This window comes from Ostrea edulis, chromosome 8 (genome assembly GCF_947568905.1).
Source record: "Ostrea edulis chromosome 8, xbOstEdul1.1, whole genome shotgun sequence".
In the NCBI taxonomy this organism is placed as follows: Eukaryota; Metazoa; Mollusca; class Bivalvia; order Ostreida; family Ostreidae; genus Ostrea; species Ostrea edulis.
Window position 1 is genome coordinate 73,994,728 of NC_079171.1, and position 72,089 is coordinate 74,066,816.

The 72,089-nt window shown below is 34.1% G+C and overlaps 2 protein-coding genes across 2 annotated transcripts; both read left to right on the top strand.

The window, feature by feature from the left end:
• The first annotated feature begins 15,350 nt into the window (after positions 1–15,350).
• Positions 15,351–20,594, top strand: LOC130049789 (uncharacterized). The gene is made up of 9 exons (XM_056147799.1): positions 15,351–15,363; positions 15,582–15,584; positions 17,457–17,459; positions 17,546–17,548; positions 17,664–17,897; positions 18,544–18,625; positions 19,553–19,692; positions 20,157–20,275; positions 20,526–20,594. Exons 1-9 carry the CDS (start codon positions 15,351–15,353, stop codon positions 20,592–20,594), a joined length of 666 nt encoding a protein of 221 aa, XP_056003774.1.
• A 2,815-nt stretch (positions 20,595–23,409) lies between these two features.
• Positions 23,410–26,519, top strand: LOC130049790 (uncharacterized). Its single transcript, XM_056147800.1, has 2 exons — positions 23,410–25,386; positions 25,557–26,519. Exon 1 carries the CDS (start codon positions 23,410–23,412, stop codon positions 25,378–25,380), a length of 1,971 nt encoding a protein of 656 aa, XP_056003775.1. The 3' UTR covers positions 25,381–25,386; positions 25,557–26,519.
• The last annotated feature ends 45,570 nt before the right edge of the window (positions 26,520–72,089 follow it).

Genomic DNA, 72,089 nt, shown 5'->3' on the forward strand with positions numbered 1-72,089 from the left:
TTATGATGATTTAGTTTGCCTATACAACCAAGCATTGTATCGAATGTTGTCTGACGTGTTTCATAACGATTGTTAGACCGTTCTTCGCACACTGATTTTGACTAAGGATAATTCCGATTACCTCATCAAGATAGACGGCTCATGGCGGGTGTGACCGGTCGACATGGAATGCAAATTTGTCCTAAGCACCTTGTCCAAGTATGGTATGTCCACGGATCCGCGTTTGCCCAATTCTCTGTTTATTATTCCTTATAGGGATTATACGATTGATCACTATTCGTTAGATTCACCTTTCACAAAACTCTATTTCTATGTTGAATGTTACCGGATATGATATTACCATTTGGAGAGGTAATGGGTATTTTGCCAGAGAGAATAAGTTATGTATAAGAATTTCAATATTGAATATGTCGAACAATGATTAATCTCATAACTCTGAAGGCATACAAACTAAAGAGTTGGTACCTAGGAGGAGTATGCGCCCTCTATAAACCGGCCACAATATCTTTGTCGTGATCAGGTAAACGGAATAAATCGTAGTCAAAATCAATTCAGCAAGAAGCATGAAAACAAAAGACAACCGACCAGTATCCCTACGGTCCGATAGTCCGACGGGCCGGTATGTCATCAAGTAAGATGACATGAATAACTTAATGAGCTTGTATAATTTAATCAATAAATCATATAATAAAATGGATGTTGCTGGGTTTTTTTTTTCAGTCAATACGATGGATTACTCATCTTCGAAGTATAGTATCCACCTCGTCCTCTGGGCTCGGTGAATATTGTACTACTCGGACGGCTTAATCACTGTATTGACATCAAAAACAACAATATTGGTGTAATGTTACATTTCTGATCAATTTGTTAGTCACTGGTATCTGTTAATTATATTCCCAAAAAATGCACAATAAGGTGAAATTTGGTTATAATTCTTATTTCAGTAAGAAAGCAAAGAGATGGAAAATTGTTTTAAAACAGCATTCCTCATAAGTTTCAAACATCAGCTTATACCACAGCCATGTGTTTGAGTAGCAGGCATTTTGATAAGTTGAGTCAGGTAATAGTGGGGAGAATGATGTCCTACAGTGGAAAACCGAGAAGGGGGGTGGGTCAGTAAAAGTCTTATGTAAAACATACAAATATTTACAATATTAGCTGATATTATCTTAATACGTATACGATAAACATTATCAATTTACTACAAATTGAATAAACATGTTGTTTCTCGGCGACATTTCCTGAAAATATGTTTGATATAAGCTAGTGTTAACATTTTATTCGTTACGGACGTCATTTGATGGAATGGCACTGTGATTTGCAATCCCAATCGGTAACTTAATGATATTTTGATTTTTATCCTAAATGGTTTTAGAGGGAATATTTACCAGCGTAATATTTCTTTTTTATGCTGTTTTAATCGGGGCATATTTCACACCTTATTGTAACAACTTTTTCTATAATTAATTTACTTCTGATAACGTTTTGACTCACAGGAATAGCAACACCGGGGCTCTGTTTTTCCTTTGTTTGCTCTGTTTGCTTTTTAGGCTTGTTTGTCCTTTCTTTCCCCTTTTTACCAACAGACATGATTATTGCAGATATTATGGATGTTTGAATGCATTATATTTTTGCCAAATCATACAATTAATGTGAACACGTATCTTTTTTTTAAATTTTACTTTCTGACATTGTGACATTCACTTTCTTTTGATTGATTATACAGATTAAAACTTACAACACGTGTAGCAGTCTTTCACCATGGGCCAAAATAGCATTTGCCTCATGATCTTGATAATAATTTCATAGACTACTAAATTCATATTCTTACACAAAGACCTAGTCAGTTAGATCTCAAAATGATGTAAGAATGGTGTCATATCAGGAAGTAAGACACGGAGAGACTTAAACATACATGTAACATTGAAAGGCAATTGTTATTTAATAAATAAGTTGTGTGTTTTGGCCGGATTTCAAAGCAATCCTGTTTAAAGCTTGATGATGTTTGTCCGTACGTGAAAAAAATGGTTGAATTTCTCTGCAATGTTAAGGGTAGTTTACGACATATTTTACCTGTACTTCATCAGTTAGCAGTTTTAATTTCCATAAATACCGGGTTTATCTAATTTAGTTCACACTTGAATGATTTTGGTCAGAAATTGATTGTACGATTTATAATCAGGTCGTGCCGATTTTGGCGGTTTCTGGTAATTTCCATAAAATACTGCCTGAAATGAATAAATTTTAACTCTATTAATTAATTTTTTGATGATGGTCAACATGTCGGACTATTGGATCGTCGGACTACAGGTCCGTCTGACTACCGGAACGTCGGACTATCGCACCGTCGGGACAAAAGGGTGTGTATTCTAGCCATTCATGTTTAATAAAGCACATTTGATTTGGTAACCACACAGGGTACTTGAAAATACTTTGATAACAGCGCCCACAACATGTGATATTTTGTTTGGTTGTAAGATTAATTATTGCTGTTGTATCTTATATAACTTTTCCTAAAAGTCAACATCTGTTAATCCGAATCATATTCCAAGTGCCCATTCAAAAATGAAGTTCTTCAAAATCACGTTTGATTTTAAACAGATCCAATATGCAAAATAGAGGGGTAAAATAAATTTGAGTTACAGTACCTATACTAGATTCTAAAACTTCAGAAAACGTTCAAAAGATGTAGTGCAGGATCCAGAATATTTTATACTAAGCCCCAAATATTTCCTCCCCACGAAAACAGCAACTGTCGTGACGGCGTAAGTTTAAACGGGGTGTGTCAAAACATCAGATATACGTGCCGTAAATCTAATTGTAAGTTAAAAAAAACTTTTAGTAAATCTGAAATTATATTTTATTCAAATCAACATATCTTGTGATATATCGTGTAAACAATTACAAGTGAATCTCAATCGCTCGAACGCCGATGTTTCGAGGTTCTCGATATTACGCCCTCGAGTTTTCCTCTGTATTAAGGAGATGTACTATCTGTTTCTCAAGATTTTGATCTCTTAAAGTACTTGGTATCTAAAAGTGAACTTTGGGTCCCATAGAACAAGATTTTATTGTTTTGACTCGATAATTTTTGAACTGTTGGTAGCGTATATGCACCACCACTCCATATATAATTAACAGTGAATGTCTAGGGCGAGTCTAGCCGTGGTAACCAGATGTTGACATAGGTAACACATCTCTACTTTTCCTTGTGAGGTGAATAATAAATTGCTTAACTGGTTTCAACCCTTCAAGTGCAATTCGTGTGATAAAATAATTCGAATATATATAACTGTTAGCAGTCGTTTGAACTTAACAAAAATATAGTAATCTTGGATTTATAATTTGAAGACAGGCCAAAGAAACGTCATTAATTATTAGAATGTGTGTTTTGTGCAAAGTCACTGTGACCTGTGACGATTATGCTTGGTGTACTTAGTTATTACAAAATTACGTAATGTATGAAGCATTGTAGATAGGTACATGTGTCGATACATTTACATGTACTTGTCGATAGGGGATGTTACTCCCTCTTACACCTGGTCCAACGCTTCGTGTGCCCAGAGTTTCGTATTTGCTCAACTCCCGATTTTATATTGAAACGCGCATTGATGCAGTTTTGCGTCCCTTTTTTTTCCCCAATTAATACATGCATCAAAAACAATTATAAGTTTAATTTCTTAAAATAGTAATCGAAACTGTTTCTTAAAGGAACATGCTAATATTTAATATGGCGATATGAATATTGATTTATCTACTAAAGCTGATTGTTATTTGACTGTACATATTTATTGTTATTTCGGAATTCAAACATTTCGGTTGAGCATCACAAAAGACACATTTGTCGAAATGTGCATATTGTGCATCACAATTGGTACGGTATAAGTTTTATAATATGACAAATCTTTGATATCTCGAAGAATAATATGTGGGACGCCAACCAATGAAAAGTGAAGATAAGGAACAGTGATCAAACTTAAAACTCATATAAGCAATACAAAATTGAGAGTTGAGTAAACACGAACCACCGCATATACTAGAGTGGGATCAGGTTCCTAGGAAGAGTAAACATCCAGTACCTGTCAACCAGTTACACCTACCGTTAGCCCTATACCGCCCTGTCAGAGCTTGTGTCCCCTATAGACTCCACAATGTGACACGGTTTTATATTGCACAACGTTTCAGCCAATATTGTATCAGCATTGCTTATATTCAAGAAATGGCAGGTATTCTCGGGCAGCAAAGATACATACCAGAAGGGTAAATGAAATGCGAACATAACGAATAGTGCTCAATCTGATAATTCTTATAAGCAATATTTAATAGAGAATTGGGTAAACACTGACTATGGACATGTCAGAGGTGGGATCAGGTGCCTAGGAGGAGTGATGTGCATGTATCCTTAGTAATTGATCTTACAATGAATCTAACTGTTTGTATCACATAAAATAGGCGTTCCAATGTTGCAAGATATACAAATAGCATGCAAAAACGTTAATTAATACTTGCTTTCAAGCTGTAATTTTGCATTTGGTCTGATTTGAAGCCCATTCTATGTGTTCCATCGTGATCAACTGCCTACCTTTTGCAAAAGCACACCAAAGATACCTTAGGATTATTGATTTCTAAATGCAGAGCTTTCGGTGAAATTACAAACGCCAACCTGTAGTCGACTAGACACAACATACTGTTGAATAAAGCTCATATTTTAACTATATCACTTAGTCAGCAAACATCTTGCTGAAAGGTCTGAGTTTATTGAATTGCAGTTATAGAATTTAAACATATTTCACCTTGATGTTGACCGACTGCCATTTCATCTGTTAATATCGGGAGATACCTATTCCGCTACATACGTTGCCGTGACTTGTTTGTGTGGTTTTCCATGTAACATTATAAGTGATTCCTCGTAAATGCCTAGATGTATCCCCGTGTATGTCTTTCACCTTTTGGTGGATGCACTCTAAACTCAATCATCACATGTTCAACATCTGAAGAAAATCCATACTATTAATATATGTCTACTTTCACTGATGTGATTAGAGGAATCATAAACATTATAATTTGGAAGCCATCTACGGAAGGTTTCTTTGATATGGCTCGTTATACATGGACTACTTTGTAAGTTTGATTATTCGTGTTCTTTCTTTTGTCTTTTTAAAAAGTTTATCCAAAGAAATTTAAACGCCTTATATTAAATGCATCCTATCATAGCTACATAAACATATAAACCTCGCCCGACATTTGAATGCTAAGACATTTGTACTGACCCTTTGATATGAAATATTTTCCAGGTATATACATGAAAATCCGTTGATCTGCGATTGTAATATGAAATGGCTGCTGTACTTCCGTCGCATGCAGAACTTGGATATGGACTATTACGGGGTTGTCCCAATATGTAGTGCCCCTGCAAACATGAAAGGAAAACGACTCGACATACTTCAGCTGTCGGATATACAGTGTGGTAAGAACGAAGATAACCAAATTTCAAACAATATTTCAGATCTAAATAAACATCACATTTGCTGAAAAGGTAAATAAACCAAATAGTGACTACTCTCACAAAACATAGATATTACAAAACAAATAGTAGGACACACATAGATAAATACACGGATGATACACTGTTATTTCGCATTGATTTCAATAAATAAGATTGCGACTTCAGGTCATACGTTTAAGGATGACATATTCTGGGTTCATTAGTGCACAAACACATTTACAGTTCATAAAGGTCATGTGCTATACTAGTACAAGTAAGCTGATCGTAACTTAAGAATAAACAAAGCAAATATCATTTTTTATCGAAAATGTCTTTCATACAGACCTTACAAACATTCTCGATGCATATAACCTGTTTAGTGATACCGAAATTAATGGTATTTATCATCGTTTTCTTTGAGATAATCCGCAATTGAGTGATAATTCTCAAAATGTTGAGCCCGATCTAATTTACCTTATGGCGGATCTAACCTAGCCTTTAGAAATAATGAACAGCATTTTCTTTTAGTCATACGAGATAATTTAAAAAAGAAAAAGAAATGGTGCCTTTTATCTAATCATATAGGGTAGATCTAACATCTTTTAGGGAAATATATTTTTTTATTCAATTTTCCATAGAAGGTGGAATTAATGCACATATATGCAATCAAACATCTAATCTTTTATATTAGATTTGAAAAGAAGAGAGTCGATGTGTGTTCAAGAAAGCATGGTGATCGGAAGCCATCATAACGTAATAACATGATAATTTAATTACCTTCCCTTCAAATTGCCAAAAACACGTATGCGTGTAGAGAAAAGCTATTTCTACTTGATATATATATGGTCATAAGCTAATACCGGTAGTCCAAATAATTAATTTTTACATTGCAACTTACAGAACAGGGAAATTAGTCTCTGGATACATGTTTCTTTAAAAATATGCTGACTACAATTTCGTGTAATTTGATTCAGAGAGCATAATGACATCAATGCAATAGATGGACCATGAACATCAGCATGGATTGGTCATTGGGTAGAGTACCAAACTACAGGTCCTAAGTTGAATTTTCAGTCCTGTCAAATATTTTTAAATCATTCCTCTGCTCCGCCTGTCACACAATCATGACAATGGAAGATGAGCATTTCTCTGTTTCACAAATTGTTTTCAGGTCATTACAGCATTATACCCATAGACCTAAAAAATAATAGTATTACCTTGATTCAAACAACTGTCATTAGACTGCAATCATATTCCATAGGGCTTGCAAAATACATGCAACATAACTGTTAGTTACATAAACTGTAAAGTTGTGATAATACTGATTTTATGGTATATTTTCTACACCATAGCTGGGAAGATCGAAGCAAATATTACCTATAAATTCTAATTTTAATAATTGATAACCAAAGAACCCATATTATGAAAATGATTTCAAATGGTCCCAATATCAACTTTAGTATTTATTCATTACCCATTGCCCTGGTAATGAACTTGGCTTTTTTCCAAAACATAAATAAATACTATTTAACCAAGAATGGCAAGAATGGTAAGTTTCAATTAAAGGCATACACATTTCTAAATCAATTAATATTTTTCGTGACATATCAGGTACAATTCACTTGCGTTCATTTTTGTCTCTATACAATACCCAGGTTTTAGTCTAGAGTTGACATATTTTCATAGTTCCTGGTTCTGGCAAGTAAAAAATGTAAAGTCAGCTGATATGTACAGCAGGACGTTATATAAATGAGATGTTGCTGTATCAAAAAAGGTGAGAAAAATCTTTAGCACAATTGAGTATTGAACCTGGGACTTTTGCATTACTAGTCAGGTGATCTAACCACTGAGCTACTCATATCGATATATAAAGTATGTTGTCACTACCATACACATTTAAAGCGGCGTATTAGCTGTGAAAGTAATGACAACCATTTTTTCTCTCAAAATCGCTCAGGGCAAAGACATATGTGTTACCGACTAATAAAAATATTTTGTAAAAAAAGACAAACAAGATAAACCTGATAAAACTACATTAAATAACCGCTTTTAGTATAGACAAACATATAAAAAAGAATTATTGTCGTGCAAGACAATAATTATTTAATCACCACAATTGCATATTCATGTATCTACTTTGAGGTTAATTTTTTTTGGAAATAATTGAATACTTGTGTTATTACTGAAATATGTTTTATAGCGCAAATTTTATTAAATTCAATTTTTGGTGACATATTTACAGCACTTTAAATTAGTGTGGAAATCATGCAATAACTCTTCATATCGAGGAGATAAAAAATAATTCCAGAGAAACGTAGCATAGGTCCTTAAATTGGTTGAAATTTTATTCGACAAATTTTGATTACAAAAATTCATAAATCATGTTTTGCAATTGTTTGTCTAATGTTTTAATCATCCCCGAATAACGGTAAAATTATTTGACAGCGTAGGCAGGCGTACACGTTAAAATTCGTAGCTTTCGTTGCTTTCTCACACAGTTCTGTGTTCTTTTCCCGTCATTTTAAGTGATAATGCGGCAGTAGCGCAGGGGATTCAAAGTGGAGGAGCAAAGTCACCTTTGTTTGCTTCGAAGTGAAAATAGCCACTGTGGACTATTGATCCGTTTTGTTTCATTTATATTTTCGTAACTATCTAAACCGTTAAGGCTCACGGCGGGTGTGACCGCTCGATAGGGAATGCTTACTCATCCTAGGAATCTGATCCCACCTCTATTCTGTATTCCTTATAGGAGTTATGAGATTGATCAGTGTTCGTTGTCTTCACATTTCTTACAAGTAATTCAATATTGAGGTGTATGATAAAAGTAGTAGACACTAGGAACAAAGTCACACGTTTCTTTAATTTGGTTGTTAGGTTTTTCCAGACAAAACGCATTTTTTTTAAAATAAAAGTTTACATTGATTTAATCATAATTTGACATGAAATATAAATAATTTCAAAAATGATATAATAACCCTACATTTTATGAATTAGCATCTTAATGTTTAATACCTTACAGTTAATGCGCAAGTAAAGAAACTCACAGTCTTCCTAATATGCTGCTTTGAACTCTCTGATTCAATAGCATGATCATTCAGAATATGAAGTACAAAAAAGTACTTTTTCCCCAATCTACTAGTATCAAAATTGTTTATATACATATACAATGCATTGTTATGAATTTGTTTGATACGTCTACTGAGAATCAGAACACCATTATCCACTTTTTTATGTTATATATATAATGGGAACTTCAATTATGGATTCTAAAACAATTACATATTTGTAAACACTAGCTTCTCAAGCATGTGGGTTTGATCCTCGTGATTGACAATGACTGTTTTGGTGATATCCTATCCCGATTCCCTCGTTTTCTCCTCAAAAATAATACCACTCTGCAAACACAACAAAAATAATATATGCCATATATTTGTTCCTCATCGTGAAATGAATACGCTATGGACAGTAATCGCTTACTCCTCATATACATGGGATCCCAATTCCGATAGTCTGAGAGGTTCGTCTTTGCCTATCACTAAATTTTGTATTTTGTATAGGAGTTCCGAGATTCTGTCAATTAAAAAAAGATGAAATTGGAATTTTGTAATCAGATAACAAAACAAAAATCTTATTTTGCTACATATGTTCAAATTGATCTCTAACGTTTGATTTCATTATGAATATCTGATAACAAAAATGTTTAATGAAGTGCATATCGTATGTGATGTACAGATTGTCGAATTCCTGGGAAGATTTACAAAGGAAACCGGAACGAGACAAACGACGGGAAGGTGTGCAACGAATGGAAAAAGGAAGCATCAGATGAATCAGAATATGGTGAAATGGTGAAAACAGATAAAAACTATTGCATAAACCTTTATACAGATGAACCTGTATGTGTTCCCAGGAAACAGTCGGATTGGACCTCGTGTGGTGTTCCCATTTGCAGTAAGTTCCATTAAAGCAGTTACAACATGTCAATTGGACTAAAGATGGAAACGTGGGAATGCAACGACAATGGATTCTTATTTAAAACCAGATATAATGGAAGTAATTGACGTCCAACATAACTATTGGTCTTTAAATAATGTATGTAATATTATAATGTGTATTACAATCAGTATCATCATCAGCAGCATTGCTATTATTTCAGATCGGTCTCGATAGTTCAGTTGTAAATAATTCGTTTCGCAAGAAACAGGTCGTGACTTCGAGCACTTCTCATAACCATTCGTAGTCAAAGCTAATAGGAAATATATATAGTGCTTCATCATTCGACATATGTTCAATTATTGGATATAGAATAACGGCTTTTTGGCATACGGTGTCTGTTGGCTTGGTAAGTTTTGACAAATTATATGAATATCTAACTTATGATTCCGAGTGCTAATCACAGGTCTTGATTTGTGGTGCTTCATCTACAGCTGATCAGGGTCTCGAAATCAGTGAAAAAGTCTAAACGGGATGTTAAAAGCAATCAATCAATCACTATTTCATTGCAATACATATTGTCACAGCAATTATACGTCGAACGTGTCCAATAGTATCGTCATCGTTATCACAGTAAATACACACAGCAGTGACAGCACACTTGTGATACAATTATGTAACATGGACATTTCATTTTTCATTGTAGGTGACGATCTCTGTGTAAATGACGAATTTCTGCAAAAGAGGTACCAATTCTTGCCTTTCCACAACCGGTTACAGTGTATGTACAGAGATTTAAGCTCATTGCTGCCATCATCGCTGCTTCACTGTGGGTAAGGAAGTTATGTCTGAAAAATATATGATACCGAACAGAGATCAATGAAAAAGTAAAATAGAACGAAATGTTGAAGTAAAAGGTAAATGAAACGAATAACGATCAATAGCATCAGTCCCATCAAGAATATAAAATCAACGACAATGCGCACACGAAATTAGGGACACACAGGTGGTTTGGTCAGGTGAGTAGCAGTAGTAGGCATACATAATATACTTTTTAATTGGCCGTATATACTGTGACCCCTACGTCATGTATGGTAATAAATTAACATGAATGGAATATCGATGACGTAAATCATGGTATGTCTTTACTAGCATGGTAGAGGTGTCGTGGGTGGTTACCTACGTGTATATAGAGTTATATATTCTAAGTGTTTTGGTCTGATAATGTCACTGTGATACGTGAATCAAAGTGAAACATATACTACTTCCTAACAGACTAGTACAAAGCCTTGTGAAGACAATACAGCTTAAGAACATACAATGCCCAGACCACAGAACCATGACCAGAGCCCTGACATTGCACACAGACGACTCCAAACAAATGTTTGAAAAATGTGAGTTTTCATTTTCCTATTTAATGGTTGAAAGTGATTTACCTTGCAGTTCCTTAAATGTTTTATTTCATTTTAGGTTACCTTCTTGAGAACAATCAGCGTGAATTCTTGACGAGAAGAATACAAAAGGGACAATATTGTCTGAAATATCTGAAAAACATATTCTTGTCTGAAACAAAGGAACAGTTCTGCAGGTATAACATTTCTGATGAAACATATATAGTTCAACAAGTATTTTTCTTTAGACAGACATAGCATACGGTCGAACATATGCTTTTAGTGTGTTAACTTACTACGACACACATTGTTTTAGTGGCTAACATTTAAATGTTGACTTTCGCGATATTTTTACGAAAATTGTTTGCATGCACTGAGAATTAGAATTGAGAGAATTGGACAGCATGTGCCTTCTAACAACTGATACTGTATCAACATCGGTAAACTTTCACTGTATCAACATCGGTAAACTTTCGTTGTATAAAGATCGGTAAACTTTCATTGTATAAAGATCTGTAAACTTGCACTGTAGCAACATCGGTAAACTTTCACTGTATCAACATCGGTAAACTTTCACTATATCAACATCGGTAAACTTTCACTGTATCAACATCGGTAAATTTTCATTGTATAAAGATCGGTAAACTTTCATTGTATAAAGATATGTAAACTTTCACTGTAGCAACATCGGTAAACTTTCACTGTATCAACATCGGTAAACTTTCACTGTATCAACATCGGTAAACTTTCACTGTATCAACATCGGTAAGCTTTCGCTGTATCAAGATCGGTAAACTTTCACTGATCAAGATCGGTAAACTTCCAATGCTACTATTCTAAGTGTGAATGTTCTGTTGTTTATAAATTGATGACACTTAAACTACGCCGAGTGACGTATCTTTATATAGGTGAGACATGAATACATAAGACGTAAACAACAGGGGGCAGCATTTAAAACAACACACATGAAGTAATATGTGCTTCGTTGAATGATATCAACGAAATGTAGCTTATCTTATTCGTTACAATCCACACATATGTTCAACAGAAAGTAACACATGGACGTTTCACACCGTTGTCCGTAGATGTACATTACTGAGTTTGAAATATGGATTGACCTCATGAAAATATTGTATATGTAAAACTTATACGGTACCTATTTTGTTTCACCAGATGGGCATTTCGACAAATAATGTCTCTTCAGAGTACCAAAGACTGGTACCAGATTCATTCTAGGACCAGAGCTATGCATGAGGGAGATAATCTTTAATTTTGGAATTAATTTCTAAATCTTATCCCAGCAATTAATTATACATCCGTATTTTCAAGCTAGTAACGGAAACTTAGGTATTGGACTGTAGGGACCCCCGTGGACTAACAGACATATTGCTCAAAATCCCTCTCGAGAAGATTGTACTTATATAGTAACTATAAGTGTTGAATGTAATGCCAACGCATGTTATATGTTTCTGGAAATATGAAAAAAGCTACGACATATTCATGTTATTTGAAAATGTTTTGAAACCTAGGTCAATGTCCGTGTTTGCAAACTGCAAGTTGTCAAAATTGATGGAGGTCACTGATGAAACAATCACAGAATATGACAAAAGCTTTGTTGTTAGACGACTACAGAGAGAGTTCCAGCACATCGGAATTGAACAGTACAACTGTGAGGCATAGTTATCAGTTTTTTTTTTAATTTAAAATTTTATTCCACAACTTTAATTTCTCTTCACAATGTTTTAATCAATATAAAATATACTTGTTTTCATCAATGATGCTTTTTACTTTGTTTCGACATGCCAAATAGGCAGCAACACATCACATACAAGACAGAGCGGTTAGTACATCATTAGATTCACAATATAATGTAATTTATACAAAATGTCATGACTTTGAAAGTTTTACTCGTTTGTTAAATGAATCTTAATCAATCAAACACAGAACACGATTATAATATTTTCTTAATTTGTTTTCTACTTTCTTTATTCAGAAAATGCACCAAGGAACGCTTCCCCGTATTTGGACGACAATAAAAGTCTCCTAGTTACTTATCTTGTCGGTAAGTACTTCAACATGTTATACCACAGCATAAGTAAGGTTTCCCGTCAACACCGCAATATCAGCTACTGACAGCATGAACAGGCGAAGATAACGAACTGTGATGGGTATCATAACTCTAAAACAAAATACAAATATAAGTATATGGTAAACACGGACCCTTGTACATACCAGAAACGCCCTACAAAAATGTTAAGTTAACACGTTATAATACAAATTCGATGTGAGGAAAAAACAGTGCAGTCAATGTGATACGTCATCACCAGCAGGCAAACAGTGTGAAACACGACAGTAAAGCCAAGGTTACCCGGCATCACTTGAAGTCTCTATATGAAATACAAACTGTAAAGACAAGGCTATCCATCTAGTTAAAATGTGAAGCACACACACTAAAGTTAAGGTTACATTGAATCAGTCAATATGTGAAGCACACGGACACTAAAGTTAAGGTCACATTGAACCAGTCAATATGTGAAGCACACGGACACTAAAGTTAAGGTTACATTGAATCAGTCAATATGTGAAGCAGACGGACACTAAAGTTAAGGTTACATTGAATCAGTCAATATGTGAAGCACACACACTAAAGTTAAGGTTACCTGACATCAGTCAATATGTGAAGCACACGGACACTAAAGTTAAGGTTACATTGAATCAGTCAATATGTGAAGCACACGGACACTAAAGTTAAGGTAACTGACGTATAATCATATCACTGTTCGTTATCGTCACCTTATATTAAAGGCGTACATTTGATGAATTTCACAAACAATAGCAATAGACCCAAACTGGCATTACAAAGACAGGAACAATAGCGTACTGATATAACACGGTGTTGAAACATCACGGACATCACAAATTAAGTAACAATAAAACCACACTGATATCACGCATTAATAAAAATAAATCGAACACCAAAAAGTCAGTAACGATAAAACTAAACTGATACTTGAAAGTAACAGCACAATATGGATTCCACACTAATATCACAGAGTAATGAGATATCACAGAGTAATGAGATATCACAGAGTAATGATATATCATAGAGTAAGGAGATACCACAGAGTAATGAGATATCACACCACGGATTAAATAAAGATAAAACCATGTTGATAACACACATCAATAATACATCATAAAAGCCAATAATTAAGTAACGGTATACTCACGCCTGTATTACGCATTAAGTACCTATTAAACCACACCATTGACAAGCGTTGCATGCGAGTAAAATATGTATTTGTGAAACAAAGATGTCCAAAATGGCTGTAAAACAATTTATATACTAAATGATGGGTCCTGTTATAATGATTCTACATATGATATATAAAATGCATAGCACTTATGCAACCCAACGTGATGGCTTTGGTAAATATATTTCATCATCATGTCAAAATATAAGGACGTACGGTAAAAAAAGATATGTTATGAAAGGCATTGTCACGGGAAATATGCATATGGGAAAAGGCATACCCCATCCATGCGACCAAAGTCTTCTTTTTTTAAAAGTATATCACTTTCCAAGGTCAAACTCATAATGTTAAAATCCCCTACTTAAGGATATTAACTCCAGAACCTCCGAGCACAACTGCACATAATGTTACAACTAAGCCTCACTGGTGCAAACATACCACGCATCTATAGCTGTACCTCATCAAGTCAAAGCATTTTGTCTTCATTTAAATTTTGAAATTGTAGGAAAGAAACTATATTTTTGGCAGAAGGATTGATTAATCAAAACGTTCTAAATCTGCATCATACTACAGTTCTTGTTTCATACGAAGTAATTTCTATTTATATGCCCAGATGCGTGTATTTCAGTTTATAATTGATGATGCAAATAGTTGAGATTTGGAAATAATTGAAATAGCATTTTAAATACTTTTTTTTTTAATTTGATTGATATTTTTTTTTCAAAACAGAACCGTGATTAAGAAAAAAAAGGTTAATTAATTTACTTGGAACTAAATATTTTGGTCAATGATTTAAAAATTTGATCCTAAATTTCAACTTATTTTAGTTCTATTTTAAATGCTAAGACATGACCTTGGAAATTTTTTGGAATTTTTAGGAACAGGCATCATTTCTAACACGTCCTTTTAAACTCTCAAATTTGATTTCATGAAATGTTGTCGCATATCAAGTGAGTAAAGGTCATTATTTATTTTCGTTACTCGCATTAAACGTTTTTAAATATATTTTGTTAGCTGACATGATTATGTATCTGTTTTATGCAATGACTGACTTGTGGTGTAGTGATATCAAAAGGCATATCAATTTCAATTGAATAAATCATGAATAAATTCTGAGTACAAAAAGTAATGATTCCATCAAGTTTAAAACGTGTGCATACAAGCACACAAACAAACAGACAGACAGACAGGTAAGCAAACGAACAGAAAAGAAATGAATGTCCCTGAATTTCCAAAGAAATGGCTATAAATTCACACTTAATCTACATAATAAATAACGTTAGACTTAAAATGACACAAACTAGTAAGTGTATTTACGGGCACTGTGGCGGCACAATGTAAATTATTGTAAAAGAACAAGGATCGCACACAGTAAATAACAATTAAACCAAACGAATAACGTATATGTATTAATGGTGTATGTGCAATGACATCACACAATTAGTAACAATAAAATCAGACAGTCACCACACAGATATCAATTATATGTTCACATTGACATCGTACATTGATATTAAACAGCAGGTAAATATGTGTATGTTCACATTGTTTGTTTGATATCCGTAGGATTGGTTAACTACGATAGAATCAATAAGAAGCAAAACAGAAGGTTAAGTTAATGAATGCATTGAATACTGAATAAGCATAAATTATCAATGGAATTATAAGGACATGTGAATAATTAAAATTTAATAGTAAAGTAATTTAACATAATGATATTTAGATTGGAAAACAAATTTTATTATTTAATTTAATAATAATTTTAAGATGTAAATTATATGTATAAATTACAGTAACTCAACTCGTTTAAAAGTACTGTCAAGAGTGTAGAGTAACTGTCGCTATTCGATGGACCACCTTGGAAGTAATGCTTTGTTTATTTGATATTCATAGGATTGGTTAACTATATATCGTTAACCGATTGGTGACTGTATTATCTGCCATAATACTATCCATCTCATTGCGATCCAGCCTCACCCTCCAACACCTCCCAAATGCACCAACATAGTGAAGTTGAAGTGTGTTGTAGTAACATACATATGCTCCGTATGGGACGTATGGGCTGTCCCATGGTTTTAAAAATAAATAAATATAAATAAATAAGGACCATCGTGTACCAACACGTCTGATGACTGCGGTACTGTCTTTTGATGGCCGGACACATACATGTGGTCGTATGTCATAAATCATAATGAAATAAAGAAGTAACTTATATTTTACAAAACTAAATAAAAAGCAAAAAATTAATTATAGTTTTTATTTATATAATAAATTTAATAATAATTTTTATTTAATTTATTCATTAAATTAGAATTTAAAAAAATATGATAAGTAAATTAAAATTAAATAATTAAAATATTTTTTATTTATAATAAATTACAGAATGTAATAATTAGTAATCGCACAAGTCTCCGTCCTTCGTCCAAATAAATTTAGATACACCGAAATTAATATACCATAATTATTACATAATTAGTAATATTAGTAACAGGTAATAGTAATAGGAATGTAGGTATGTATATACATGTGAAATAACTAAAATATATACAGAAAAGAATTAGGATAGGGTCGCCAAAGAAAATTTTGATAATAGAGTGCTACTAGTTATTAGTTATTAATTATAAATGTTGCCATACAACAATTTTGAGATCGTCATTAGGCAAGAATTTTGAGGTCGTCATCAGATGCTACACCTCATACCCTGTACCATGTTTCTGTAGCTAGATCCAGCTTAGAGCACGACATGGCTCCATAATTCTTATTAGATAGTATGTATTATGTGTATAAAACTGAAGATGCATAATGTAATAAGTGGTGAGTTAGTACTTATGTTAAAATTGTATGACAGATAAAATATTAACCATAAGAAGTGGTATACTTAATTACAAAACATATAGATTTAATTAATTAATGAAAATACAGAATAGATGCAAAATCACAAATCGCATACATCCAACAAGCTTACATATATTAAATATAATAGTGTGTAGCAGGCCTGCATGCATACAAACTGCGACATTGCATCTAAATGTTTGTCATAAAAAGAGAAGTTTACAAAATACATACGCATAATAACATACATCAATTTTATGTATATTTGCATATACATATACGTATAATATACCTGGATTTGATGTATAGCTGCATCTATACTTTAACATACATGTTTATATAAACTAAAACGATAAAAACGCAAAGTTTATATTTATAATATTAATATGCTACGATACTTATATATGTAAATGTTTACATACTGATAAACAATTAGTAACAATAAAATCAGACAGGCACCACACATATACCAATTATATGTTCACATTGACATCGCACATTGATATTAAACAGCAGGTAAATATGTGTATGTTCACATTGACATCGCACATTGATATTAAACAGCAGGTAAATATGTGTATGTTCACATTGATATTAAACAGCAGATAAATATGTGTATGTTCACATTGACATCGCACATTGATATTAAACAGCAGGTAAATATGTGATATGGAGGAAGAGAGAAACACCAATATCTTAGAAAATATTCATATAACGATATTCTTGGATGTTGTAAAGAATCCTAAGAATCGGTTTTGCTGTAAATTTCAGATTGTAAAATCCCTGAAGTTAGTTATCTTGGAACACAAAACGTGACAGAGCGAGGGTTTGAGTGCCAGGCGTGGGACAAACAGTATCCACACAGACACAGCTACGGATCCTACCCCGGGGCTCGTGAGAATTATTGCAGATATTTTGATTCTGACGAACCGTGGTGCTTGACAACGAACAGAAAAGTGGTCTGGGATCGGTGCATAGTGCCTTCGTGTGGGGTAAATGTGACAGGTATGTTATGTAGTATCATTCAGAAATATGATAAATTGTAATCAGGGTGTCATTTTGCTTCTACATCATAACGGCGGTAGTATTAACAATCGTCTTTAGATTGTTCAAATCCTACCAGTTCTTACAATTAACTAATCGTACAATGAATACTTGTATTGTTATTAACAATAAAACAATTCACACTAGCCTTGTGATAAGGGCTTTTGTATTTCAATTAGGAAATCAAGGTCAAATTGTCGAGTCGATCTAAACCTAACAATCTGATGTAGGTGATGGTTGCTCTTTGATAAGCATGTCACACTAATACTGACTATCTCTGTTCTTTTAGATATGACCTTAAACAGGTTCAATGGAAATAAAATCACTGTTACGACGTGCATAGGTGAAATTCTACAGCATTTTACAGCAACTTGGATGTGTTGATGATTCAATATAGTGCAAAAACTCTCAATTAGGACATTAAACAAAATACATTTAAAGGGAAACGCAAATACGAACCAGAAATACATACTTTAAGACATTAACAATGCACAGACACTGCTTTCAATCAATTTTCAAATGAAAATATTTTTTTTTGAAAATTCCGAGCATTATATTTGCATCAGATGAAAACGCATAAGATACACTGATTTTGTTTTGTTTGCAGCGAATTCTTCCTCATGTGCGTCTATCGATGAATTGGATATATCTGAACTGAAGAACGAAAGAAGTTGTGGATCCTACTGCAAGTAAGACAAACGTTATGAGGGTAGACGCACGACGTGGTTAACTATATTACGGAAAATATTTGAAGTAGGCTATTAATATTTATAAACTGAATTAACATGAGCATCGACAACAAATTCATAGGAAACAGAAGTAGATACAGAAACAATGTGATTCGTGAAAAACACATCTTATTATGGGGACTCATTATCAATTGGGAATTAATTTCTGATATTTAATATATCCCTATGAGCTCAAAATAAAGGACACCACAGAGTCGTCCACTTCTGCTTCATACTTAGATATTTTATTGAAAGTAGACATTAACGGCAAACTGACAACTCAACTGTATGACAAACGAGATGATTTCAGCTTCTCCATCGTCAACTTCCCACATTTATGTAGCAATATTCCATTATCATCTGCATATGGTGTTTATATATCTCAACTGATTCGATATGCAAGAGCTTGTTCTGGGTATAGTCAGTTTTTAAATCGAGGTAAGCTACTGACAAAGAAGTTGATGGTACAGGGATTTCAACAGTCTCGATTGAAGTCAGCATTTCGCAAATTATATGGTCGTTATAACGATCTAGTTCGTCAATACAACCTCGCATTGGGTCAAATGCTGTCGGACGTGTTTCATACCGATTGTTAAGCCGTTCTTGCAACACTGATTTGACTGCGGATAACTCCGTTTACCTGATCAGGATATGGGTCTCATGGCGGATGTGACAGGTCAACAGGGGATGCTTACTCCTCCTAGGCACCTGATTCCACCTCTGGTGTGTCCAGGGGTCCGTGTTTGCCCAACTATCTATTTTGTATTGCTTGTAGGAGTTATGAGATTGATCACTGTTCGTTATCTTCACCTTGCATCTCTGTATCTTTCACAAACAACTTTTACCGTTGGCATCAAATTTTCTGTATTAAAACCTTTACGATTTCAGCTGGATTAGAACAACTATAAATGACGCAATAACAAAAAGAAATCTGCAAAATGGACGTACATGTGGAATTCGGGACAAGAAGAAAATAGTTCGTAAACACGAGCAGCTTCTTCAAAGGGGCACCTATACACCATGGATGTGTATGTAAATTTACGTTTGTGTAATAATCTAGATTAATATGAAGACATGCATGATTGTAAGGTACCTTAGCTTGTATGTTTCCAATATAAATGTATTCCTGTAGTCAATGTATCCCTTTCCATGTGTACAGGGGCTTCCCACTATGACATCAGTATTTATATCACGTTGATTTTAACATGTGTTGGTTTCTTTCACGTAAGTATTTCACTATGTATTGACAGTAGAAAGTACATTTAAGATTCGGTTCTTGACTCCCCTGATCCGTATTATTAGACCTTGATTGTCAACAAACCATTTTTTTTTTTGCTCACGGGGGTGAATTCTCACATAAATTGAATGCACTTCCGCTTGAAATCGCTACCATTATTATTTTGTAACTGTCATTATTATACCTGACATAATGTGGCATAAAAAGTAAGGTCGATTGGGTTATATTGTATATACTTTATTGAATTATTTGCAGGCTCCATCTCAATATTTGACGGCAATAAAGATGGTAAGTTTTACCAAATAATCATGGTCTTTAAAACATTTCAAAGCCCGAATTTATTTTTTCAGTTGAAGCAATTCATATGTTGTAGTGTACTAATGTTCCCATTGATGACACCATTGTACAGTAAATGTAAAACATGCGTCTTTCAATATTTTACTTGATGTGTTATTCTGTCACAAATACATATTTTTCTTTTATATATAGATCAATGTCATATGGTGTAAACTTTTTAAAAAAGAACAATTTCAGTTGACACAGTTGAATGTAATTTCATGAAACTTGAGTTAGCATAGAGACAGGCGCTTACTGCTCACAGTTGATTTTTTCTTGACATTTCAGATTGCATTACCCCAGAACATCAAGACCCAGGCTTTCAATGGAACAAGGAAATACTCAGTAAATCACTAAATCTAATCAATCTTCAATTTTAATACATCTTTAAAAGTTGTATAGATACTTTGTTACAGGGAATCTGAGCTCACCTTACAATATTTACAGTCAGTTTGAATATGAAAAAATGAATATAACGAACAGTGGTCAACTTAAGAAAATAAATGAAGGGTAGACACGTACACGCCGGAGATAAAGCCTGGTGTCTAAATGAGAGATGAATTACCCTGTCACAGGTTGAACCCGCCTTAAACTATACATCTTGTTCAGGTCAAAGACAGAATGTGTAGAAATGAATTCAGTATACAGAGATTACCGTACAATTCACATATAACAAATATCATTTGACAACCTTCAGTGTGTACTTGTGTTTACTAATTAAACCATAGTGCGACTATGAAAACGCTGAATTTAAACAAAACTATTGAAACATCAAGTAACAAGTTAACTTCATTGTTAGTAGCTTACCTCAATTTAGAAACTGATCATACGCACAACATGCTCTCATTTTCGGATCAATTAAAGGACATGCACACCATATGCAGGTGATACGGGATATTGATACACAGCTATGAGACGTGGATGGTGAAAACACAACTGTAGTAATGTAAAACTAATACAGTACAATATGAGTGAGATATTGTCGAGAGGGACATTAAACATTATTCAATCAATGAATCAATCAAATTCCACATTAGTAATGCTACTTGAAATCCAAGATAGGATTTTACACAGACATACTCCATATTCAAATACATTGAATATCCCAGAAAATTGAAAAAAAAATAAATATGAGTTATCGTACTTATGCTGGATTCCTAGACTTTGCGAAAAAAATATTTTAGAAACCGGTTGTTAGATCTAGCAAGACTGCCGCCAATTTTCGATGGGTTTTTTCCCCGCCTCATGGATATATTCACTGCTATGTAGGGATAACTTGAAATGTACCGTCTCAACATCTGCGGAAAGAGTATAAATCAAATTTCAGGGTAACATTCACCGAACTTTGAATTTTGAATCATACAACTGTTCCCAACTATTGCTAATACAACCTATCATTGGGTGAAATGCTGCATCACGTCTTTAATGCCGATTGTTAGGCCGTTTATGGCACACTGATTTTTACTATGGATAACTCCGTTTACCTGATCAAGACATAAGACTCACGGCGGATGTGGTCGGGAGACAGGGGATGTTGACTCCTCTTGGGAACCTGATCCCACCACTGGTATACCCAATGGTCCGTCTTTATCCAACTACTCTTTGCATTGCTTATAGAAGTCATGTGATTGATCACTGTTGGCTATCTTCATCGTTCACAGTAACAAAATGTATGACTATTCAATATTTCACATTATCACTGTTCACGATAAGGTTAAAATTTTGACATCAAAAACAGCTGTATTTGCAATAAAAATAGAACAAAAAATATGTAGATCTTGTCAACATTGCTTTGCTAAACCCAGCTTTCGTTCTACTCAGAGGTACATTGAATTCAATATTGAACATATACGTTGAACATATGTTTAAGTTTCCAAACGACAATGTGTACATACTCTTTGGTTATTTAATGAGGGCTCTTTTTTACCTGAAATATCTTCGAATTATCACAAGAAAGAAATTATTCAACAGTTTCTCTAAGAGCAGGATAAGGCTATTGTTGTGGCCTTCAATTTAAAAGTTAGATATAGCGGCGAAGTTTTAGCTATCAATATGTCCATTTCCATACATACCTCTATTCGAAGTATTGTATGTTTTACATTACGACCCCTGGGTCGAGGCCTCTGCTGGTGGACTGTTGATCCCCAAGGGTCTCTACAGCGCAGTAGCTAAGTACTTCGTTACTAGCTTGGAAATACGGATGCATATTTAATTACTGGGTTAAAAATTAGAAATTAATTTCTAATTTAAGGATTATCTCGCTTATACATAGCTTTATCTTTGGACAATTTTGGCTCCAGGTTTCGGCACTCTAGTTTTCCTTTTAGCTTGTTACTTCGAATTTCCAAAAAGTTTGGCTTGAGCATCACTGAAGAAACATCATTTGTCGAAATGCACATCTGGTGAATCAACATCGGTACCGTATGTTTTACATTATGACCCCTTGATCAAAGTCTCAAAATAGATATAGGGGCGAAGTTTTAGCTATTGATATGTCCATTTCCATCCATACCTCGATTCCAAATATTGTATGTTTTACATTACGACCCCTAGGTCGAGGCCTCTGCTGCTGGACTGTTGATCCCCTAGGGTTTATTTCATCTGATGATTAAATGGATATTATATTTAATAAAAATGGTGAACTGTTGGTCCTAAAGGGTATCTACAGCCCTACAGCTAAATACTTAGTTAATAACTTGAAAATACGGATGTATATTTAATTCCTAGGATAAGATTTAGAAATTAATTTCAAAATTAAGGCTTATAGGAGTTATGAGATTGATCACTGTTCATTATCTTCACCTTGCATCGATGGCTCATGACGCGTTTAGGTGGTCAACAGGGGATGCATGTTCCTCCCAGCCACATGCATTCACCGCTTTTGTGTTCAGGTATTCGTGTTTACACAACTTTGTATTCCTTTTGAGAGTTACGGGATTCATCACTGTTTATTATCTTCACCTTTTCATTAGTCAGATAAGGATGCACATGTAACGGTATATCTATTTTTCAGTTGTGGTTGGAATATATCTGATGTTGGCAATTGTCATCGTTATCGCCGTCAGAATAAACCGGTAAGATTATTTCATCTGATGATTAAATGGATATTGCATTTAATAAAATAGTAAATACAAAATAGTAATGAATGAATGACAACATTGTTTAACGCAGGATGACGAAAAGGCTAGATGTCGAGATCAAACATATAGAAGCACGGATCCAGCGTGAACTGTTAAATATAACTTGCATGTTGTTGCATCGAGAGTTACAGCGTGTGGTTCGACGAAGGCTTCGACAAAGGTCAACCAGATACCAATATATTGCAGAGGATCACTATGAATTGACCCCGATTGTGAACGATCCATATGAACCTCCTCTTCGAAGACCTGCAACATTAGCAGAAACAGAATACCAATATGTTGCTCCATACGAAACTCCCAAAGAAGGCTGTTTTTGCAGATATTGCTTGGACCAAGCTGCCAATCATCCCCCAAACAGCTTACCAGAAGTAGATGGAGCGCATGGTACAGCAAGAGCATATGACAGTCTGCAAGGAATTTTCGGAGAGAGACTCTTCCTTGACAGAACTACTTCAGAGAAACATTCGCAGTATTCTCTTCTCAATAACCCGCCTGATGTTTACTCGCTAAGCGGCAAAACAAGAGCACTGATCCATAATGATCACTCCCAATCCACAGAACGGCGTCTATCCCGAAGAAGAATGCGCCGTGGAAAAAAATCCGGACTTAACGATTATGATGATGACGGCATTAATGGTAATTGGATAGAACTGGAGCGGATTAAGCAAAGACAAGAAGAAGCCGAAGATGCGGAGTTCATATCGCAATTGCTATCCGATGTGAAGAGAGAACATATCACTGATGTTTTACCCGGTATCAGCCCATTCAAAATACCAAAAACATTGCCAAATTATAAACGAGAAGAGGCAAAAGAATCCATCGCCCTTTCGGAATTTAGCTTTTTAGAATTAGAAATACAAGAAGTAGATGATGCCATCAATGCCAACTATACTGAGAAAGAGAAACCCAGTTTCAAGAATGAAACATTATCGGATGCCGGAACAACTAAAACCACCAACGATGCACCTAACGAGTTGTTTTCTAGTTCGAATATAAAAATCAAAGCAGAAGAAAACAATGTGGCACCTACAAAAGGAGTTTGCATTGCAGAGGTGAATTTTGATGTAGGAAACAGCGGCGGCGAGTCGAATTCATCAGACTACTTAAAACCAATGCCACGCAAAAACACGGGAGATAATTCAAGCGAAAAGCAAACCAGTGTAACAACTGAGTTTTGCCTTGCAGAAGTAAATTTTGATGTTGAAGATAACGAGGGAGACTCAGAATCAGAGCAATATGGCAAAGAAAACGGTTCAAACGAAAAACAAATCATTGACATCGCTGGACTTTGTATTGCTGAGGTGAACTTTGATGTTCAAAACATCGAAGCACTCAATGTATCACCAAACAATACACAGCCAATGGCGGACAGAGACAACAAGGAAGATAACATGTCAATCGCGTTCTCTACCGGACTATGCATTGCAGAGATAAATTTTGACATTGAAAACACAGAAAAGGTATCTGATTCATCAGACTACCTAGAACCAATTGAATTAGATTCTGGAACACACACACTGCAAGACGAGAAAACCGACATTGAAACATACGAAACATTGCAAAATGTCACCGACACCATGGTTAACATTCCCAATATTGAGACCGCCAATGAATATTCCATTCAAGGTGAAGATGCTGGTTTCAATATTTGTTTGGCAGATCTGAACAACTTCCAAGATATTTTGTCAGAAGTTGAATATATGGAAGAATCTATATTAGACATCGGGTATTCCTCAAGCAAAGAATACGAACGATTGAGGAGGTCTACAGAGATCGTCATGAATGCACCGGAGGAAAAGCACAGGGAAGAAACAACAGCCATGTCTGCTGATACAGGACTTAATGTTTGTTTTGCAGAACTGCACAATTTTGAACAACTGCTCTTAGAATCTGAGACAGTGGAAGAGACAGCATCGGACAAATCACATGAACGTCATTATGACGCAATTAAGATCGACGTCGACGTCAACCATAGCGATGATTCTGACACCATTTCTGAGTGATCACAGGTAAATGCCATTCGCTTTTGACTTGTGATAAAGAGTTTATTCTTCCTCTCTGCATTGAGTTCTATGTGTAAAAATTAAAATATGATTTCTTGACTATTTACCGAGTTATTCGGCATATAGAAAACCACACAAAACTTGAAACTTAGATATCTACTAATGATTCATTTTAGAGATGACATCCTAATGGCCGGGTATAAAGAGAACCATCTAGCGAATTTTATGAAGATATCCAGCAAAAGACATGGTATGCAGAGAACCAGCTTAGACTTTGTATACAGAGAACCAGCCAAGACGTAGTGTAGAAAGAACCAGCTAAGTCTTGGTATACAAAAATGAAAATCAGCGTTTTGTAAAGGCTACATAAATGACAGACATATATTGAACAATTCAGTATGCTTTATGGAAATTCTATATCATTATCACATGTTTGTTTGATTTTGTACTTCTTGTGTCTTGGGTAGTCAACAGCACACTTTTATGTCTGGGTATTTTTCTAATTAGAAAAACGTACTTATTCACACACCGAATGTAGGGTTTTGATTTGGAAATTTATTGAAAACCAGAAGTTTTCGTTGAAAAAAAAAATGCATTTGATTTTTACAATTCATTGATGTACCTTTTCTGACACGATATAAACGTTTGATTTGTTTACTGTAAATACTTGTATTAAGACATAATTGTACAATCTGTCGACATATGTTTATGCTGTTATACAATTTGCACATATTTTTCACTGGATATATTGATTTCATTTTATGCGTATTTGTGTTGAGCTATATGTATTTATGCAGACTTCTGTCGTTGGTATGGATGAACATCGTATTGTCTCCATAACTAGCAAAAAAAAAAAAAAGAAGAAAGGAAACATTCATTGAAGATGGGAGATGACTTTGTTATTATACTATCATTCTGTAAAAGAAATATGCTCAATATACTAACAAAGCTATTGCTTTTGTGAACGTTTGGCTTTGGGTTTTTGTGTTGGAATTCTTAAGATGACAACCTAAGCAAATATCTCCCATTGATCTAACAATACATTTTACATGTAGTTTGTTTAAAAAAGACCTGTCTGTATACTCACTGTTTGTTGTCCTCCCTTGTTTTTATTATTTACATGTAATAATCTATGCAACTTTGTGTGTTTTCTGCTGTATGTACATATATGTATGTGCTTCTGATATATATAGTTTCATATTCATGTTTAAAAAGGATGTCAGCCACTGTGAAGATGTATTACTCCTCGTTAAAGAAATGCTATTTAATACACAAGTTTCTGATTAGATATATAACCATGTAGTATGTAGATTCAAAGTTTTTTATCCCCAGGTTTCTGTATTCAAAAGAATGGTTTGAAGTTTTAAATGTAAGTTTATAGGAAAGTTCGCTAAAACATGTATTTTTAATAACCAGAAGGCTACTTTTCCAAAATAAATAAATAAATATGCAAACATCCTATTGCACGGCAAATTCAATAGCACCCAAATCATTTCAACTGGGATTATAGTGGGGGTTACATGACTTAGATCAATATCGAGAATTAATGTTTCACATAAAAATAGTTCAGTTGAGCAATATGGATCACAGATGGTATTTCACTTTTCTTCTTGAAAGTATCATGATTACTACTACTACTACTGCAAGTACGACTACTATTATTATTATTACTACTACTACTACTACTACAGTTACAACTACTACTACTATCAATACTACTACTACTACTATTAGTATTAGTATTACTACTATTACAACTACTTCTACTACTACTACTAGTTTTATTATTATTACTACTTTTACAACTACTTCTACTACATTGTACTTCTATTATCATTGTTGTTATATGGATGTAGTATTATCACTGCTATCTTTATCATTACTAATATTATCACTACCCTTATTATCAAGGCTATTATTATCATCATTGCATGTTGTTTCCCCATTGTTGTTATTTTTATTATAATCATTATTATCATTGATTGTTATACTATGTTGTTTCTATTAAGATTATTGCATGTTTGAGTATTTTTATTGCATTTATTATTATTATTATTATTATTATTGCTATTAATATATACGCTATTATTAATATTGTTGCATTTTTATTTTCCATTTAGTATTCGTATTATTATGATTATTATTGATTTTTACTATTATATTGTTTCTATTATGATTGTTGCATGTTTTAATATTTCCTATTGTAGTTATAATCACTATCCTTATTGATTTTTCTATTATAGTATTGGTTTTATAATTAGCTCATGTTTACTTATTTTTATTGTATTTAATATCATTTTGTTTTTATACTCATTATATTCAATCAAAATCTCATTTAAAAAAATGTCAAATATTTAGCATGGTATATTTAATAAAGGCTTGTCAACGACTGAATCATTGTATTATTTTAAAGCCACATTTTCAAAGAAAGAAAACACGATTCCCACCACCTGGTTACTCCCTGAAAATGTCAAAACCTGGGTCTTAATTGGTTTGTTAATGTCAAAGATCAGTTGTAATTATCTCTCAGCTAGGAATTGAATTCGTTAGCTAAACATTGATCATGATGAAAAATTGGCATTCTAAAGGAAGTTGATTATGAAGGGTACACGAAAAAACAACCTGATGTTTTGGACAAAGTGCAAACGCGAGATGATTCTCATTTGTAAACCCGCGAAAATCATATCTGACTTGGGGGAAGTCATGGTGGCAATGACTTTTTGTGAGGGTTGGAAAATTTCAATGTTACTTTCCCTTGCATACAGTACTTTATATGCGTGATGTGTGTTATAAAGCGTTGCTTATAAACATGTGAACTTTACACTATCTACAATTGACCACACTACTAGTTTACAGACGTCCTCATTAATCGGCTTGATTCACTAATGGAAATGTTACAGTAAAATGTAACGTTCATTCCATTTCATCAGTGACAGCAATGAAGTTTGTACACCTGCAGACATTTTTTTGCAAGATAAACACTGCTGAAACAGACGTAGGGGGTATCAACGATACACAAGGGAGTGGATATACAGATGTTACCAGAATTTATATCTGATGTAGTAAATAAAATACAGAAATAACACAAGAATAAGTCAGTGTAAGTTCACTTGTTACCAGATCTGTCAAAGCAACGTCTTTGTCTATGGTTATCCTTCATCGAACCTCTGGATCAGCTCTATCATAATCAAAGTTTCGATCTAGCTATCTCGATCCTATGCCACCTGATTCTTAACTACGGTGTATATCAATGCTAACGATTGAAACAGTTGGCCCAAATTTTCGGTGGCGTAGATGAAATCTCCGGAAAGCAACATCGTCTATTACTGGATCTTGACCCGAAATTCCACTTTCTCCAAACGGAATAAGTATCACGGTTTTCATCAGGAAATCAATACACAATACACAGTAACATGATAGAAGATTTATTAGCAAACAGCGATGAGAGTATGGAATGTATTTGTTATGTTATCACTGGTTACACCCGACATAAAACAAGGACGACTGTTATCAGCAGATGTTAAATAGGACGATCCTACACAACGTTTATCACGTGAATACGACGTCACAATAACCGTTAAACATCACATAGACGTCTTTATAATAACCTCTAAGCATCACGTATGTCGTCACAATAACCACGAAAGGTCATATGAACATGACATCAAGATAACATCTAAACGTCATATACTAATGAGGTTAAGTATCCAAGATAATCGGACAGTCATAAATTATCATACATTCGTACATGTATCCAATAAAAACTATACACATACATGTTTCACGCATTATGGCCATCCATACATGATACGTAATGAATCAATTTTCATACTTCAGACATAATGGGACATTCTTTTACGTGTATCACAATATATATAGCATTATACATCACTGATCCACATTCATATCACCAATAAAATAAAATAATACATGTCATTTAAATACAAAAAACAACACATACACAACGACAGTATTCTTTCACATCCGATATTCTGCAGGGATTTGAATATCATTCCTGAGTTTTTTATAAGTCAACATCCATGAATCCATACAATACACATAAATACTTGATGGGTGTGGTAACATGTTTGTGACATACAAGATATTTCCACATCCGCTAATGATACTATTACAATTTTGTATGCATAGACACGCTTCTCGCAGGGAACAGCGTAGGAGGTCGGGATTTCAAAAACTGAAGGGTGGATAGGGAAACAGACAATCCATGAAACACGCACCTGTCTATTTAAAAAAAATCACAGAATTGAAATACCAATCCTGAATTGAATTAATATAATTCCATAAAAACAACATTAGGGTCAGCAAAACATCATCATAAAATATAGATCACCTGGCAATATCAGTCACACTGCTCTGATGCCTTTGGTAGGTTTGAGAGAAAACTAACATCTGATCACTAGATGATTGCACCATTCTGGTTTATAAGACACCAAGTTACTGATATGTAGAGTATTTATAAAATGTTTCTGAAATCATTCTCTTGATAAGTTGCCAATCATAATATATATATATTTGTGTTGCACAAAAAACAATGTGTTTCTCTTCAACCTCCAGTGTAGTAAAATTATATCATTGTATTGTGTTAATTGTTAAATTGCAGTATGTAGTATATTATAGTAAGCGAATTATCAATAAAATATCAGTAAAACAATCTGTTTCTCTGTAAACTCTTGTACTAAAACTTGAGGCAACATCATCTAAACACTCTTTCTACTCCACACGGAGGCAGGTCAAATGCAGTAATTTCATTAACTTGCGATTAAAGATAGTAAGTGTGGAGCCAGTTATTACACAGATTTCTTTCTCATAATAGACGGGTTATTATGATAAACATCAATGTTTAGCCTTAACCTCTAGGCACCAAATCTAAGCACATTTCCTATTTTACGAGGAAATAAGTCAGTACCAACTATTTCTTAAATTTGAGATGAACAAAAATGAAATAATGTTTTAGTTAGCGGGATCTCAATACTACTTGTCATTGAAACTCCGTCTCTTGTCACCGGGGATAGAAAGGTTGACAATATTTAAAACATATCTCCTTCATTGAGGAATCTTAATGCAAGGTGAAGATAACGAACAGTGATCAATCTCAAAACTCCTACAAGCAATACAAAATAGATAGTTGGGCAAACACGGACCCCTGGACACACCAGAGTCCATTTCAATCATCAACACAGACTTCACATGAAATCCCATTCACAAATTAAAACCTTTCAAGAGTAAATATCTCCTTTAGTTTTTTGGTCATTTGTTGAGACTGTCTCTGAAATAACTTCAACTTAGAATTTTGCAATGTACTACAAAACTCACGAAAACCTAAAAAAAATTCAAACAGATACATGTGCACCATATTTACATATGAAAACTACATATATCCAAATGTGGTGTTGCAAACATTCCTAAAGACTTGGTTTCAGCAAATATAAAATATTGAATGAGCCTACTTTCTATCTCGTTCTCATTCTTACACTATTTGTTTCCCGCGTTAAATTGAGTCCAAAATCTGGCTTGGATTTCATAAAAAAATCTCAAACTTAAGTTTCAGTTTTCTTTTATTTAAGCAGTCAATATTTGAGTAAACTCTCAGACTTTAGTCCAAGTTTCGACTTCAGTTCTTTTCGAGAAATCCTGGCCTGATGTAAGCTCATTTACATGACATAGTCGGATAATGAAGATCACATCTAAACACTCTCTGACACAGTCCTACTCAGATAGCGCAGCTTTCTGTCCAATAAAAAGTTGAAACTCACTTTCACAAGATCCCAAGAATATACATCTTTTATCATACTCAATTTCACAGCATAAAAAGTATGTACATGTGTACAGTTTACTTCACACTCAATTTCACTGGAAAACAAATGTGTACAACTCTTATCACACTCAATTTCACAGGATCACAAGTCTATACAATTTTTATCACACTCAATTTCACGGGATCTCATGGTTGTACAGCTTTTATCACACTAAATATCAAATGATCTCAAGTCTATAAATCTCACTAGCATACTCAATTTCACAGCATTTGCAATCTCTACAGTCGTAACACAATGCATTTCACAGGATCTCATGTCTATACAGCCTTTTATCACACCCAGTTTCACAGTATCTTCAGTCTACATGGCCGTTTATCACATAAAACAATTACAAAATCACTCCCATTATAAACATTCACCATCTGACCTTGAAACTGTATATTTCCATGGGATTCAAGGTAAGGTCACTATCTAGCGATGTGGGGCCTTTGTCGTGTAGTAATGTCAAGGACGTCCGCCGCATCTCCTTCACCCCTAGCGTGTCACTGAACAGATCCCGTAATCTGACCTAGATAAAGTGTTTGAGAGAGCATGTACCTGGACAGTAGTGTAAGGTATGGTAGATAACTCCTATTGCATGTACTGGAATGTTTACATCACAATAACTACACTAATGACGCAACTCTCTCTTACTGTTCTATGAATGTAAACTAATAGAAAACGTTTAATAGAGGACCAGTGAACAAATGTATATCACAGGTTTAGAGCCTGCTATCCCACAATCCTCTCCTGCCCTAATCTAGGTATCCCATAATTCTGTATCGTTATACTCACATATACCACTGTCAACGTCTCAAAATAAGCAATGTTATTCCACATGTAAATACACCTTTTTACGGCTAATAAAACTAAGAACTACTTTATAAAATATCAGGAAAATGTAGGACAAGCAATTATTTGTAGTTTTTCCCCATTACTATGCATTCTCCATGTACCTATGTATAGCCTTGGTGGAATAGAACAACCCAATATCCGCGTTTCGACCCAAATCAATGTTTCTTGTGTCACAAAAAGACTTGACATCTGCTCAGTATTCATCTATTTACGTATATTTTTGTAACTGAAGCGAAACCATACTTTATTTGAGCATATATGCCATTTTACGAGAATAATGTAAAACCTTCGAGACGTTGACAGAGGTGTATGCGAGAGCAAAGAACGACAACTCTGGGTAGAGATTGCCCCAGCCCTAAACTAGGTATCCCATAATTCTCTGTATCTAAAGGTGAAGACAATGAACAGTGTACTATCTCATAACTCCTATAAGCAATGCAAAATAGATGGTTGGGCAAAAACGGACCCCTGGACACACCAGAAGTGGGATCCGGTGCTTGGGAGGAGTAAGCATTCCCTGTCGACCCGTCACACCCACCGTGAGCCCTATATGTAAAACTTATACGGTACCAATTTAGATGCACCAGATGGGCATTTCGACAAATGCCTCTTCAGTGATGCTCAACCTAAATTTTTGAATCCTGATCCAGTAAACAACAATATGTGTCCAACAATATCCTACATTGTAAGTATAGCCCAAAACTAAGCATCCCATAATACCCAATATATCTAACTCAAAAATAAGCATCTCATAATACTCTATATCTAACTCAAAACTAAGCATCCCATAATACCCTATATCTAACTCAAAACTAAGCATCCCATAATACCCTATATCTAACTCAAAACTAAGCATCCCATAATACCTTATATCTAACTCAAAACTAAGCATCCCATAATACCCTATATCTAACTCAAAACTAAGCATCCCATGATACCCTATATTTAACTCAAAACTAAGCATCCCATAATACTCTATATCTAACTCAAAACTAAGCATCCCATAATACCCTATATTTAACTCAAAACTAAGCATCCCATAATACCCTATATCTAACTCAAAACTAAGCATCCCATAATACCCTATATCTAACTCAAAACTAAGCATCCCATGACACCCTATATCTAATTCAAAACTAAGCATCCCATAATACCCTATATCTAACTCAAAACTAAGCATCCCATAATACCCTATATCTAACTCAAAACTAAGTACCCCATAATACCCTATATCTAACTCAAAACTAAGCATCCGATAAAACCTTTTATCTAACCTAGAGCCCATTGCTAAATCTCCCACAATTCTTGATGTTCAGTCACTAGTTAGATATCCCACAATCCCCTTGTATATAACTCAAAGCTAAGCATTCCGCAATTTTACATACCTAACCTAGAACTCAGTGCTACATCCCCCACAATCCTTGGTATCCCTCCCTAAGTTATATATCCCACAATCCTTGGTGTCCGTCCCTAAGTTAGATATCCCACAATCCTTGGTGTCCCTCCCTAAGTTAGATATCCCACAATCCTTGGTGTCCCTCCCTAAGTTAGATATCCCACAATCCTTGGTGTCCATCCCTAAGTTAGATATCCCACAATCCTTGCTGTCCCTCCCTAAGTTAGATATCCCACAATCCTTGGTGTCCCTCCCTAAGTTAGATATCCCACAATCCTTGGTGTCCCTCCCTAAGTTAGATATCCCACAATCCTTGGTGTTCATCCCTAAGTTAGATATCCCACAATCCTTGGTGTTCATCCCTAAGTTAGATATCTCACAATCCTTGGTGTTCATCCCTAAGTTAGATATCTCACAATCCTTGGTGTCCCTCCCTAAGTTAGATATCCCACAATCCTTGGTGTTCATCCCTAAGTTAGATATCCCACAATCCTTGGTGTTCATCCCTAAGTTAGATATCCCACAATCCTTGGTGTTCATCCCTAAGTTAGATATCCCACAATCATTGGTGTCCCTCCCTAAGTTAGATATCCCACAATCCTTGGTGTCCCTCCCTAAGTTAGATATCCCACAATCCTTGGTGTTCATCCCTAAGTTAGATATCCCACAATCCTTGGTGTTCATCCCTAAGTTAGATATCCCACAATCCTTGGTGTCCCTCCCTAAGTTAGATATCCCACAATCCTTGGTGTCCATCCCTAAGTTAGATATCCCACAATCCTTGGTATTCCTCCCTAAGTTAGATATCCCACAATTCCCTATATCTAACACTAGTTTCGGTATCCCACGTGTCTGTTGTTCACTACATATCCCACAATCACTTACCTTCCCCTGTGTATCAGTACAAGGTAATCCATGACTTGAAATCCCACAATCCAGTCCTAGTCTGTGTAGCAGGAGTGCTGAGTCATCGCTACGTGTGATTGGTCCATCATAACTCTGCTGTAAGGACCGAAGATTGAGTAGGTGCACATCACACGGTAAAGATCCCGACAGGAAGGGATGCGGGGAAATCAATGGCGGCACACTGACTGAGCTTTTCTGGGTAGAATTTGAATGTTATGGACTAGGTGCAGATAGGTCATGTGAGCTTGGAGTGAAGGAAAACCACTTGTTCTGTCCTTGATCTATAAAAGAAAATTAGCAGATAGGTCACAATGTTTACATGCCTTATGGTGCTAAGGAAACATTCAAATTCTTATGTTCACCACCCATTAGCTTTACACAAAGGATACAAAAACGTTTCATTAACTATATTTTGAATATAAATTAACTTCAAACTAACTATACACTAAGTCTACAACAACTATGCATTAACTTTGCACTAACTTCTAACTAACTTTGCATTAATTATACATTAAATTAACACTAACTATATATTAACTTTACACTAACAGTACACTAACTTTACATTAACTATGCATTTAATATAATATACTAATTTACACTAACCATGCATTCAATATATACTAACTTAACACTAATTATACACTAATTTTACACTAACTATGCATTTAATATATACTAACTTTACACTAAATATACACTAACTATACATTAACTATATTCTAACTTTACAGTCTGTCTGTATAAACTTCACATTAGCTTCACGCAGAATACACAGAACTAGTGATTGGTAAAAGTTGTTTTGTAATAGAACGAAAAAATGCTTTGTCAAAATTTGATCACTTACCGGGAGAGCACTTCGGGACTAAAACATAAGCTTGAATCTGTTCGGGGTCAGCGTGTTGTCTCGGACACCCTGACCTAGACCTCTCATGTCGTCCTGATTCAGCGTCCTGTCCAGCATAACCTGGATCTCACCTGTCACCAAGATACATATATATCTATAAATACAAACATATACATTCAAATATATTGTGAACATTGGGATGTAATGTCCTCTGTTGGTGGATATTCGGTTGTGTTGTACTTTGTGGATTGTGAATATTTAAATGTGTTGTCCTTTGTGGATTGTGAATATTGAGATGTGTTGTCCTTTGTTTGTGAATATTGACATGTGTTGTCCTTTATGAATTGTGAATATTGATATTTGTTGTCCTTTGTGGATTGTGAATATTGATATGTGTTGTCATTTGTTTGTGAATATTGAAATTTGTTGTCCTTTATGGATTGTGAATATTAAGATATGTGTTGTCCTTTGTGGATTGTGAATATTGAGATGTGTTGTCCTTGTGAATTGTGAATATTGAGATGTGTTGTCCTTTGCGGATTGTGAATATTGAGTTGTGCTGTAATTTGTGGATTGTGGTTATAGAGTTCTGTTGTACTATGTGAATATTGAGATGTGATGTCCTTTGTGGGTTGTGGATATTAAGATGTGTTGTCCTTGTGGATTGCGGATATTGAGATGTGTTGTCCTTTGTGGATTGTGAATATTCTGATGTGTTGTCCTTTGTGGATTGTGAATATTGAGATGTGTTGTCCTTTGTTTGTGAATATTGAGATGTGTTGTCCTTTATGGATTGTGAATATTGATTACTGTTGTACTTTATGAATATTAAGAGGTGTTGTCCTTTGTGAATTTTGAATATTGAGATGTGTTGTACTCTGTTTGTGAATATTGAGATGTGTTCTCCTTTGTGGATTGTGAATATTGTGATGTGTTGTCCTTTGTGGATTGTGAATATTGAATTGTGCTGTAATTTGTGGATTGTAATTATTGAGTTGTGTTGTACTATGTGAATATTGAGATGGGTTGTCCTTTGTGAATTGTGAATATTTTGATGTGTTGTCCTTTGTGAATTGTGAATATTGAATGTGTTGTCCTCTGTTTGTGAATATTGAGATGTGTTGTCCTTTGTGGATTGTGAATATTGAGATGTGTTGTCCTTTATGGATTGTGAATATTGAGATGTGTTGTCCTTTATGGATTGTGAATATTGAGATGTGTTGTCTTTTGTGGATTGTGAATATTGAGATGTGTTGTCTTTTGTGGATTGTGAATATTGAGATGTGTTGTCTTTTGTGGATTGTGAATATTGAGATATGTTGTCCTTTATGGATTGTGAATATTGAGATGTGTTGTCCTTTGTGGATTGTGAATATTGAGTTGTGCTGTATTTGTGGATTGTGATTATTGAGTTGTATTGTACTATGTGAATATTGGGTTGTGTTGTCCTTTATGGATTGTGAATATTGAGATGTGTTGTCCTTTGTGGATTGTGAATATTGATATGTTTTGTCCTTTGTGGATTGTGAATATTATGATTTGTTGTCCTTTGTGAACATTGAGATGTGTTGTCCTTTGTGGATTGTGAATATCGAGATGTGTTGTCCTTTGTGGATTGTGAATATTGAGATGTGTTGTCCTTTGTGGATTGTGAATATTATGATTTGTTGTCCTTTGTGAACATTGAGATGTGTTGTCCTCTGTTTGTGAATATTGAGATGTGTTGTCTTTTCAGAATTGTGAATATTGATTGTATTTGTACTTTGTGGATTGTGAATATTGTGCTGTGTTGTACTTTGTGGATGGTGAATATTGACTTATGCTGTCCTCTGTTTGTGAATATTAAGATGTGTTGTCCTTTGTGAACTGTGAATATTGTGATGTGTTGTCCTTTGTGGATCGTCAATATTGAAATGTGTTGTCCTTTGTGGATTGTGAATATCGAGATGTGTCGTCCTTTACTTATTGTGAATATTGAGATGTGCTGTCCTTGTACTTTATGAATATTGAGTTGTGTTGTACTTTGTGAATATTGAGATGTGTTGTCCTCAGTTTGTGAATATTGAGTTGTTTTGTACTTTGTGGATTGTGAATATTGAGTTGTGTTGTACTTTGTGAATATTGGAAAGTGTTGTTCTTTGTGGATTGTGAATATTGTGCTGTTTTGTCCTTTGTGGATTGTGAATATTGAGCTGTGTTGTACTTTGGGAATTGTGAATATTGAGTTGTGCTGTAATTTGTGGATTATGAATATTGAGATATGTTGTCCTCTGTTTGTGAATATTGAGTTGTTTTGTACTTTGTGGATTGTGAATATTGAGATGTGTTGTCCTTTGTGGATTGTGAATATTGAGATGTGTTGTCCTTTGTGAATTGTGAATATTGAGATGTGTTGTCCTTTGTGGATTGTGAATATTGAGATGTGTTGTCCTTTGTGAATTGTGAATATTGAGATGTGTTGTCCTGAAAAAGTTTGTGAATTTTGAATATTGAGATGTGTTGCCTTTGTGGATTGTTAATATTGAGATATGTTGCCCTTGTGGATTGTGAATATTGAGATGTGTTGTACTTTGTTGATTGTGAATATTGTGATGTGTTGTCCTCTGTTCATGAATATTGAGATTTGTTGTCCTTGTGGATTGTGAATATTTAGTTGTGCAGTACTTTGTGGATTGTGAATATTAAAATGTTTCGTTCTTTATGGATTGTCAATATTGAGATGTGTTGTCCTTTGTTGATTGTGAATATCGAGATAGTATTTGGATATTACCTGTCTGTAAGCTGGCTACCCCCAGCGACTGTGCAGTGAGGACACTGAAGCGAGTTTTGTCATCCTCGATGAATGCCATGGCCGGCATTGGGTACACATTGGCCTGAGTGGGCAGCTTGTCAAATATTTTATGTTTGATCATCTATATCAAAACCAACAAAGGAACATGAAGAGTGCCTAATCAAACATGTATTTTATTTGTTCATCTCTGTCTTACATCCTGAACTATTCATGCTGGGGTTGGTCAATTTCATAATTTGTGTTCATGGCTACATGAAAGGTGAATATAACAAACAGAGATCAATCTCTTAACTCCTATAAGCAATTCAAAATAGAGTTGGGCAAACACAGACTCCTAGATATACCAGAGGTAGGATCAGGTACCTAGGAGGAGTAAGCATCCTCTGTCGACTGGCAACAACCTTTGTAAGCCCTTTTGCATCCTATTCATAACCATGCATAAATTGTCAATTCACAAAACACAGAAGTGGAGATGAAGATACAGATTAAATACAATAGTATATGGACACACTCTAAAGAATAAACACCTGGGTTGTTTTATGCGTACGGGGTAGAATTCGTTCAAAAACTTATACATGACAAAAACTAAACATGCTGTGGCCTTCAACTTGGCGCTTTGGTATACCAACTAGACGCTTTAACTATAAACAATACTCATTTTTACTTATATAACATTGTAATAATAATAATAATAATAAGACCTTTATTTAACCAGGATTACATATTTAGCGATAACGCTAGTTTTCAATATGGTCCTGCATATAACATACATACAGACAGATATTAGTAAAATAAACACAGATTAAAAGAAGTAGAATACATATAAACTTAAGAAATAATTATGAATGTAAGATAAATAGAATACAAAATAAAGCTTAAAAAGTATGGTGATAATCTCTAAGATAATTTCTCTTAAAACACGCAACACTCGTTGAGTTTCTTATGTTTTGATTCAAGGCATTCCACACTGTGCTCCCTGAAATGCTGAAAGATCTTCTATAATATTCTGTTTTTGCCCTGGGTATATACAAAATATTTGAATAAGAATTTCTAGTTTGCCTCTGACTGACTTCTGATACATATTTAAAAACATTTAAATAATCTGGCATTAAACCATGTAAAACTGTATACACTAAAATGACTTTTCTATAGACAAAGTAATCTGATAGAGGCAACCAGTTAAGTTCTGTAAACATGACATTAGATGGTGTTTCAAAATTTCTGATGTTAAGAATTACCCTTGCAGCTCGTTTTTGCAATATAAAAAGCTTATTCACATTTTCAGCATTTCTTGGATTGCTCCATATAGTACAACAATATGTAAAATGTGGAAAAATCATAGTATTAAAAATCTTCAGCAGCGCATCGTTTGACATAAAATATCTTATTCTTCTTAAAATGCCAATTCTCTTGGAAATCTTGTTCATAAGTGATTCTATATGACTTTTCCAGGACAAAGTTTCATCAATAATAATACCAAGTAATTTTGACTCCTGAACACATTCTATGACATGGTTATTTATCACTAAATTTAATTTTCGATACTTTGATAATTTTTGTGCCGATCCAATAAGCATACATTGAGTTTTAGACAGGTTTCAGCTTAATTTATTTTCCTTAATCCACATTATACTGCGCTGAAGATCTTCATACATCTTTGACTCAATATTTTCCACTGACTTATCTGTTACATCTTGTGAAGTATCATCTGCATACATATTTACATGAGAATGTTTCAGTGCTTGTGGATAGTCATTAATATACAGGATAAAAAACAATGGGCCTAAAATAGAGCCTTGCGGAACTCCAATGGTTACATTTCTTTCCTCCGATAAATTGCCTTTCCAAATAACTCTCTGTGTACGATTTGTTAGATATGATTTAAACCATTCAAAAGTATCATTGCATATGCCAAATGACTTGAGTTTGTGTAATAAAACCTTGTGATTTATAGTGTCAAATGCTTTCCGTAAGTCTATAAAAATTACACCAGTAAGTTTACCTTCATCAATATTTTTAAGCCATCTATCTACTAGAGAAATAAGAGTACTTTCACATGAGTGTTTTGGCCTAAAACCAGACTGACAATCTGTAATTAGAGAATTTACTGACAAATACTCATAAAATGAATTAAAAACATGCCTTTCTAAGATTTTGCTCACACAAGGTAAAATGGATACAGGCCGATAATTATTAACTAGACATTCATCCCCTGATTTAAAAAGTGGTACAACTCGTGCCTTTTTCCAGTCATCTGCACAAGTACATGAAGATATAGAATAGTTGAAAATATATGCAAGAATATCACATACACTGTTTGATGAAAGTTTTAGAAGTTTGACAGAGATACCATCCAAACCTGTTGCCTTTGATGCAGACATACATTTTATCTCATTTTCAATAAATTCTGCAGTTATACCTGGTATTGTATAAGAATTTTTAGGCATTTGTTCTTCAACTGTAGGTAAAGTGTCATCAAAATGTTTTCCTAGCTCATGACCAATGTTACAAAAGTAATTATTAAAACATTCGGCAATATCCTTTGTATCTTTAAAAATTACGTTATTGTCCTTAAGAAATGTACAGTTTGTATTCGTTTTCTTAGATGGTAAGAATTGCCTAAGTTTGTCCCACATGTCCTTGGGCTTGTTTTCTGCCTGGGAAATTGGTTCCTCAACAAATGCATGTTTTGCCTCCCTGATCTTTTTCGTCACCCTGTTTCTTGATGCTCTGTATAGGTTCCACGCGTGATCATCATTACTCTGTGTCGCCTTTTTAAAGAGGTGTTCACGACAGTGCATTTTTGTAAGTATGTCATCGTTTATCCATTCTTCTGAACGTGAGTTAATTCTTCTTTCTTTTAGAGGAATGTGTTTATCCACCACTTCAAAAAATTTAGAATAAAAGAATTGCCACATAGTATCAATATCCACCATTTCATATATGGGACTCCAGTCAATAGTGTTTAGTTCTTCTTGAAAACTGCTCTCATTTAAGTTTTTAAAATTTCTATATTTAATATGAACGTGACTGTTTGCACCGGCTCTAATTTTACCATTTACAGCGTAAATCAAGTTGTGGTCACTTAATCCTATTGGGAATACTCCTGATGAAGAAAACTTATCCGGACTATTTACATAAATATGGTCAATTAAAGTACTGGAGTCTTTAGTCTCACGTGTAGGGTTTTTTATCAGTTGCTGAAATCCAATGTTTTTCATGATAGTCTTTAAACGCTTTGTCTTGTACTCATCCACATTGAAATCGCCCATAATTAGAATATCTTTGTGTTCTGCTATTAGTTGTTCAATCCGCCCCTCAAACTTCTCTAACCAATCTACTGTGGAATCTGGAGGTCGATAAGATAAAGCACAGGATGTCTTAGTCGACTGCCCAATAGAAATCACAAATTCAAGCATTTCCAAATCATCCATGATTTTTATATTTGTAATGGTAAATTTTTCTTTAATGTAGACTAATATTCCACCCCCATTCCGGTTTCTATCCCTCCTCAGAATTCTGTAACCATTCATTGATATTTCAGAATTTTCTATTTTGTTGTCCAATTTACTTTCAGTCAAGGCCAGAACATCAAACGCACCTTTACGTAGCATTATTTTGATTTCATCCAATTTACTTAAAATTCCTCTCACATTCAAGTGTGCATATAAAATTCCCTTAGGTACAGTTTCCAAAAATTTCTCAAGAGATTGGTCAACATTAAAGCCAGTTGAAATTTCACTTATACAAGAGTCACACAGCCATTCTACCTGATTAGGAATTTCCATGGTTTGGGTTGTAGTTTTCACTACCTGATTACATCCAATACAGTGAGCATTTATGGTCTGTTGAGCTCCTTCTGGTCCTGGGTTTAAATGGACATCGTTTGATAAAAGTAGACATAAAAATCCTATATAGTGAGTAGTCCTCACAGAACTTCTTGATTTCGTTGAATGCTCCATAGATAAACTTCTTGTTAAAATTTCACGTCCAAAACAACATAACTTTGAATTCAAAATAGGCCATCTAAATCCTGGTGTATAAGTAAAATCCTCCTCTAACTCTTGGAAGAATAATTGTCGATCTGATGATTCTATAATCAATACTCATTTTACTTGTAAAACGTTGTTGATCTGATATATCCCAGTTAACTTGATATAAGACTCCACGGAGTCTACCATATCTGTTTTACACTTACATATTTTATTGAACATAGATGTTAACGGCAAACTGAACACTCAATTTTATGACAAACAGGATGCCTTCAGCTTCTCCATCGTCAACTCCCCGTATTTATGTAGCAATATTCTGTGATCACCCGCACACAGTGTTTATGTTTCTCAACTGATTCAAAATGCACAAACATGTTCTGCATACGATAAATTTTTAAATTGAGAAAAGTTGCAAATAAAATTAATGAGTTAATTAATGTTACATGGTTTTCAATTATCTCTATTCATGTTACAGGGTTTTCAATTGTCCCTCTTAAAGACAGCGATTTTAAAAATTCTACGGTTGTTATAACGAACTAATTTACAGATAAAACCTGTCAAAGTTTTGGGGCAAATGCTGTATGATGGGTGTGTAGCAATTGTTAGGCCGTTTATCACATTCCAATGTTGACAACATATAACTTATTTTCCCTGATCAATATATAGGATTCACTACAAACCTAGTCATATTGATCAGTAATAACTAATACAGTGATGATAGGTGATCAATACCTGGAATTCATTGGGATCCGTGAGAAATTCTTTGTCAACGTTATGGATGTCAGTAGAGATTTTGACATCTAGTTCACTGTTCGTCTCCTTCCTGACGTCAACCAAGTTATAAATGTATACCGCCCTTCTATCAGTACCTGCAACATAGTGAATATATACTCAGTACCTACAACATAGTGAATATATACTCAGTATCTACAACATAGTGAATATATACTCGGTATCTACAACATAGTAAATATATACTCGGTATCTACAACATAGTGAATATATACTCAGTATCTACAACACAGTGAATATATATTCACTACCTACAGTATAGTTAAAACTAATCAGTACCTAAAACATAGTGAATATCTAATCAGTACCTACAGTATAGTGACTATCTAATCAGTACCTACAACATAGTGAATATCTAATCCGTACCTACAGTATAGTGAATATCTAATCAGTACCTACAACATAGTCAGTATCTAATCAGTACCTACAACATAATCTACATATAATCAGTACCTATAACATAGTGAGTATCTAACCAGTACCAACAACATAGTGAGTATCGAGTCAGTACATACAACAAAGTGAATATCTAATCAGTACCAACAACATAGTGAATATGTAGTCTATACCTACAACATAGTCAATATCGAATCAGGTCCGGCATCATAGTTTGTATGTAATGAGTACTTAAATATAGCATAAGTCACCTGGATTTTATTATTTAATTGGAGTTTTTTGGCTATATGGAGAGTTTTTAGTCACTTGGATGTTATTAGTTAATTGAAGTTTTTGCCTAAATATCCGGATTTTCTTTGGGTAATTGGAGTTTTTGGCTGCATGGAGAGTGTTTAGTTATCCAGATTGTTAAGTTAACTGGATAGTTCTGGAGCTTTGACCATTTGTTGTAAGTGATTGATGAAGACCGACACTTCAGACGGGACTTGTCCAGACAAGACTCGGATTACTGGGTGACTGACTCGCACACTCTGTGAATACAATCATAAGCACTAACAGTGATACGATGCCGACTAAATCACCGAAATGTATAATCTTAGTCCGTGACCCGAGTCACTACAATTTGTTATCTGAGTCACTACAATTTGTGGTCTGAGTCACTATAATTTGTGGTCTGAGTCACTATAATTTGTGATCTGAGTCACTATAATTTGTTTGTTTTTGACTTACTTATGTATGTGGTCTAAAATACTAGTATCTGTTGACTGAGTCACTAGTATCTGTGGTCTGAGTCATTATACTTTGTGGTCTGAGTCACTAGTATTTGTTGACTGAGTCACTAGTCTCTGTGGTCTGAGTCATTATACTTGGGGGTCTGAGTCACTATAATTTGTGGTCTGAGTCACTATAATTTGTCATCAATCTCATAACTCCTATAAGCAATACAACATAGATATTTGGCAAAAACGGACTCCTCGACACAGCAGAGGTGGGATCAGGTGCCTAGGAGGGGTAAGCACTCCCTGTCGACCGGCCACACCCACCGTGAGTCTTATATTCAGATCATGTAAATGGGGTTATCCGTAGTCAAAATCAGTGTGCAAAGAACGGCCTAACGATCGGTATGCAACACGTCAGACAACATTTAACTCAAAATGCGAAATGCTGACTTCAATCTATACCGAAAACATGGCTTTTCTATCAGGTGATACTACGGTATTGATATTTGACCTTGGGAGATAATAGACATCCTCTGTTTGGCATACCGTGTATGGGTACCGAATGTGACGGTCCTAGACCCAACGGTTCAGTCTGGAATAAGAGCTGAAATGTTCCACAGAAATATCGATACTGTTCAATATAAACGTTGGATTCAGTTTTCGATTCATTGCCTCGATTTTTGTTTTGATACCTTCATTACAAACGGGTTCAGTAGACTACATCAATGTCGACCAGTACTTTTTTTTTTACCTGCACCTGTGCATGAGAGACACAATAGTATCAAATACTGTTCAGATTGTTGTTTGTCGTGAACCTGACGAAAACAATGAACGTTAACAGTTTAAAACTACAAAGCCAGTGTATACTTAAAAAGGCCCAAAAATATATCTCTATAAGATGTGTCTGGAATTAACCTTAATTAGCCTTTTAAGAAAGTAAAGTATATACCAAGTATATTATGTGAACAAAATCAGAATAATATTCCTAATTGGATGGCATGATGACATCATGAATAAGACATTTACCGCCTTTTTTTTCAAAATAAGCCTGAAAACTGTCAGATATTATACAGATTATTGCTCAGGAAAATATGTGCGTATTTGCCGAGCAAAATGGAAATTGTATATATTGTGTATTATTTTAAGATGAAAAACATACTTGAATACAAATTTGCTCGACGCACGCGCTGTATGTTTTCTGAAAGGAAATACACCTGAATTTGTCAATATTTTCATTGAAAATGGCATTTCTGCTATTTTATGCCAACTTCTAGCTCTTGTCATATGACACAAATACTTTTGCTGATCAAACTGAACAAATTTTGAATTTGCTAATCTATCCCTTATTTGAATGCCATGGTTTGAGCTTCAAGTGAATTCATCGGTATTGTGGGTCAACTGATTTTGGAAACTGTACCTAATTCTTACAAGTCTACATCTTGAAAAGTGTTTTTTTTTCTTCTACAATACTAGTGCTGGTTTAAATATTGTAACATCAGTTCATAGGATATTGTTCTCCAAGGTCAATCTTATTAGGAAACATTTCAGGTAGTGCTCAAACGACAGGCCCCTTCACGAAACGATGCATAGTGTGATACTTACAGCACGATTCGATATTTGCAATATCATACAATTTACAGAATAAACCTTGTCCAATATCGATATTTATCGCAATACACATCCCTTTCCTGGAAGGAGAGACGCCATTATCTAAGATATGTTTGACAGGAATTGTATCCCTTATATTCATATAACACCTACAGTCTCCTCTTTCATGAAATCGTCCCATCAAATGATTAAAAAATAGCGATTATTTGGTGTGTACATTGCCAAGAGTTTCATGGCCGAGCTGGAGTGCCATATGGTTCTCTTTGAAATTCAACAGAATAATATTTTATGGCGAATGCAAGGTGAAGATAACGAACAGTGATCAATCTCATAACTCCTGCAAGCAATACAAAATAGATTGTTGGGCAAACACGGACCCCTGGACACACGAGAGGTGGGATCAGGTGCCTAGAAGGAGTAAGCATCCCCTGTTGACCGGTCACACCCGCCGTCAGCCCCATATCCTGATCAGGTAAACGGAGTTATCCGCAGTCAAAATCAGTGTGCCAAGAACGGCTTAACAATCGGTATGAAACACGTCAGACAGCATTTGAACCAATGCGAGGTCGCATTGACGAACTAGATCGTTATAACGACCATAGCATTTGCGAATCCATAACTAAACTAATATATGTTTCTATGATGTAAAACAAATATAGAGTGAATACTAAGTGATTTCACTGTGTATTTTATAGAGTAATTACAGGAATCCTGTCTGGCCAGGTGTATGTAGGAGATCAATGATCACCATTTTTACATCATATATCATGTGCACCCGTGACGGTTTATGGAGCCAATTAACACTTTGAAATATATATTTGTAATAAATTACCGTGGTAAATGGCGATGACGGATTCTACATTTTAACGGGATTTGAAGTAATATAAAAATGTTCTTAGGAAAAGGTGACGTTATACAACACATTGCTATGAATTGAATGGCGATGATTCGAAAGTTAACTCTGTCTACCATCAATTCAAAATGATGTGAGTATGTGCATTGATACTCCATATAGCCAATCAAAGAAAGCATACAATGAATAACTTTAACACATCTAGTATATTGACTGTGTTCCCTTCAATTAGCCATGACTGCAAAAGAAGAATTGAACAATTCACAATGACGTAGATACTCAAGGAACACTTCATACAGAAGTACTTACACTAAACATGTAGTTACAATTAGGTGACAATATACTCTTCAGATTTATATATCTAGTTCCGGTTTCTCTTTCTTATTAGAATGAACGGATCTATTCTACTTTTAAGAACAGTGCGTTTACAGAGCAAAATTAATTGGCGTGTGTTGTATTTATTAGAAATATTGGTTTTCTAAAGTGGTCTAGCTAAATGAAGTCACAGTGGTTAGTTCCTGTCTCCGTGGCCAAATCACGCTGTACGAACTTCAGAACGTGGGTACCTTTTATTTGTACTTTTGGACAAGTTAATGAAATACTTGAGCATTATACTTCAATAAACGCCATCCAGTTGTGCAAAAATATGAATGTAATTGACTGTTACTGTTTATTAATTTAGGAAACTAAGTTATAACTCAATTAAACTACGAATGGGGAATGTAATTTTATCTTCAAAATAAACGCCATACAGCTGTCAAAAATATGAATGCAATTAACTATTACTGTTTATTAATTTAGCAAACTGAGTTATAACTCAACTAAGCTACGAATGGAGAATATAATGTTATCTTCTCCACAAACATGAACAATATTTATTAATTAAGAAGTGTTTTTTTTCCCCTCTTCTCGTAAGTTTTCACATGCAGGTTTTTTTGGGTATAACTTGATCAGACACTTGGAATCCTCGAGCATCTTACCGGGTTCAATTATCTTTTTTTTCAAAAGTTTTTTTATTCATTTTGTTTCTGTTGTTATATTATATTTCATTTCCTTGGAGGTACATATTAACTGAACAGAACATAGTTCCTGTCTGGACTCAGGCTATCATAGATAGAAAATTAAGTGGAAACAATCCTAAAATACTTACATTAAACTATCAGGGACTGAGTCACATAGGTATGTTTTATTTCTTTTTATTTATGTGCTACTTTGCCTTCTTGTAAACAGCATTTCATCGATTATCAGCAATAATTCAAGGCAAATATATAGTATATTTTCTTACCAATATGATATGAAAAGGGACTATAAAGAAAAGTGATTAATCTGATAACTCCTATAAAGGAATACAATATAGAGTTGGGAAAACACGGACCTTTGTATATATCAGAGGCTGAACCAAATGCCTGAAATGAATAGGGATCCCATGTCGACCCGGCACACTTGTCGTGAGCCCTAGATATTGATAAGGTAAACATATATTTTATTTTTTCCAATGACTAACCTAAAGGAAGTTTATGTTTCAAGATCGTTCCATTACTCTTACTAAAGTTTTATGTATTTGTCAGCATCCCTATTTTATAACAATAAAAATCGTAATGATTTTTTTTTTCATCCGACATACTAGTTTTTTTTTTGATAAATAAATAAACTGATTCATATTCCCTACATATTGCCTGGTAGTCCGATAACAATGTCCCTGATGTGTATAGCAGATTGCCAATTTTTGAATGACATCAAGGTGCTGAATCGGTAGGGATACAGGTTCACACACCTACATACCTAATACTTTGAAATATACATTTGTAATAAAACACCGTGGTTAATGGCGGTTTTGTTGTCACTCTCCATACTTCCGGAAATCCTTGATTATCCTCCTCATCATTTTATATTCCATATTACATTTAATATTCTTTATGAAATTGATGAGATTAATAATATTTTATTATATAATGTTTTTTATCAAACGTATATATAGATAGATATTGTCAATGACAGAAATACCCATCAACAGCATATGCCAGGAATCTAGTCTGTGTAGATAGTGGTTATACCACACAAGGTAACATAGTTTTACAACGGCCTTATCTTCCGGAAAACATTAGTGGAGTTATTGTTCTTTGATCTATACTGATATTATAAGGATCTGCATTGGTTTGTCTCGAGTACACTATTTATGCTCTCCATGAAGGGTGTCATCTAGCAAGTATTACTGGGTATTTTGCATTAAGATAACGAACCCAGGACACGACATTGTGTTGTCATTTCCTGATCTCATCACTTGTTTACCCCCCCCCCCCCAAAAAAAAACATATTTCAAGCTTTACAATAATAACACATTTCCAAAACGATGCAGCATTTATTAATAGCTATAAATTGTTTCTAAATGTGAACTCCTCCCTTGTTTAGATAGCGTCCCTGTGTATCATATGTAGTTTAGTATGTGTGTAAATGGAAATATCTTTAAGCAATCGATACATTTCTTAAATATCCACATCAATGTTATATAATATTAATTAAACTGATGTGAATATTAACATTAATAATCTATATCATCAATCAATGGGTTCATGTTGTGGTCAACTTTAACGCATCAAATAACTTACCTTTATTACCCTTCAATGATGCATATCATCAGAAGCAGTATTGGATAATTCACAACTCACGAACACTTTCAAAGTTATTGTACGAAGCATGTAAAACTGCATTTTAGATTACTGCATCTAGTTCCGGTTTCTCTTCTTTATCATTTGAACGACTGTACACAGGTAGGGTGCATAGTAGAGTAATACACGTATACAACAAGTTTAAGTGTTGTATGTTAAGTAATAATGTTATTCTAACGGTTTACCGTATACTTCTAGAGTACTGCAATGGTTATCATCATTAAGCAACACTCACAAGATGTTCTTTGCGTGACCAATTGATTTTGCACAACCTTCAAAGTGTGGGCGCTTTTCTATTTTGATTTCTAATCAGATCAATAAAAACCAGCATGCTGCTCCAATACAAATCGTGTAGCTACCATACAAATACTACTGCACATCCCTCCCACGCAAAATTGAAAAAAAAAAAATCCTAAAACAACACATACAGTTGATTAGAACACAAAAACGAACAAGTCGTTACACAATTAGCATTTTCTATTTCTTTTTTGTTCTCATTACTGCAGGGAGTTTCTAGAATACCATGGTTTTCTCACTCTCACAACATCACAAAAGATATTGGGAGTACTATAAATGTTAAACACTAAGGTAATACAACACACTGTGGTGATACTGTGCAATCTGTCAAGTACTTAGAACTGACTATGCAGTCACATTTCAAGTTTCATGTCAGACATCATCCTGGCACATTTCAGTAGCCATTCCGTCATATTTTAATGAACATCTAGTTCCGTTTCAGGAACCCATCAATTTCATTTATTGACCATTCACTTTTCCTTCTACATTCATGTTGTCATGTTTTAATGCTCACTTTGTTATCTCTCCTTTTGAAGAAAAAGAAAACATTCAAAAATTTGAATAACTTCGTTCCATTAAGTGCTTGTCTCATATAAAACCATGCAAAACAGTCCAGAAGCACATATTACCAACCCTTGTAATATTTTACATGGAGAATCACCTATGGATTCTATCTCCATTTGCAAAATATTTCAGTGAAATATCCATGCATGTTCTTTTTATACAGCGCCACCTATTCCAGGCATATTGGTCTCAATTATCAAGCCAATATACAGCTTTTTCAGCTATTTTCGATACCCGAAATAAAGATAACTGAGATAGGCAGTCCAATTCTGAACATACTTTAAAAAGTACCTCCTCTATGCTATAAATCAAACTAAAAATGAGGTGAAAATATTTTATCATTATCGAGTACCGATGCCTTTATTATGGGTACCCCCCCCAAAAAAAAATTAGCTGATTCAGCATTGTTTCCTTATGTTCAGAGCCATCAGTCTTCCAAGGTAGGCCAAGTTTGAAGGTTTTGTGTTCATTTAGTAAAAGCTCTGTCATATATGGCCAACTCATAAAAATATTGAGCTCGGCAAATAATATTGTCCATTTCGTCAAGGGATGCGAAGAGACTACCATTAGGGAATTCACCACAGAATGAATTTCACATACCATACCAACAATTATATCAATACCAAAGGAAAAAAACATTCTCATTTTAAGAAACTTTTAATAAACACTAATTTTGAAATTGGTAATTCAAAGTATCTTATACAAATGATAGTAATTATACACCAAAACTGTATTAATATGCACAATTTCAAAATAATCCACATGTTTGACCACATGAATCTGATCCCCTGATCGTTAAAGATATTTATGTTACTCCAACTCCTCTAACCAAGTGTCATAAAATTGAATAGGGTTTATGTACTAAGATACATCAGCCTGCCTTAGGAAACCTATACAGAACAGTCTTTTCTATTACCATGTCTGTCTATGAACCAACTGAGAAATATACCAATATGTGCAAAGCAATACGCCAATATTCTTTCAAGTAGAGTTAAGGTGGGTCACTGCAACTTAAAAAAGTTTTTCAAATCAGGACAAAAATTATTTTATCATGAAGGATATGATACATCATAAGTATATATGTCAAAAAGGCAGACGATATGCAATTTTGGATAAAAAAATAACATGATTTTAAAAATTCATATCATTAACTATGGAAAACAGCTTATGGCGGATTTGAACTCAGGATCTAAGGTTCACCAGCCCAATGCTTTATTCACTGAGCCACAATGATAGACATGCAACCAAATCAATCGATAAAAACAATTTCACAAAACATTCAAATTGTTCACTTGTGATATGAGCCTTGGTGTAATGAGCTACCTTAAATATCTTGTAGATGAAACAATCTACAAAGATTTTTTTAACAATGTACATAAGATTTAAAAATCCATAACAATCAAAACTGTCTAAATGTTTGAGGGATCTTGTAGAATTACTGAAGTAGAAATAGATATAGTATAGTAATACATAAATTTAACCTCATCCCTGAACATGGACAGAATGATTAGTTCATGAGATTGACTTTTGTGCAAGAGTTAACATGTGTAACATAATAAAAACATCATTTGCATGAAATTTATTTGACCTTACATGTAAATGCGACCTTAAACATGACTTTCATTCATTGGGTCTATATCGATCTATTTGTAATAAAGAAGTAACTTTGAATATGGCCTTTACTTTCATTAAATTTTATTTATATTCAGTCCTTCACTACAAGTTTTATGTCTTGAAGGTAAAAAATAAAACAATGATATCAAATGAAAAAAAAAATTCATCCACTAAATTTTAACAACCTTTAACATATCTTATGGAGCATTTTGAGAGAAAAATTCAGTTCTTTACAAAATCCTTGCATTATGTTTAATGACAATGGGGCCTAAAATGAAAATTACTGTGTTTCCACTGTTTCGAAATTATACCTCCTACCCTAAAATTTAAAATAAAATATATATTGTTAAAGAGATTTTTCAATAAACATTGTTTTGAAGTTCACACTTGTACTAATTTCAAAGTAATTAATATCAAGCATATTTAAAAGTACTATTAACTGTAAAAACTGAGCCCCTCAGATCAAATATGTTAATGTACCTCTAACTTTAAAAATATAGATTGTGATTAGATTGTCTCTTAGTGTTCTTTTGAAAATAAAAGTTTGAGAAAAAAATATAATGTATATTCTACCAGCCTACTTCAGTTTTGACTTACATGTTAACAGAAACACAAAAAATTACATTTTTAGTCTGCTTCATAAAATTAAATACATGCAATGTGTATATAATAGACAAATATAATGTAATCCCATCATGTATTAGACCATAATCTATAACAATTGTAGAATTAAGAAATATTGGTGTACACAGCATTATAGTACATGTACATTGTTGACAAGGTCTCTTCTGATACTGAACATTACTATCAGATCCATAACTATACTTCAGATAATGTTCATCTATGTGCAGATTTTCCATTGCTTCTAACGTGACACCTTGGACACTCATTCACAGTTTCTTTGTTTTGTTTGGTTCATTCTCTTACACTATAAGTAAAAATCATACATTTAATGAAAACTTTCTCTGAAAAGATAAAATGGGGGGGGGGGGTTATTATATATATACATACAAAACACTCTGTAAGACTTTCATTGTCAGAATAAGGACAAAAAAAAAACAGCCAGACATGCTAAAAACAAATTCTTGGATAATTATGATTAATAGTTAGAATCCACGTGTAATTAATTTTTACAACATTCTGAATGTAAAAAATATATATTTAGATTATCAGACACAAGAAGTATTTGAGAACAGGTTCATTAATAAGCAACAAACAAAGCAAAATAAGTTATCATTTTCAGACCATACATGTATATGCTAGTTCAGGTTTATTTGATCAGTTGGGCATCAGATTTGAAAATCAATTTTATAAATGTAGAATTAGTACAGGATATGCATTTATTTTACCTACTTGTATATCATTCTCAATACTGGTAGGTACATTCAAACATGCCAAAGAATTCCTCAATTTGATTGAGCATACTGCTGCATTGCTTTATACCCAGCAATAAAGTAAAAAAATTCCATTAAGAATTTTCTTACAAAAAGGGATATAATACTGTGATAAATGGTAGGTTGTAGCAAATTTGGTATATGACACAGTTATATATGTTTGTAGGTTTATGTTATTATAATTTATGCCTTTAGATTTGACTACATACACTTGAATAATCTTATACCTCAGCAGTAGTGTGCAGGAGCAGTATGAATTTGATACCAGGTGTTCAGATCAGATGATATACTGGTACTGTTCCTTGATCCTGACATATTTTCAGTTAAGGAATTTACCTACTTTCCGCATCATGTTTCATGGCGGGTTAATTGTTCAAACAAAAGCAAAAACAAAAGCACTTCATTAAAAAAGGTTTACACTACACTTGTCCTCGAATGAATGTATTATTCAATGACTGAAAGCAAATTACTCATATTTCCTGTTCAGATTTTTTTTCCACCTTCTGTGAGAGTTAGAATATTTCTCTATTCTTTCTAAACCACCCCACCCCCAATCACTATTGAAATAATGGAATGTGACTGGCTTTTAAAATTTGGAATAAATTACAGATCTTTAATCTCCTTTTCTTACTGTCTGAGTGTTAGACAAAACACGTCCCTGGCTCTGATGATTTTATAGTTCCTATGGAAGGTCTCTGTAATACTGTATAACACTACATGAACATTTCCTCATTGTAGACATAAATATCCATTTTCCACCACCTAATTACTGCTACAAAACCGACAGATTTAGCATCACGCTTTATAAAAACATGAAACAAAACCAGCTAATATTTTTCGGGGAGCCGGAGCCGGGAGTGGGACATTGTAAACACAAATGTATGTAAAGTTTCCCTACCAGCTTCAACCTGAATTGCCTCCCTTGACCGATACCAAAACATTGGTGATGCACCTCAATCTGCCTTCGCCTTTCTGGAAGAGCAATTGTCTAGAACACTGCATTTGTCCGTGTTCTTTTCCAATATATGCCGTAATGGTTTCGTTGTTTTTGACATATTTAACTGTCCGGTAACGCATAAAACTCTGGTCCGGTACAGAATCAATAAGGATATTTCGAACCGTTTGATGAACATAGGTGTGCAGAAATATATTTCTTACAATCAATCAACGATGAAGTGTCAGAATCTTCGAAATTATGACGAAAATTTCCACAAATAAAGCTATTATCTCCAAAACATTTGCAAAAATTACAAGTCAGACGATGCCAGCATTTCTCGTATACCTTTCGAGACTCCTTTTTTGAAGAGTTACACGGGGAATCCCCATTTCGATTTAAATAGAAGAAGTGTATTTATCATGTTTTTTCGACCTTTTTTTTTTTTTTACTATTTCCGAGCTTAGAAATGATAATATAAATGTTTTTGAATGAGTATTAATAAAAAAATGTTTAGAAATCATTAAAAGAAACAGTTTTACAACCAAATTAATTTTCTTCAAATAAGTCGGAATATAGCTACTATTTATGGCAATTTTCAGCTACTTCTCATTATTTGCCAAGCTCCATAATATAATTCTTAATATATCCTAATTATCTAAAAAATATGGAAATACTACCAATTAAAATAGTTGTCTACCTTACACGACACATGTGCTCAAAGTTGACTAACAATGAGCATCTCAGATAGTAAGTCGTGTTTGTCGCACCCCCCCCCCCCTTTTAATGCGTCAAACATAAAACATCACCCAACAGTCCCAAATGATACATTAGACTGTATATTTCACCATATCAATAAGTTTTAATTCATAAAACTGATATTAACTAATTCAATTTATCGCAAAAATGGGTAATTTTAAACCATTTTCTATGTAGGGAAGCTATAGGGATTGACCGAAATGTAGTTTGCCCGTGTTACTATAAATATAATGAACTTGACCTATATTTTGGTCTCACGATTGACTCACTTTAGACCATACCTCAAAAAAATATCGTCATTGCTGGAAAGTTTTGACCCCCCTTCTGGAATATTTTTCTAATTTTGCCTGTTTTTTCTCTGAGACAAGCACTTAGTATGACCAAAAAATTGAATAACTTCCATGTATATGACCATTATGTAGCCTGTTTTATCAAAGTTTTATATTTTAGAAATAGTTGTAGACGTTTGTGCGACACCCGGTATTTTTGTAATTTACTAAATATTTTTTGTTATCGTTTGTTTTTAGTTTCTGTAGTCATTTGCACCATAATACCAGTTTGATAAGAAACAATGATCGGCACCAATAATGCGTACCGTATAGCATTGCTTATAATACCAGTTCGACATGAAAGGTGACACTAAGAAACAATGATCGGTACCATGCCTCTTATAATCAATATAAAATGAAGAGTTAGGCGAGCACGATATATACCAGGGGTGGGATCAAGTGCTCAGGAATAAAACGCACCCTACATTGACAAGTTGAATTCGCCGTTATTCCTATATGTGGGTCTGGTTAATGGATATATGTACCTTTTTTTAAAGAATTACATCAATCTAGAATGCATTACATAACTTTTATTGTTCCTTCTAATGTTCTACATTATGCTCAACATCCCTATTTCATAACAACAAATAAAACCACGCCAACCCTTAATATCACCCGATACATGGTACATGTATTCACCTTTTCTTTCAACTATATAACAATAGTGACGCGGTTTTCCTGCACATACCCTGATGATTCCACATCAAATATCCAAGTGTGTAGAGCAGATTGTCACTAGGTGTATACCATTCAAGTGTTATATCCATAAGTATGGTTCACACACAAACATATCTACCCCCCGATGATGCACTATCGTGACGATCTTGTCTGGAATGCGTACTTCCACTGCGTGTATCTTTTCACTACTGATGATCTTAGAACTCCGGGATTGCTCTAGTCTGTTTTTTTGTATATTCCTAATGAAATATATGAGATTTATTCATCAAATTTACCCTTTATCCATAACACTTCTATGAAACACATGTACAGAGAGAACGATATATATGTATATTGATAACTTACACTTGGAAACTCGTTTGTATAAATCATAGCTACACCAGAGAAGATAACCTAACTTTGCAATAAGTACCGTCTTATCTTCAAGGAAACGTGAACAGTCATTGCTCTTTAAGTTATCTGAGATTACTTATGATTGCAGTGACTTACCTCGAATGAAGAGTGGTATTTCAAATATCTTACGGGATATATAGTTTAAGGATAGCAAACCCCAAAAAGGATAATGCATCTTCATTTGCTTACACCATCTTTTATTTACTCCTCTCTCATATGTTTCAAACATTATATCAGGAACGAAAATTTCATCGTTAAATAGTCACCCCATTGATCGCATATACTTATAAGAAGCAGATGTGTACATCGATACATCTAAAAAAAATACAAACCATCCCTTAGATATCAGCATACATGTTAAATAACATCGATTAAAGATATTGTGAATCTGCACATTAACCATATATACATCGAGTCCAACGAAATATTCAGTGCTTGATTTTAACACTTTGAGTTACTTGATTATGCTTCTCTTCAATTAATAGTACGAAAGGTGAAGATAACGAACAGTGATCAATCTCCTAAATCCTATAAGTAATAGATAACCGGTATTTGGTCAAAAGCGGACTTCTGAACATACCATAGGTGATATTAGATAACTTGGAGGAGTAAGCATTCCCTGTCGACGGTGAAACCAGTCATGAGTCCTACATCTGAACGAAGTAAACGGAGAAATACGTAATTAAAATCATTGTACCAAGAACGGAATAACAATTGACATGGAACACGTCACAGAAATGTCCATCCAATGTTAGAACACATAGGCATACTAGATCGTTATAACGATCATAGATATTGTGAAGTGCTGACTTTAATGTCCACTATAGAAACCGTACAGGGATTTCCCAATGACGTATATACTCAAAACACTCCATACGAAAATCACCACACCACGCTAGTAATTATAATTGAGTTAAAACAATCTCTTCAGATTGGTACATCTAGTTTCGGTTGATCTTTTTTAGTTAGATGAACAAACATAAGTAGGATGCAGTCTTTAGCAATACGCGTTTACAGCCAGATTAAGTATTGTATGTTTAGGGATACAGCTATTCTAGTGCTGTAGTTTCAAACATTACGATTTTAACCCTCTCATCATAATAATAAACAAAATATGTTTCTTGGTTGCTTGACCGCATTTTTTTTTTTGTACAAACTTCAAAAAGTGGACAATGTTTTGGTTTCTAATCAGATTAAGAAAAAACAGTCTACACCAATTATTCAGCGTGGTTGTCATAAAGCATGGCTGTAGTTAGCTGATACAGATCTGTATTGGATTGGGAAGTGTCAGTTTCTTTTGTTTTCATGTTGCAAATACCAATGACTTAACCTGAATGACTATCGATGGTAGAACAATTACTCATTCCTACGCGTGTATTTAACTTTACTCCATAACGGCGGACGACGGGTATCTCTGAAGACACATTTTACAGAATGCAATACAATATCCTCAAACAACAGATAGAGTTGATTTAAAACTCAAACATCAATAGAGCGTTTCACAATTTGCATTTCTTATTCACTTCTCCATTGTCTATTTTTCTGTTCTGATTCACACAGTGAGCTTATAAAACGAGTCTGTTGTTACCATCGCATCAGTACAAACGGGATTGGTAAGAAATTATTAAGATAAAGATTAAGATAACACTGTGAAGTGATAGGTGTTTAGATATTTTCCAACATTTTTTAAAATTCAAATGGACAAGAATAGTACTCCTTTGTTACCTAGCGGGTTTTTCATTCCTATGAAGCAGAATTGATTCAAAATATTATACTTGAAAAGACAAGAATGTTGGATTTCACATTTAGATATATCGACGACGTATTGTATATTAACGATAAACATTTTCATTGATTCGATCAATCCCTGTGAACTGGAAATGAAAGACATCACAAAGTCGTCGTCTTATGATTGATAATTAGATACATTATTGAAAATTGATATTAACGGAAAACTAACAAATCACTAGCGTCATGAGAAAAGGGCCCTTATCTTTCGACGTCACAATTCACAGAAAACAACGTCAAAGCTGGTGAACTTGAAACGTCAAAATCGTAGCAATGTAAACAAAAAGAAATTAATTTGTTGGTTGTATTTGTTTCCATTCTGGATGCATTAATTATATAAATAAGCACATGATAGTTCCAACAAAGAATATGTATATGTCCAAAAAGAATTCTAGTTTGATATTACAAGTCATTAATTTCATTGGACGGGTACAAATATCTGTGTTTGTTAATACATATGTAGCACAGTCTAGTAAATACATACGGGTTTTCAAATGAAAATGCTAGATGCATGAACACCACGCAAATTTATTTATATGCTGAATCGTACCGATATTTGTCAATTACATGTATCGTTGTGCATAGTGTTCATAGTTTTGATGCACCTTTAATTTTAGATGAAATATATACATGTATTTATATCCATACAGTATTTGATTTATCTCACATTTACAGATCTATGTTACTTGTACCGTACATACACGTAAACACTAATCGAAGAAATCGATCTATTTTCCAAACATAATATGTTATATGGAGTTGTAAAATTATATTTCTGATAATCCACCATTTTAAATCAATTTGAGACAAAATTTCAGGTCAAGTAATGATTATACAGTTACTAATTATTTAGTGGAAGTTTTATGTTTAGGGCCCAAAAGGTGTAGTATCGTATGTACTTTACATGATTAAACACAACTTGATATCGCCATTTAAAGTAGTAAATATTATCTATATAAATTACATGTAACCAGAACGAATATCATGTAATTTGATTTCAGCTTATAATGAGAAACATTAAGAAAAAGCGCTTGGGATTTACCATAAAGTCATGTAGTGCAAAGTACGGGGGGGGGGGGGTACGGGTACAGAGAAGTTAGCTAATATTATCGACAAGCCCCCCCTCCCAAAAAAAAAAAACACAACAAAAAACAAAAAAACAAAAACGAAACTCAGATGGATTGTATTTTGTCAAAACGTCAAAATCCGGGGGAATCACTAAATATATCTTCTTTTAATGTAAATATAACTCTGCATGTAAAAATAACGGGAATTGAACGTTCTGAAAACAAGGGGGATAACCTATCATCACATAACGACCATAGGGCTCTTGCATATTGTACTTGTTGGAGTATTATGTATAAGATTTTGTTGTTGTGCATGCTACAGGTATGAAGGATGTGAATAATGAACTCCCAAGTCACATGGCAACAATGGACTCGCCTTTTCATTTCAGCACATGAATTTCGAATACAGTGAATATGGATTGCCACTCCCTGCAGCACCCTATGTTAAATATACAGTCCAAACCCCATGTAGTTCTTTTGCCAGCATCCTTGAATAAGATATATGATGTTTCACAAGATACAATTCTGTCTGTGAGGGGAGCAATGGTAGAGCTGTTATAATTCTTGTTAGCTGCAGAACTGTTGCTAAATTCATGTTTATTGGTAAAGTTATACTAGTTGAAAAAGAGTAATTATTTGAATTATATCTTTAAAAAGTTGCTATGGTGTCTTGAAGATATTAACAGAATAGAAAAAGAATCATATTAAGATTCAGGTGGAAATCTGAATTTAAGTCAAAACATGTCAGTTAGACCCCCCCCCCCCAATCTTTCGATCCATTTTGCCTCCCCAATGACAAATACTTACTGACGCACCTGTGCATGCATGTATATGCAAAGTTTTACTATTTCACTCACACAAACAATAAATGCAACGTGTGAACAGCGCATATTCATACATAGCCGCTTACATGTACGTATTTCATTTTACTACTGCATGTCCAATGGCTACCCTGCCATATTGTAAAACATTGTAACAATATCCTTGGTGCAAATTATGATGCAAACAAAACAACAACAAACAAGAGGCCCATGGGCCACATCTCTCACCTGAGTCACCTTGGTCCATATCAGAAAATTTTCCATATCTATTTGCATGTAAAACCGTAGTCCCTATTATGGCCCCAAACCTATCCCTGGAGGCCATGGTTTTTGCAAACTTGAATCTACACTATGTCAGAAAGCTTTCATGTAAATGTGAACTTCTTTGGCCCAATGGTTCTTGAGAAGAAGATTTTTAAAGATTTTCGCTATATATTTGTATGTAAAACTTTGATCCCCTATTGTGGCCCCATCCTACCCCCCCCCCCCCCCGGGGGGGAGGGCATGATTTTAACAAACCTGAATCTGTACTATATCAGAAAGCTTTCATATAAATCTCAGCTTTTGTGGCTTAGTGGTTCTGGGAAGAAGATTTTTAAAGATTTTTCCTATATATTTGTATGTAAAACTTTGACCCCCTATTGTGGCCCCAATCCGACCCCCGGGGGCCATGATCTTAACAATTTATAATCTGCACTATATCAGGAAGCTTTCATATAAACCTCAGCTTTTCTGGCTTAGTGGTTCTTGAAAAGAAGATTTTAAAAGATTTTTCCTATATATTTGTTTGTAAAACTTTGACCCCCTATTGTGGCCCTATCCGCCCCCGGGGGCCATGATTTTAACAATTTAGAATCTGCATTATATAAGGAAACTTCATATAAATTTCAGCTTTTCTGGCTCAGTGGTTCTTGAGAAGAAGATTTTTAAAGATTTTCCCTATATATTTGTATGTAATACTTTGATCCCCTATTGTGGCCCCATCCTACCCCCCCCCCCCCCCCGAGGGGGGAGGGCATGCTTTTAACAAACCTGAATATGTACTATATCAGAAAGCTTTCATATAAATCTCAGCTTTTCTGGCTTAGTGGTTCTGGGAGGAAGATTTTTAAAGATTTTTCCTATATATTTGTATGTAAAACTTTGACCCCCTATTGTGGCCCCAATCCGACCCCCGGGGGCCATGATCTTAACAATTTATAATCTGCACTATATCAGGAAGCTTTCATATAAACCTCAGCTTTTCTGGCTTAGTGGTTCTTGAAAAGAAGCTTTTAAAAGATTTTTCCTATATATTTGTTTGTAAAACTTTGACCCCCTATTGTGGCCCTATCCGCCCCCGGGGGCCATGGTTTTAACAATTTAGAATCTGCATTATATAAGGAAACTTCATATAAATTTCAGCTTTTCTGGCTCAGTGGTTCTTGAGAAGATTTTTAAAGATTTTCCCTATATATTTGTATGTAATACTTTGATCCCCTATTGTGGCCCCATCCTACCCCCCGGGGGAGGGCATGCTTTTAACAAACCTGAATCTGTACGATATCAGAAAGCTTTCATATAAATCTCAGCTTTTCTGGCTTAGTGGTTCTGGGAAGAAGATTTTTCCTATATATTTGTATGTAAAACTTTGACCCCCTATTGTGGCCCCAATCCGACCCTCGGGGGCCATGATCTTAACAATTTATAATCTGCACTATATCAGGAAGCTTTCATATAAACCTCAGCTTTTCTGGCTTAGTGGTTCTTGAAAAGAAGATTTTAAAAGATTTTTCCTATATATTTGTTTGTAAAACTTTGACCCCCTATTGTGGCCCTATCCGCCCCCGGGGGCCATGATTTTAACAATTTAGAATCTGCATTATATAAGGAAACTTCATATAAATTTCAGCTTTTCTGGCTCAGTGGTTCTTGAGAAGAAGATTTTTAAAGATTTTCCCTATATATTTGTATGTAATACTTTGATCCCCTATTGTGGCTCCATCCGACCCCCGGGGGCCATGATTTTAACAATTTAGGATCTGTATTATAAAAGAAAGCTTTCATATAAATCTCAGCATTTCTGGCTCAGTGGTTCTTGAGAAAAATATTTTTAATGACCCTACCCTATTTTTACCTTTTCTTGATTATCTCCCCCTGGAAGGTGGCCTGGCCCTTTATTTTAACAATTTAGAATTCCCTTTACCTAAGCATGGTATGTGCCAACTTTGGTTTAAATTGGCCAAGTGGTTGTTGAGAAGAAGTTGAAAATGTGAAAAGTTTACAGACATACAGACGGACGGACAGACGGACGGACAGACGGACGGACGCCGGCATACGGGTGATCAGAAAAGCTCACTTGACCTTTGAGCTAAAAACATAGAAGGATGGGACTGTCAACAATTTATGTTTTCCTTTATTACATTAAAATCACCAGTCTCACATCTAATGTTTGTCTAAATTGTAAATCTAGTCGATGTCGCATGATGGTCACTGTCTAAACGAAGGAGAAATGAAAATATACGTCTGATGAAAATGTTTTAAGGTATAGGCATATACAAAAGTAAAACCTTCTTCACGCACTTCAAAACACATTCAAATTACCACACGCGGGTATGTTAAGGCAGGTCATGCTTCATTTATGCACGTAAACTGCATACTTTCTAAAATATGTCTTACATAGAGAGAGGGAGCTACTAACTCTTAAAAACTATTTTGGTTGTTTACATGAGAACATTTTGTATCATAACAACATGACAAACATGCGCTTCCGTATGAAGTAATTGCATGACTGTTATAAATAGATCACGGAGGTACCTTAATAGAAAATGTAAAAGTAACACATTATCCCAAGATTCAAATATTGGTTTAACTGGCGATAATGACAGTAAAATACCCATAGTATATCAGAATTACGGATAGAATCCTACCACTTTCAATAAGAAATAATTATTGAACATTTAAACTGGAAACCATCTAGCTCATGTTTTACATTTTGCATGATTCTATGTAGTTTTCTTTAAAAGTTTTCTTAACAGAGGATTCTATCAGTAATTGCCATGTACATTAGTTTATGACCTTTCAAACGGTGTATAAAAAGTCTCTAAAAGTATTTGGGCTAATGTGCTACTTTTGTAGTTTTATTTCAGTATTTAACAGAGGAAAATCGGATCGACATGCTAAATGGAATGTTTTCTCCGTTAAACAAAGCTGTCAATGAATGATATCAAGATACCTTCTTAATATCAATAATTTCTCAGCGTTTCACATATATATTCCATGTATCCCATGTCATATATTTCAAATACTCTACATTTTGTCGATATTTGCATGGCACACATAAACAAATTCCTTGCATGTGTCAACGTCACTCGATGTATAGTCATGACGTCATCAGTTTACTTTCATATCGATCAGACAGAAATTACACAACAGCAGTGTAGCATTTCGAATTTCGTTGGCTGCATGGTTTATTTTATGCATAAATAAAACTTAAATAAAAAATAAAATCGGAATTTGATATATACTTAGTGATATACTTATTTCAATTATGACGTCACATTGTTTCGCGGATTTTATCCCAGTAAAAATGTTCATAACCTGCCTTAACGTACCCGCGCATCATATGTGACTGCTGTATTTCAGTTTGATTTTTTTTTATTCACATGACTTTTTAATTTGGAAAACGGTTTCTAAGTATTACAAACGATATATTGCAAAATAACGGAATGCATTTTTTTTTTAATTTGAAATATAATTTCATGGGTATGAAGTTCCAGATATAGGAATATATATGTACATCGACACGCATTTTACTATGAATGTGTAAACTTCACTAGAGAGAATAGTACGTATTCGTAATTGCCGTCCGTTGCCTCTTTCTCAAACCAACTGTCTCAGGTTCTTTTAACCTTGAAATTCTCTCCAAACGTCTAGACAAGAGGGACCCTCCACTTCACAACATCAATAAAAGTTCACCTTTTCGGGGCATGTATGGAAGGGGCGGTGCAAATAGTACAATCGCTACCTTATTCAGGAAGACTATAAGAACGGCGTTGATGGTTCAAATGCCTTTTCATGGTCCTAACACTGTTTAAACAATACATACTTTCTCTGTAATTAATTGATAAAAACATTTTGTGTTGGATAGCGCTCTTTTGCATCAAGTCTGATCCTTTTTTTTTTATTAGATCAGAATAAAAATTGCTACGTTATGGTATGTCATACCTTCGTTGCTGCACTTTGGTCGGACCGTATACAGATTTCATTAGCCTGACCACATCTAAAAAGCCTTGCAGATATACTGATTCTCATACATTTATTGGTATCTCTCAACAACAATAGTTTTAATGCTTTATTTAGTTAATATCTAGTTTACATTTGCGTTAGACAATTATTCTCTTTTAAACCTGATAAGAACAGTGTAGAGTGAAATACACCGCATAGTCATTGTTCACAAAACGTCCCTGTAGTGGAACTGGAATGCACCAGTTTGTTTCTGAGAAGTTCTGTCATCTGTCGGATACTTCAAAGTGTGCTACTTCGAAATTTTCACTTTCATTTCCGGTGAATGACGAAAAGCTCATTATATTGTGTCGAAACACAGCTGTTGATACATTTTACAAGACCCTACCGCGGGTTTTACCTCAAGGTCAGATACCTATATATCTGATTAAATACAAACTTGATTTAAGCAATGAACTTATATTATATTATCATGAATTAAATTCATAAGACAAAGATACATGTACCGTTTTGTAAGATCGTTTGTAAAAGATCCAGTCAAAGATGAATTCTCGCCAACAAGTAATGTCACTGAACTATATTTATTTATTTACTATTTAACCTTAATTTTATTTATTCATTTATGCATATTTGTGTTGAAAGTGAGTTCTAAACACTTACGTAAAGTGATTGTGTACATGTGAAATTAATCGGGAAAGGTAAAATTGATGCTGCGTTATTTCTGTGCGAAATCGCCGATATTTATTCATTGGAAATTAAAATATTACCATTTCTATATAATGTTTCTTTTCCCCCACAATATAAGATCAAATATTTGTGTTTGAAATGAATATTTGACAGTAATAAAAATTGATTTCAAAGACACGCAATATAATGAGGATAATATTATACGACGGTAGAATTTCTTTACGTTGGCGTTTCTAATATTTTTACAGATGTGTCTCAAAAATTGTCATTAAAACGTTAAATAACGTAATATCAGCATACATTTGGTATTTTTGTGAACAGAAAATGATACACAATATAATTCTAGGAAAATCTAAAAATGTGAAATTTTGACCGTAAGGGCCCTATTCTCATGACGTCAGTCAAATAAACATCATGACAAACGGAATTATTATTTCAGCTTTTGTATTTATGTAGCAAAGTTATATTATTACTTGCATATGGTGTTTATATATATCAACTGATTCGATACACAGTGGTTTGTTCTGCTTATGGTCAGTTTTTAAATCGAAGCGGGCTGCTGACAAACAAGTTGATGGTGCAGGGGTTCCAACAATCTCGTTCAAAGTCAGCAATTCGCAAATTATATGGTTGTTAGAACAGTCCAGTTTGCCAATACAACTTATGATTGCATCAAATGTTGTCTGACGTATTTCATACCGATTGTTAGGTAATTATTGGCACACTGATTTTGACTACGAACCCCGTTTACGTTATCAAGATATAAATGTCGAGGCAGGTATGATCGGTCGAAAAGGGGTGGTTACTCCTCCCGGGTACCCGTTTCCGCATCTGGTATACCCAGGGGTCCGTGTTCGGATAACTCTCTAAGGACAAGGTAGCCAAAATCTGCCCTGTCAAGGAAATTCACCAAAATACTAAATCTGGTATTTGAGAATGTGCCATTTATGAAAATGACCATTGTTATTCTTTATCTACCATAGTAGCTGTAAAATATTCAACGGAAAACTTTATATTAACCTGACGACGTCACTAAATTTGACGTTAATTTTGACGTAATATACGAGAGTTCTCCCCAAGCGATGTTTTGAGTAGGAAAATACACATAGAAGTATTAATTCTTAATAAATGCGAAATTATTGGTGTTTGTACTGATTATTCAAATCAGGGTATTAAATGGAAATTGAAACCACATCAGATATGCCGCACAGGGGCAAAAACTGCAAGTATTCGCGGGAAGCTTTTCTGGTGCAGAAATGCAATGGTTTGAACACCAAATCAATTAAAGAAACATTTATATGCTGGTAACAGTGATTTCTTATTTCTGTCTCCAACTTCCTTTATTGTGGCGAATTTTAATATTTTTTTTATATGTGTTAGAGTCTCGCCTGCATTCGGAAAAAAAATGATGACATCAAAGGCAGCTCAAATTCAAATCACTGAATTTTATGCGAAGTTTTGGTTATCACCAATGTAATTCTTCACGAATCGGAACACACTATAATTCATCGGTATTTGTTTTTAATTGGCATACTTAATATTCCATATATGTATATTTTCAATATTATATGCGTGGTATTAAGTTGGAGCAAAATGTCATTTCATAAGTATACTCAGGAAAAAAACGCAGTGTTTCTGATAAACTAGAAACACAACTTCAAAGGGAAGATAATTATGAAACGGTTACGGTTACGGTTATCAGTGGTATGGCATTAGCTTCGTAACCGGGAGGTATAGTGTGTTCGAACCCCGCTCGTGACATGTCACGTCGAACCTGAGACGTAGACATTCATGTGCTCTTCGATAAACACTCGACAAAAATGAGAATCACGGGTCTTTCAGATAGGCACCTGATGCCACATCGACTGTGTCAAGGGGTCCGTGTTTGTCCTAATCTTTATTTTGTATTCTTTATAGAAATTATGCAAATTCGAATTCATCACTATTCGATATATTCAGCTTTTTATATATTATATATGTGTTACGTCACATACAGCTGATGATTTCTCAATTTGAGAGAACAGTTCTTGAAAGGACGTAAATTAAACAAACAAAACATGAAAAACTTTTAAGTCAAACTCTCTCTCTCTCTCTCTCTCTCTCTCTCTCTCTCTCTCTCTCTCTCTCTCTCTCTCTCTCTCTCTCTCTCTCTCTCTCAAATATACCATGCCTCAAACAGACCGTCTCTTATGCACATATTCACACACACTCTCACTCACCACTATCAGGCTTCTCCACAAAAAATCGTCAATGTGTTCGGTACTGTACAGCTGATGGATACAAAGCTGATACACCCAACACTTGGTTTGCGAATTTAGTGTAGTTGTATCCACTTTTGCTCAAAGAAACCCTCTTAAAAGTTGTAAAATACAAAAATCATTCGATAGTTTATACAAGAGAAATAAAACTTAAGACTTGCTAACCAATCCCTGCCCCATGATAAAAGAAAACCATTCAAATCTAAACTGCATTTTTTATTTTGCAAGTATATACATACATCGTATATTTATCTCGAATGGAGAAAAACAAAATTTTGACGGAATGTTCAATACTGCGAGTCTCAATATTATATTTATATATAGATCTACCCATAGGTTGTGTATTCGCTTTGTGTAACCCCTCTCCCGCGGACTGCATTTTATAGTAGTATAGGACCCGTGACATTGACACTTGATGCCGAGCATTTTGGCGATGAAACTGTCACTACCTGTTTTAACGACTTCGGTCTGTCGCGGCTGGGATTCGAACCCCGGGTCTTCCGCATGCGGGGCGAACGCTCTAACCGCTCGGCCACCGCGGTGGTGTATATTTATAGATAGTGTGCTAAAAATGTTACATTTACGAATAACCATCGTGAACTTTCTGACAAATAAATTGTTGTCTTTGAAAAATAAAAATTTTACACTCGCGCTAAATACGTCACTGATGTACGTACGTACCTAGGTGGATATTGTCGTCTGCTGTCACATGCCGTTTCTCATTTAATCAAATGAACGTGAATGGTAAGAAATAATACTTGAATTTTCAAGGAATATATTATTTATTAAAAGAATCGTCCATCGTTATATAAACTATTTAAATGTAGTTTGCCTGGTATGTAACATGAATCCTAACGAATCGTCAGTTGGTGCTATTTATATACCGTTCTGTTTACACTATAGTCATAACAACAAAAATGGCATCCGGTCTGTAAGATAGGCTTAAATTTATCCGGATTTTTATTATTATTATGATGATTTTAATAAATGTCAATGTGTTTAAATAAATAACTATATGAGCATATGTTATTTGAAAATATATTTACTACTCAAATGATTCTCGTTTCCTCTTCAACCGCCACGATCAACACAAATTACGTCACGATGGCGAATTTGTTAGCATCTTCAACTGATATTTTAACCCCTCTTCCATCGTCGCCCGGGATGAAACTAAGAGGAATTGTAAGTTATTTAGTAAATTTTTAATCCATATAAATATTATTCCGGGCGACGAGGGAAGAGGTGTTCAATTTCACAAGTTTATCAACACAAAAATCATGAAAACACCACAAATAGCCTATAAGCCCTTACTTTATCTGATTATATACTACGCATGCGCGTAGATGAGTTGATTTCCATATGCTTTTGAGAGTTACTGTCAGTTACTCTTCTAGGAATTTGACAGGAAAATATCTGCAAAATAATTTTCCTCCATAAACGCCGGGCAGAATTTGGCTAAACCGTACCTTGTCCTTTGTATTTGTTATAGGAGTTATTAGATTGATCACTGTTCTGTTTTCATCGTTCCTTTCACTGATTAGTTTGTTACACTTTAGGCATCCATCAGTTTCATTCATCGACCATTCAATTTCCGTTCCTGTCGTCATATTCAAAATGACATCTTGCTACCTCCCCTTCTGAATGATTGTTCAACAATTTAAACGACTACTTCCCATGCATAAGAACATTCAATATCCTTTCTTATAAAAAAAATTACATTTTAGAAATAATTGTAGATGTTTCTGTGACATCTAGGATATGTTTATGAGTTGTTGTTAGTTGATGTAGATATATGTCTCCTTGGGACTAACGTTTCGTCCATTTTCGTCAGAATGTATATCGTATATAATTCCTTATACTGCCATTTTCATATAAAAGGTGAAGATAACAAAGTGGAATCAATAGGACACCACCTATAAGATATAGAATATTAGAGTTAAGTAAACCCTGGATATACGCGAGTCAGTTAAACGGATATATAATCTTCAGAGAATAATTTTAATCTACATTGTATTTCATTTGTTTGATATTGGTAGGATTGGTTAACTATCTATTGTTAACGGAGTGGTGGCTGTATCATCAGCCATAATACTATCCATCTCATTGCAATCCAATACCTCCCAAATGAACCAACATAGTAGAGTTGAAGTGTGTTGTGGTATCATCCATATGCTCCGTATGGGACGTATGGGTTGTCACATACTTTAGGAAATAAATGCATATACATAAATAAGAATCACCGTGTACCAACACGTCTGATGACCGTGGTGCTGTCTTTTGATGACCGGACACATACATGTGGTCTTATGTCATAAATCATAATGAAATAAAGAAGTAATTTATATTTATTAAAAGTAGAAAAACGTAAAACAATAATAAAATAGAATGTATTTTTTTATTTATTTAATAATTTCTAATAATATTTTTTGATCTAATTTATTAGATAAGTAAATTAAAATTAATTATTTAAAATATTTTTCATTTATTTGGAGTTCTGTAACAATTAGTATTATTAGTAACAGGTAATAGTAATAGGGATGCAGGTATGTATATACATGTGAAATAACTAAAATATATTATACAGAAAAGAATTAGGGTAGGGTCACCAAAGAAAAAAATTATAATAGAGTGCCACCAGTTATTAGTTAAGAATTATAAATTGTGCCAGACAAGAATGTTGATGTCGTCAGGCAAGATTTTTGAGGTCGTTGTGAGGTACCACACCTCAGACCCGGTACCATATTTCTTTAGCTAGATCCAACTTATAGCACGACATGTCTCCGTAATTCTTATTCGATAGTATTTAGTATGTGTATAAAACTGAAGATACATCATGTAATAAGTGGTGAGTTAGTACTTATGTTAAAAAGTGTATGACAGATAAAATATCAACCATAAGAAGTTATATACTTAATTACATAATGTTTATATTTGATTAAATAACGACAATATAGAATGGATGTAAAATCACAAATCACAAACATCCAACAAGCTTACATATATTAAATATAATAGTATGCAGCAGGCCTGCGTACATACAAACTGAGACATTGCCTCTAAATGGATGCCATAGAAAAAGTTTACAAAATACATACGTAGAATAACATACCTGAATTTCATGTGTATTTGCATCTACATCTACGTATAATATACCTGAATTTGATGTAAAGCTGCACCTATACTTTAATTACATGTTTATATAAACTAATGCGATGAAAACGCAAAGTTTGTATTTATATTAATATGCTACCATACTTATATGTAAATGTTCACATACTGATAAACACATTGCTATACACGATAGAAAACCCGAATTATATGCTTAGTTGTTTATATAAGTATAACACATGCAGTTGTTTCTATATTAATAAACATATATCATTAAACATTAGAACTATAATGCTCAGTGGTTTCCATACTTGTAAACACACGGAATTGTTTACATATTTGTAAACATGCACGATAAAACCTTTGTTATACATATAAATAAAACTTTTTCCTCACCAACCGGAAGGGAACTTGCGAATGATACTGGAAGCTACATATCATGAAAATTGAAGATGGCGAATGGATATATTAGTTACGTGGTAGCCGATGTGAAGACGCTCATACAACGTAATTTGTGACGTAATTTGTTATATTGTGGCGTTTCACCCACTGAAACCACGGTACGGTGGCCTATTATATCAATAGTAAGCAAAAGAGAAGGTTAGGTTAATGAATGCATTGAATACTGAATAAGCATAAATCATCGATGGAATTACAAGGACATGTACATAATTGAAATTCAAATGGTAAAATGATTTAAAATAATTATATTTAGATTGGGAACACCACAAATTATTTAATTTAATAATACTTTTAAGATGTAAATTATATATACATAAATTACAGTAACTAAACTACTTTAAGGGTACTGTTAGTAGTGTAGACTAGCTGTCGCTATTTTATGGATCACCTCAAAAATAATGATTTGTTTGTTTGATATTGGTAGGATTGGTTAACTATATATTGTTAACCGAACGGTGACTGCATTATCAGCCATAATAGTATCCATCTCATTGCAATCCAGTCTCACTTTCCAACACCTCCCAAATGCACCAACATAGTGAAGTATTTTTTTTTTTTTTTTTAGTGTAAATAAAATATGTAAGTAGCAAAACATAAACTTGTATTGGATTGTATATTGGCCTTCCATATTTCTCTATTAAGATATGTAGTAATGTAACTATGACCTTAATGACTTTCCTTATGATTAAACAATGCATACAGTTGTTGTTCATGTTCTATTAAATTCATTTTGGTTGGCTAGGCTTAGTGTCAAAGGTTATATGTCATGGGTTTTTGTGAGTTCTGTTGGATTTTTAGATGGCCAGTTGTATTCACTAGCAGAGTGTTGAAGGGTGGTTTCTTTGCATGTCTTTTGACATTTTCCATCTGACTTGAGGTTAGACAATTAATCTTAACATATTAATCAGTGTGAATGTGTTAATGGATGAAAGTAATGAAATTACGTACTTTATTTCATATTTAACAAAGGAGTAAAATATATTTATTATTTTATACAGGTTCCTTGAAAATCAGTTATCTTCCTATTTTTGATATTTTGGCTCTGATATCATATATCTGGTAAGATCATTGGTTTGCGTGTATTTATGTGATGTCTAGTGTATTTGTCATATAATTTCTTTTGTGTGTGTTCGATGTGTACTTTACCATAGAGTTTGCATAAATGTCACAAATGATAAGATTTATTATATTTCAATGCATTGCGGGTAAAAAGCCTCATTTTGAGATTTAAATGTTATTTTTTAATTGTTCTTAAACTTCACACAAAATAAAGGATGAGTAATTTTGTGTTAATTGTATTGAAATTATTTCTCTAGTATCTGTATAGTTTATGTGGTATGTGAGTGTGTATGCTTATAATCCTTTGTTATGTTTTAGAGCTGCTGTTTACATGTCAGAAATATACCTATTTTTTCAATAAATTCTTAACCTGCAACGGATGGTCTGTGCGGTCATTAAAACCGGTTTGCAACCCCGTAACATTTGCCCGAGATTGTTAACAGAATTATATTCTCATAGACAGCGGTAACAATGTAAGTTTTATTCTTGGAAATTGTCAGACTGATATACTGTAATGTGTATTTCACTCTGCAAAGGTTGAATTGTGGAAATTATCAGTATTTTGTAAATGTTGTTCATTTCATTTTCGAGTGAATACTATTTTTAATTTGCAATGTTATGAATCTTTAAACTCTC

Bases quoted from the DNA above. Each gene is read 5' to 3' on its own strand.
- LOC130049790 (XM_056147800.1), top strand. From the start codon at position 23,410: ATGACGAAAAGGCTAGATGTCGAGATCAAACATATAGAAGCACGGATC.
- LOC130049789 (XM_056147799.1), top strand. The intron at 17,898-18,543 runs GTATGTTATGTA...TTTTGTTTGCAG, and splicing joins GTGTGGGGTAAATGTGACAG to CGAATTCTTCCTCATGTGCG. The intron at 20,276-20,525 runs GTACTAATGTTC...TTGACATTTCAG, and splicing joins AGCAATTCATATGTTGTAGT to ATTGCATTACCCCAGAACAT.